At 40.9% G+C, this 72,089-nt stretch overlaps 1 protein-coding gene and 2 pseudogenes across 1 annotated transcript; all 3 read left to right on the plus strand.

Annotated features, from left to right (window-relative positions):
- Positions 1–22,008: 22,008 nt before the first annotated feature.
- Positions 22,009–51,682, plus strand: LOC114504868 (annotated as a pseudogene).
- LOC114504799 lies at positions 44,582–45,648 on the plus strand (annotated as a pseudogene).
- ARMCX5 (armadillo repeat containing X-linked 5) lies at positions 51,586–53,590 on the plus strand (the record flags this gene model as incomplete). Its single annotated transcript, XM_028522713.2, is given in 2 exon segments — positions 51,586–51,743; positions 51,745–53,590. Coding segments are annotated over 2 exon segments (1,677 nt in total), but the record flags the coding sequence as incomplete, so codon positions are not given.
- Positions 53,591–72,089: the final 18,499 nt, after the last annotated feature.

Here is a 72,089-nt window from a genome sequence, read left to right on the forward strand (position 1 = left end):
ATAGATTCTGTCATATGACTGTTGTTCCACTATTATTGTAAATAATGTCTGTTCCATACAATTGTAAATATGACACAACACCCCTCCCAGATCTTAGCCCACTTCACAGTTTCCTGAAATCTATTACTGTAGTGGTTAGCTCTATTCTCTCACACAATACATCTATTTACTATCCTTTACTCTCACCTTACCTCAGAATATGACCTCCCACAATCTCACTGATTTCTAGATCCAACTCACAATACTTCCCTCCACAACAAGAGTCTTATCTTCTTTCCATCCTCTCTAAAAAGGGGCTAGTTGGGTGGAATAGGAAAGTTAGCACTATATATAGCCAAAGAATCTCCTATCTCTTCTCTATTGGCTGCTACTGTAAATATCATAGAATACACTCTTGCTGTCTTAAATAATTTTGCCTTCCCCCTCCAAATGATCACAAAAAAAGAGTAGGTGGAAGCTGTGAACATCATGATACCTGCTGGAAGAGGAAACCCACCAACAAGGAACCACCAACAGATAACAAAAGAAGAAGGTGAAAGAGGGAGTAGAAGCCACACTGACCTCAATTGAGGACCTATCTGGAAATACAACTAAATAGTGGAGAAATTACCCAGAACAAACAACTGAACAAGAGCAAGAGAGAATCCTCAAAACCTTGTACATCAGGAAGAAGCAGCTTCAACACAACCTGCCCACATCAGCATAACAAAATACAAGAGGTGGTGGACAGAGTGACCCTTAGTTAACCAGCTGGTGGGAAGGACCCACCAAAGAAAGACACAACAACAGTCAAACCCAAAGACAAACAAAGAGCAAACTTAAATGACAGCTGAAGACTAGTGAGCTTGGGAGATCAAGGAGACAGTGCCCCTGAATCTAACAGGTATTCTGCCATTGAAGTTCACATCATAAACCCAGGGAGTCAGAACAGATAATTTTTTAAAGACTTTATTTATTTATTTATTTATTTATTTATTTATTTATTTATTTATTTATTTTAGAGAGGGAATGGAATGAGAAAGAGAGAGAGAGAGAAACACCAATGTGCGGTTGCTGGAGGCTGTGGCCTGCAACCCAGTCATGTGCCCTGACTGGGAGTCGAACCTGCGATGCTTTGGTTGGCAGTCTGCTCTCAATCCACTGAGCTACTCCAGCCAGGTTCAGAACAGATAAATTTAAGAAGCTGAGGCTAACAAGAAGAGTCTCACAAACAATGGGAAGACAAAGAAACAATCCCCAAATGAAAGGAAAGGAGGAAGAGTCAGAAAGAATGCTAAGTGAAATAGAGGTAACTCAGCTATCAAATATTGAGTTCAAAGCAATGATTATCAGGAAGCTCAGTGAGCTCACAGTGAATTACCAGAAACTATACAGAAACTACAATGAACTCACTGAATACTATATCAACATGAAAAAAATATATAGAAACTATCAACAAGGGCCAAGAGGAAATCAATACAATTTCTGAACTGAAGAACACAGTAGATGGAATCAAAAGCAGGATCAATAAAGCAGAAGATCAGATCAATGAGCTGGAGGACAAAGTAGAAAAAAACACCCAGAAAGAGCAAGAAAAGGAAAAGAGGCTCAGAAAGAATGAAGAGGGAGAGATTAAGAGAAATGCAGGACAATATAAAATGTAATAATATCCGCATAATAGGGATACCAGAAGGAGAAGAAGAAGAACAAGGGATAGAAAAACTATTTGAAAAAGTAAAAATGGAAAACTACCCTAATTTGATGAGAGAAAAACTAACAAAAATCCAGGAAACACAGAATCCCAATCAAGAGGAACCCAAAGAGGCTCACCTCAAGACACATCATAATTAAAATGGCAAAATTTCAAGGACAACAGAGAATCTTAAAGGCAGTATGGGAGAAGCAGGAAGTAACATACAAGGGAGTCCCAATAAGGCTAACAGCAGACTTCTCAATGGAAACACTCCAAGCCAGAAGAGAATGGCAAGAAATATTCCAAGTAATGAGAACCAGAGGTCTGCAACCAAGGCTACTTTACCCAGCAAGGCTCTCAATCAAGATAGAAATCCAAATAAGGAGCTTCCCAGGCAAAAGAAGTCTAAAAGAATACACCTCCCCCAAACCAGCTCTGCAAGAGATGCTAAAGGGACTGCTTTAAAGAGAGAAAGGAAAAGAGAAAGAGAGAGGAGCACAGGTATGAAAATGGCAATGAATAAGTATCCATTAATAATAACCTTAAAAGTAAATGGATTAAATGCTCCAGTCAAAAGACATAGAATAGCTGAATGGATAAGAAAACATGACCCACACATATGCTGCCTGCAAGAGACCCACCTCAGGACAAAAGACCTACACAGACAGAAAGTGAAGTGCTGGAAACAAATTTTCCAAGCAAATGGACAGGAAAAAAAAAGCCAGGGTAGCAATACTCACATGAGACAAAATACACTTCAAAAAAAGGGGGCCTAAGGAGAGATCCAGCAAGTCACTTCATAATACTCAAGGGAAGAATCCACCAAGATATAGATATAGGTGATATAGATATAGATTATATAGATAGATATAGATATAGATAAAGATATAGATATAGATATAGATATAGAGATATATATCCCTTCATCCCAAAGAAGCTAAATACACATTCTTTTCAAATGCACATGGGACATTTTCAAAGATAGACCACATGATGAGACACAAAACAAGCATCAACAAATTCAAGAAAATTGAAATCATATCAAACATTTTCTCTGACCACAAGGGACTGAAACTGGAAACCAACCCCACGATAAAATACCAAAACACTCAAAATCATGGACATTGAATAGCATGCTATTAAACAATGAATGGGTCAAGAATATTAGGGAAGAAATCAAAAAGTTTCTGGAACCAAATGAAAATGAACTCAGAACAACCCAAAACTTATGAGACACAGCGAATGCATTTCTGATAGGGAAGTTCATACCAATTACAGGCCTACCTAAAAAAAAAAAAATAGAAACATTTCAAACAAACAACCTAACCATATGCCTACAAGAACTCGAGGAGGAACAACAAAGACAAACCAGAGCAAGTTAAGGTTATTATTCATCAGTACTTATTCATCCTCCCCCCCCCACCGCTTTGTACCTGTGTTCCACTAGCTCTTTTTCTTCCTCTTCTTAGACACTCCCTTTAGCATATCTTGCATTGCTGGTTTGTTTCAGGTGTATTCTTTGAGTCTACTTTGAGGAGTTTGTCTGGGAAACTCCTTATTTCGCCTTCCATTTTAATTGAGAGCCTTGCAGGGTAAAGTAGCCTTGTTTGCAGGCCTTTGCTTTTCATTGCTTGGAATATTTCTTGTCATTCCCTTCTGGCTTGTAATGTTTCTGATAAAAAATAAGTTGCAAGCCTTATCAGAGCTCCCTCATATGTTACTTCTTGTCTGTTTCTTGCTGCTTTTAAGAGTTTCTCTTTGTCTTTAAAACTTGGCATTTTAATTATGATGTGTTGGAGTAAGCGTATTTTGGTTCATCTCGTTTGGGACCCTATGTGCTCCCAAAGTTGCATGGCTTTTCCCCTTTCTTGGTTCAGGAAGTTTTCTGTCATTATTTTTTCAAACAGAATTTCTATCCCTTGTTCCTTTTCTCTCCTTTTGGTATTCCTATGATGAGAATGTTGTTGCATTTCATATTGTCTTGCAATTCCCATAAGCTATCTTCATATTTTTAAGGTTTTGTGTGTGTGTGTGTGTGTGTTGCGCATGCATGCGCGCACACACACACAGCTGCTCTACCTGGGTGTTTCTTTCTACCTTGTCTTCCAGGTCTCTAATTCAGTCCTCTGTTTCATCCCACCTGTTTGTAATCCCTTCTAGTGTAATTTTTATTTCAGAAATTGTATTTTTCAATTCTTCCTGGTTCTTGTTTATAGTTTCTATTTCCTTTTTCATACTGTTGTAGTTCCCACTCATTTCCTTGTAGTTGTCAGTGAGTTCCTTGAACATCCTTATAACCATTGTTTTTAATTCTATATCTAGTAGTTTGCTTGCCTCCATTTCATTTAGCTTTTTTACTGGGGAGTCTTCTGATGCAGACATCAGCCCACAGTGTCCACGTCATTACAGATGAAAAGAGACATTCACACAGACTACCGAGTCCTATGGAGGAAAAGGGACAGCATGGCTTTTCTCTCAAGGGAAGCAAAAGTTGCGGCCTCCACCATGACAAGCCTTTATTTCTCTTTCTCTGCCTATTACATGTTGTTCCTCATTTACTGTGCAGTTTTGCTTTAGGTGTTTACCTTTTACAACAAAGGAGCCAATGCTGCTAATCACATCACAGAAGAGGGATATTTGCAACTGAAAAGGCAAAAGTGGTTGAATCAATTACTCTCATCCTTGGAAGGTTTAGCATGGATTTTAAGAAGCTACTTTGCAGTAAATGTCCTCAATTCAGGGTGAGGGAGTTTTTTAGCAAAAGCAAGACTGAAAGTGGCCTAGGTACATTGCAGGCCTGATTCCCCAGGGGAGAACCTATCTGTGGGTGTGGGTCCTGTGTATCTCCGAGTGGGAGCTGGGCCCATGCCATACAGAATGGTCTCCTACAGTCTTCCATTCCTTTTCATTTCAGGTTCTTTCTTTGTCTCCCAATTTCAGGTTTCTATTGTTTGTTTCTGTGATTCCCGATGATGTGTTTTGCCAGCTGTCTTTGTAGGGTGAGCTCCTGTGGTAGGAATTCTGTGGCACTCAGTGATGTGGTATCTTTGATCTCCTTGTCTGAATGTTCTAAGGTTGCCCTTTCTTCCTCTTCTGTCAGCTCTCTTGCTGTACTTGGGCTTTACCTGTTGGTGGTTCCTTTATTGGTGGCTTTTCACCTCCACCAGGTTTACAGGTATTCACAACTCCCTCCTTGTCTTGTGTGTGGTTAGGGGAAGGGCAAAGGTTAAATGGAATAAGACAGTGGGAGAGTATTCTATGGTATTTAAAGTACTAACAAGTAGAGAACAAATAGGAGATCCTTTGGAGAAGTACAGAAATAACCATGGTATTTCACCCAACCACCCACTTTTTATAAAAAGTGAAAGTGGGATACAATTCTTATTAGAAGGCAAAAAGAATTTGTGCTGACTTTAGAAAGCAGAGCCCTTATGTGAGGTTAGATGATGAATTACACTGAGAGTAAGGGATAGAAATTTGGCTTAGTGCGTGAGAGAATTAAGTTGACCACAACAATAATAAAGGTCAGGAAAATGGAGAAATCAATAAAGACCAAGGAAGGGTGCTGTGTGGGAATTGGAATAACAATAGTATGATAAGAAATATATAATCTGAATAAAAGTAATAAAAATTAAAAACCAAAAGTAGTGTATTATTGGAATACAAGCAAAGTGAAAGAAGAAAAATTAGAATGCAATATGAAAGGGAGAACAAAGAAAACCAATCTAACAGAGAAATCAAAGAACCAATCCAAACAAACAAACACACAAAAAATAAGGGGAAAGAAGAGAAATAAAAAGAACAACAAATAAAATAAATAAAATAACAAGGATAGCAAGGTGAAATTTGTCTCAGCTGTTGGTGTAAGCCTTCTGATCTCTCTCTTGATCTGTATTTGGTGTTCTCACAGCTCCAGGTCTTAGTGCCTTATGCTTGAGGGAAAAGAAAAAAAAAATGCCTCCTGCTGACTTTAAACTTTCCAAGCAGCTTTGCTGCTATTCCTGGATGTTGAAGGCAGAGGGGGACTGGGCTCTGCTGCTTCTTTCCTTTCCTGTGGTTCAGTGAGAATTGGGGCTCAGTCTGGGCTACAATATTCACAGGTGTCCAGTTTCCATTCCACACCCTCCAAGCATAGTGCAGCCCACACTGCCCACATATGTGTGAGGCTGCTGTCTGTAGTCCACCTCACAGTGCAACCCTTTGGTTAGTCCATAAGGTACACTGAGTTGGAGCAAATCATACCCCTCTTTCTCCCTCTTTGTTGGTGCAAATTCCCTTCAGGGCCATTTAGTTATATTGAATTAACTTTCTCTGGGTGTTGCTACCTCTTCCTCTTAGCTCCTACTTCCCTCCTCTGATCAGTTGTGAGGTGATCTGAGTGGGAGCAAATCATGCCCCCCCTCCTCTCTCTTCGACTACACTGCTGCTGTGGGTAAGAGGTCCTTGCACAGTGGATCAGAGCCTCTTTTGAGCGAATTCCCCTGGTTTGTGGCAGGCTGTTCCTAATAAGCACCCAGCTTTCCACACAGAACAACTCCCTAACCAGTTCAGAGACTACCTTTGTTACAGCAGCCCATCTCTTTTCCCATCTCTAGGTGCCACCTGGCTCCCTAATTTCTCTGGTACTGTCCCAGCCAGCGACCACAGTTGCAGCCTAGGTATGCCACCAGCTGTGTGTCTCTTACTGTGGCTTTATCCCCCATCCAGGTCTCTCCTGGCATGGGTCTGTAAACTCTGTGCTCTGGGAGGGGAGGGAGCTGCTAAGTTACAATTTGAGACGGATACTGGCCAGCAGTATCCATCGCTGCAGATGCTTGTCGAAACACAAGAAAAACATACACATGGACAACCGAGTCCTGTGGAGAAATAGGTATCAAACGGCCACTCTCTCTAGTGGAGAGTGTCTTGTTCTCCCACCCAAGCAGGCTTTTATTAAGAATACAGATACAGTTTGTGAATTACAGTCTGACCAGGAAGACAAAACAAGTAGTTAGCTTTGAAAAGGGCTGACAGATCTCCCACTGGGATTTTGGGCTGAGATTTTGGGGGTTTATCATTTAAAAAGATTACAGGCCCTAAAAGGCTAGTTTTGTGTCCTGCCCGTGCCTTCATATTCTAATTCAAGAGCATCCTCGAGCAAGTAGATCTCACAGAATCTTTCATATTCTATGTCCCAGGCCTGATTACCCTGGGGGTCCACCAACTCTGGTCTGGACTGCACTGCCCCTGTTATTTCCACAGGCCCGAGTTGGACAGAGGAGACAAAGGCAGCTGGGAGACTTGGATTTTTCAAGGACTCAGGCTTTGACAAAGCTGAGGGGGCAGGGGTCGATGTCGATCACCCCTTCATTTCCACAGCTCCCCAAGTTCTTCCCTGAGGCCTCCACATGATCATGCCTGTCTTAGGCGATTCCTCCCCATGGGAAATCTTACCTGTAATTGGCTAACTGATCAAGCACTGGGGGCTGGCACATAACAGGCAGTGTTCATGCCAGGGAAATAAGTTTTGTCTCCTTAGTGTCTCCTGGTTTGGAGGTCTCTTACTCAGCCTTAGCCACAGGGGTTACAGCTTCCTGAGACCAGGCAGGGCAGACTCCAACAATAACCACTGACCCAGCTCTCCTTCAAAGCTGCCTTGGCAGCTGCAGTCTCTGCACAGGGCACAGGGACCCTCTTGTCTGTCTTCAAAATTTCCTTACCATCGTTTTTAAACATCCTTTGCATCCTTTGGCTTCCAAACTTCCTATCAGCTGGAATTCTGTTGGCTGTTCACTCTGTTCCTCAGAAGATCAGCTAGGTGTCCTAGTTGGGTAGACAAAAGCAAGTGGGTTCAGCTACCACCTACTTTGCTGCCATCTTTCCCCCTCATTATGAGTTTTTAAATGGTGATATTAAAATTCTACCATGTGGTCTTTATATAGTAACCAAAAAAAAAAAAAAAAAAACCCAGAAATTCTCTTATCAACAAACTGGCTAACTTTATGTATAGCCTGTACATGAAAAAAAAAATAATATTTGAGTCTTCTTCTTTATTTATAAATTTTCGTAAAAATAAGTTGGCTTACTGGCATTCTCCAAATGTCACCAATAAGGCTCCTTTTTGTTGTTTAGTTTTACTAGAAACTCATATCTTTTAATATAGTGATGGGCATCAAATGCTTGTTACAATATTTTGAGCAGTCTCCTGGTCAACATGTCAGTGTAGGAAGACATGGCTTGCCTCGTTGCACAACCATATTGCATCAAAAATATTGAACAACCAGCACTTGGAACCATGAGTAAAAAGTTGAATGGAAGTCAGACAACTATGGAATTAAAGAAATCATATTCATCTAGACTGGTAGAAGGGATGCAGATGCAAAACAGACTAGCCTCACACCCATGTATGGTGGATAAAAGTTTGGGCGAGCTATCTTTGGAGCCAGGAGGCCCAGACCCACACCAGGCCCCACAGCTCAGGGTTGCAGTGCCAGGAAGATAAGTACCCACAATTTCTGGCTGCAAAAAAAAAAAAAAAGAAGTAGGGATTGAATCAGTGGAAGAAACTTCTGGAGCCCCAGGAAGTTCATCTTAAAGAGCCCACACACAGACTCACCTACTCAGACTCGCTCCTTCTGAGCTCCAGCACCAGGGTAGCAGCTTGAAAGGGACTAGTGGCATACTGGGAAAAACTAAAGTGTCTGGCATTAAGGCGAGCAGAGACCATTGTCCCTTTTCTAAACCCTCACCCCACTGAGCCACAGAGCTAGCAAACTGGTGCCATATCTGAGACTCCATCAACCTGGCTAACACTGTTTTACCCACTTTGGAGATTTCCAGAGACTCCACCCCACCCAACTTACAGACCCACTCACATTGCTTTTGCATATGAATGATTGGTCTTGGCTCATGCTTCAAAACTTCCTAAATCCTCTAAAACAAGCAACAGCTTGCCTCCAGTGAGCCCCAGGCCCGCACTATCAGCAGCCAGCCCAGATCCACAGCTTGGCTATACCTGGGAATCTCCAATATCAGCACAACTAGCAGCCATCTCAGATTGCTTTATAGTTCAGGCAGAGTGGCCCAAGGAAAAACATAGGTAGGGGCTGACCTTCACCTGCAGTACCCAAAACCCCAGAGCCAGTGTACCCAGTGGACAGCTACAGACCACGTTGGTGAACCACCACCATGCCCCTGCACAGCTGATCTTCCATGGAGGATGGACATTGGTGGTAAATGGTCACAGCCAATCCTTGAAGCTGTCTGGCCTGGGTAAATCCCTCCCATTGATCTGCCAACAGCAACCAAAGCCCAACTACAAGAGGAGCATGTACTCAGTCCACATGAAGGGCTGAGCTCGAGTACCCAGCTTGGGGGGAAGGAGAACCTGTGCCACTGGACCCTACAGGATACCTACTACATTAGGCCACACTACCAAGACATGGAGTCATAGCAGCTCTGCTCAATACATAGAAAAAAAACACAGAGAGGCTGCCATAATGAGCAGACAAAGAAACATGGTCCAAACTGAAGAACAGATCAAAACTCAAGAAAAAGAGTTAAAAGAAATGGAGATAAGCAATCTATCAGATACAGAGTTTAAAACACAGGTTATAAGGATGCTCTAGGAACTTAATGAGGACCTCATCAGCATAAAAATATCCAATCAGGAATGAAGGATATACTAATTGTAATGAAAAAAATTTACAAGGAAACAACAGTAAGGTGGATGAAGTGAAGAATTAAATCAATGATTTTGAACATAAGGAAGTAAAAAAAACAACCACTCAAAACAACTAGAAGAAAAAGAATCCAAACAATGAGGATAACATAAACAGCCTCTGAGACAACATCAAGAAGTTCAACATTTTCATCATGGAGTGCTTGAAGGAGAAGAGAAAGAAAAAGAAATTAGAAATCTATTTGAAAAAAATAACGAAGGAAATTTCTCTAATTTGGTAAGGGAAATAGACATGAAAGTCCAGGGAGCACAGAGAGTCCCAAACAAGATGGATGCAAAGAGGTCCACTCCAAGACGCATTATAATTAAAATGCCAAAGTTTAAAGGTAAGGAGAGAATCTTAAAGCAGCAAAAGAAATGGAGTTAGTTGACTACAGGGGAGTTCCCATAAGACTATCAGTTGATTTATCAAAAGAAACTTTGTAGGTTAGGAGGGATTGGCAAGAAATATTCAAAGTCATGAAAAGCAGAGACCTACAGCCAAGATTGCTCTATCCAGCAAAGATATAATTTAGAATCGAAGGGCTCATGAAGAGCTTCCTAGTGATAAGGTACTCAAGACTTGGAAAATTTTAGCTTAAAGTAAAAAGTTATGAGTCTATTCAGATCTCCGGCCATCTGAATAAAGAGCCCATAAAGATTCAATCGCTGTCATTGCTTATTGGATTTGGTAGTGACAGGCAGCCCGAGAGAATGCCGGTGTCTTTTCTGGTTACATATTTGGGTGACTGCGTGCTGGGACAGACTTTGGGACTCTCAGGTAAGTCTGGGTATTTGGCAGGGAGTCCCATTGGCTGCCTGGACTGAGAGGCCCTGGGGGTTTGGAGTCAGAGAATCCCAAGCAGCTGCCAAGTGATTTCACTTGGGGATTCTCCCCCGCTTGCTCCCAGCACCTCTTGTTGTGCACCACACTGGATTGAATCATTGTGCTTCCTGGTTCAGGTTGAAATCCCGGGTCACAACTAAGGATGTCTGTTCTGTTTTGGGTACCTTCTGTTTGGAGCTCTGTGGAGTTCTGTCTGGTAAAATTGGCGGGGGGAGCCTCCATTCTGCGAAATGACCCTTTGGGCCAGTTCTAATTCATCGACTTAGGAGCATATATTGAAAGTGTGTGTTGTTTTGTTGTAGTACTGTTCTGTTTGTGTCCTGTATAACTTAGACTCTGGAGAGTGCTGGTCACTGAATGGGTCTTTAAATTACTGTATTATACTGTAACTAGAGTTGTTTTGTCAAAAATCAGGGAAGTAGGACAAATTGCCTTATCTAGAAGTTTTTCGGTTTACATGATAAAGATGCATGCAGAGTTTAAAAGAAAAAAAGGAAAATAAGTTAATGGCTCAGAGAAAAGGAAATTTACATGTGAAAGACAGAAGCTCAGAGGAGAGGGGCCAGGAAGATCTAGATATTATGACCACTGCAAGCTGGTCAGAGTTCCCCCAGCCCCAGGGGATCTACTTCAATGAGTGAAATGGGGAAAATGCACCTGAACTGGCATCACTGTCTTGAATCAGTCAAGGAACCAGATTTGGTGGAGGAAAAGCCCCTACCAGGGCAGGGCAATATCCTTTTTGGAGACTTTTCAGTGAGAGTAAGGCCAGAAGGCCAGTCTGCTAGATGTTATTGGGCACATATTCTGTTTTCTACATTGGATCCGTTAAACTGGAAAAGATCAAACCCTTCTTATGGACGTAACCCTGCTAAAATGACTGATTTGGTTGTGTCAGTTTTTGCCACTTATCATCTCAATTGGACAGACATAGGAGCCTCATTGAATTCTTTGCTTTAGTAAGGGGGATGAGCAGAGGCTGGTGTTGGATAAGGCAAATGAAGGGCTCGGAGGTTACACCAAGAAAATCCAGATGGGGCTGTGGGCTTTCCCAGGCCAATACCTGTAACTGAGCTCAACTGGGACCCTAACAGGGATGGCCTTTCTCTCTTAGAACATTATAAGAGATGCCTCCTTAAGGGAATTGGGAAAAGCATCCCTGAACAGAAACGTCTGACTATGGTGCAGGCTGTGCAACAAAAGTCCACAGAGGACCCCTCCCAACACCAGGAAACAGTTAAAAAGATTCCTGGGGATGACAGGTGACTGCTGCATTTGAATTCCAAACTTTGGGCTCACTGCTCATCCACTCTGTGAGGCTCTGAAGGGACCAAAACATAGCCCTTTAGAATGGACAAGGGAGTGCACTCAGGCTTTTGAGTTCTTCAAAATGCACCTGACTTCAGCACCAGCCTTGGGGCTTTCAAACCTACTGAAGCCTTTTCAATGATATGTGTGTGAGAAACAGGGCATTGCCCTAGAATTCCTCACCCAAATGCTTAGTGAAATTTGCAGTCCATCACATAATTGTCAAGGAAATTAAATCACACTGTCCAGGGGTGGTCAGCTGGCTTGAGAGTGGCAGCCACCTGCAAGCTCTTGGAGGAAGCTGGAAAAGTTTGCCTTGGGGCAGCCTATGCCAGTTATGTGTCTCAGCAAGTGTTGAGCCTGCTGGAGCAAAAGGGAAATACGTGGCTGACTGCTGAAAGAATGGGCAGGTACCAAGCCCTTTCTTCTCAACAATCTCAATGTCTCCCTCAAAACTGTAAGTAAAGTGATTCCTGCCTTTCTTCTCCCAGACCCTGACTCAGCTGCACTAATACATGACTGTGCTGAAATAACTGATGAAGTGTATTCTAGCAGAATTGATTTACAGGACCATCCTTTAGAAGAAGCAGACTGGACTCTCTATATAGATGGAAGCAGCTGTATGGACAAAGGAAGCAGAAAGGCTGGGTACACAGTTGTGACTCTTGAAGGAGTAGTGGAGGCCAAGGTCCTGCCACCAGGAAACTCTGCCCAGAAGGCTGATCTGATTGCATTGACAAGGGCACTGGAATTATCACAGGAAAAAAAAAACAGTAAATGTGTACACCGACTCAAGGTATGCCTTTTTGATTTTGCATGCACATGGTTTGATATGGAAAGAAAGAGGACTGTTAACCTCCAATAGAAAGGAAATTAAACATGTAGCAGAAATTTTAAAATTATTAAAGGCTATTCAGATACCTTTACAGGCAGCAGTTATGCACTGTCCAGGTCATCAGAAAGAGGACAGTAAAGTGGCTAGAGAAAGCAATCTGGCTGAACAGGCAACAAAAGAGGCTGCTAAAGGAACATTTATAATGCCCTTGGTACTTGTTCTGGACTTGTCAAAATTTGACCCTGAATATTTGACTGCAGACTTAGAAAAAGTTAAAGGATGGGGTTTTAATGAAGAAGGTCCTGATAGCCAATAGAAAAAGAAGAAGAAAGGAGCTATACTGTTTCCTGAACATTTAGTAGAGCCAGTTGTAAAGCATTTGCACAAGGCCACACACTGTGGAAAAGACTCATTAACCACCTATGTCAAACTGTGGCTCATAGGTCCTGGAATTTCTAAAGCCATAAGGAAAGTAGTTGCTAGATGTGTTATGTGCCAGAAGAACAACCCCAAAACAGAACCCCACCAAAAGAAAGAAGGAAAGCAATATCAAGGACACTGCTCATTTGAGGACTGGCAAATAGACTTTACCCAGATGCCAGGGCTCCGAGGGTGGAAATATTTGTTAACCTTTGTGGACACCTTTTCAGGACAGGTAGAAGCCTATCCCACTAGAACAGAGAAATCCTCAGAAGTAGTAAAAGCATTATTGAAGGAAACAATCCCTCGCTTTGGTCTCCCTGACAGCATTCACAGCGACAACGGACCTGCTTTCATTTCAGAAATCACACAGAAGGTTAGTAAAATCTTAGGAATTAAGTGGAGACTCCACACGGCGTGGAGACTCCACACGTCTTGGAGACCCCAGGCTTCTGGGAAAGTAGAGAAAATGAGCCACACCTTGAAGAAAAATATAGCCAAACTGTCAAGAAACTCATCTTCATTGGGATCAAGCTTTACCTATTATTGCCCTGCTCAAGATAAGAGTGGCTCCTCGAAGTGGGATTCAGTTGAGTCCCTATGAAATTGTGTACAGGTAGTCATTTCAGGTCACAATTGAGGTAAGAGATATGTAGATAGATAAAAAAAAACTGAAGGTAAAAAATAATATGTACAACATTTAAGTCAGACCTTAGCTGTGATGAAACTTGCCTGTATTAGAAACTTTTCTCCCACAGGTTTGCTGCAATCCTTTGAGCCTGTAGACAAAATGCTACTCAAGATTTGGATGACAGCATCTTCAAAAACCCAACTAGGAGGAAAGTGGACTGGACCTTGGGACATATTCCTCACCACCCCCACCATGGTGAAACTGACGGAAATAAAACCTTGGACTTATCACACCAGAATAAAGAAAGCACTGGAAAATCTGAAAGTCATCTTTGAAAAACAATGACTTATGTTCTTTTCTTTACCTCCTGTTTAAAGCCTTGTTATAGACAACTTATTCCATTCAAACAAGATGAAAATATATGGGTATGTTTAGCAAAATTGTTCTGACTATTTCTTTTACTTCACAGGAGGAACTTGTTGAACAAAAGTTTCAGTTCATGTCTTGTAAATGTCTATACTCCTTTAGAAAGCCTTATAAATTATACTGTGTTTGATGATATTGAAAAAAAACTACCTACTCTGATATTTATAATTTGGGACCAGTGGTAACTATAAAAGACAGGGAAATATTTTCCTAAAGGTCACTAATGTACCCCATCTAGAGAGTGTGCAACTTGTGTCAACTGTACTAAAACTGTCTTATGTTCTCAGCAGGTGTGAAAATGAAATGCACCACCACCACTGATGTATCTTATGCTTATGCTCCTGTTAAACTGCCAACAGGATGGTTTCTGATATGTAAGATGTCTATTCCTATTTTCCAGCAAACAGCTCTGGGGGACCATGCTCTCTGGGAAGACTGACAGTGTTTATGCCTCAGAAACCCCACTTGACCTGGGTTTGATGAGATCTCCCTTACATCCAATTGCATCAGTGACTTACACCTTTTAGCCCTGCTGAACATGTGTCCTTAATTATATTTGCAATTCCAACCACGGTAACTTATTTAATGTAGAAATGAGCAGATTAGCCTGTGCTGTGGCAAAAGCTTTGAATGCCACCTTGCAAGCCATCAGTGCCATTAGTCAAGAACTAAGACAAGTCAGAAAAGCAGTACTGTATAATTGTGCAGCTATAGACTGCCTTCTTGTAAACATAATCATGGATGTGAAAAAAAATTAAAAGGGCTCTGCTGTTTTAACTGATAGTTCACAGCTCATAGAACAAAAAGTAAAGCAAGTAAATAATGTAATGTCTAATGTAAAACAGAGAGATTCTTTAGTATTGACTTGTCTAAACTAACCTCCTGGCTGCCTAGTATACCCAGTCTTTAGGAGGCATTTATTGTTTTTATCCTTGTCATTTTCTTCAGTTTCATAGCTTGTTGTTGCATGCAATGTGCCTACTTATGTAGGTCTGCAATTAGGTGTATTCCTAACCACCCCCCACCACACTGGACAGTCCAATGCTAAGTACTGATCTCATAGAAATGAGATAGTTTAATACTAATGGTGGGAAATGATAGGGGACTCAAGACTTGGAAAAATTTTAGCTTAAGGTAAAAAGTTCTAAGTCTAGCAAGTAATGTGTATGTTAAGCTTCTGTTTCAGAAACTACAGATAAGGCCCATCCTGGCTCCTGGGAAAAGCAGCAGACCTCCTGGGGCACTGACTAGAGATTACTGCCTAGGGATAAGTTGGAGGCATCTGGGCCTTTTGTGTGACCACCCCCCACCCCTTGAGAACAGCTAACTGCAGGGAACAGGAATGCTGCAGCTTCACTCAACTAACCCTCCCTGAATTTCAAAGCCCTCACTGCACCTTGTTTGTCCTCCCCAACCCCCTTAAAAAAGATCTGGCTAGGAAAGAGAAGGGAAGATGGTTTGTTAGGGTATGAACCCACCATCTTCTTGGATCCCCGGCCATCTGAATAAAGTGCCCATAAAAGATTCAATCTCTGTCATTGCTTATCGGATTTAGTAGTGACAGGCAGCCTGAACTTTGGTGTCTTTTCCAGTTACACTAGGAAGAAAAAACTAAAGGAGTTCATCACAACCAAAACATTATTATATGAAATGTTAAAGGAACTTATTTAAGAAAAATAAGAAGATCAAAACTATGAACAATAAAATGGCAAGAATTATAGGAGACCATTCTGCATGGTGTGGGTCCAGCTCCCACTCGGAGACACACAGGTCCCATGCCCACGGATAGGTTCTCCATTCTCCCATGGGGAATCAGGCCTGCAATGTGCCTAGGCTACTATGAGTTGGTTTTTGCTAAAACTCCCTCACCCTGAATTTAGGACATTTACTGCAAGGTAACTTCCGAAAATCCATGCTAAATCTTCCAAGGATGCATGTAATCAGTTCAACCACTTTTGACTTTTCATTTGCAAATACCCCTCTTCTGTGATGTGATTAGCGGCATTGGCTCCTTTGTTTTCTATAAAAGTTAACCACCTAAAACCAACTGAGGCATAGTAAATGAGGACCATCATGTAATGTGACCAGAAAAAAGAAATAAAGGCCTGTCATGGCAGAGGCCATGGCTTGTGGCTCCTCTTGAGAGTGGAGCCACCTGCCCTTTTCCTCCATAGGACTCAGTAGTCCATGTGAATGTCTTTCTCCCATCCACAATGTCTCGGACCCCACGAGCTGGGTTCTGCATCAAAGGATACATATCTATCACCAACTGAATCTAAGAAGCAAACTAAACAAACAAGAAGAACAGAGACAGAATCATGGATGCAGAGAGCATTTTGATGGTTGCCAGATGGGAAGGGAGTGTGGGGGAATGAGTGAAGAGGTGGTGGGATTAAGAAGTGTGAATAGGTAGTTACTGAATAGCTATGGGGATATAAAATACAGTATAGGAAATGCAGCAGCCAAAGAACTTATACACATGACCAATGGACATGAACAATGGTGGGGGGATTGCCTGAGTGAGTGGAGGGGCACAAAGGGGGAAAAATCAGGAAAACTGTAATAGAATAATCAATAAAATATAATTAAAAAAATAAGATAAGGTTCTGAGTAAAAGAGTGAAAAAATTCACTTATGCTTTTAAAGATCACCCTGTCTGGTAAGCTAGAAGTATATGATGAGGGAGCATAGATGAAAGCAGAGGAACAAGTTGGAAATGTTACAGAACACACAACAAGGGGGGCCTGGGACGATATACTATTATTGAAAGAAGGCCCCGGGTCCGTTATGTCCGCCGCCAGAGGAAAAACGTCTCTCAATGCCAGAGATTTGTGAAAAGGAAAGGAAATGTTTATTTAATGCTATACAAACTTCAAGTAGTGACCTAATGTCTTTACCAAAATCCCAAAGTCCCTTAAAACACCCACAAACAGACACAGTCCTTCCTTCCTTCCCCCTTTGCCCAGTCCAGACTACCATATCTCAGCAAAGGAAATAGAAGTCCATGGCTCAGGCAGTCCTCTGGTTCTTCCCAGTTAGTACTCCATCTCGACTGGGAGACCTCCCTGGGTTCCCGACACCCTCAGCTGAGTCACCGGGATCTCTGCTAAAACCAGGTAGTGGTTCCCCCTTCTAAAGCTGCAGGAGGGGTCCCCACTCTGTCAAGGCCACGTGGTTCTCCGTCTCTCAGAGCTGCAGGAGTCTTCACTCTGCTAAAGCTGTGTGGCTCTCTCTCCAATGGCCGTGATCCTCTCTGCACCTGCACGGCCACATGGTTCTGTCCTCTCAGGGCTGCCCATGGCTCTCCTCCTCAATGGCCACCAAATCTGGGTTTTAAATCCCCACGGCCAATCTTCCTCTGCAGCCTCATTTCTGACTCCTCCCACACTCGGCTTCACATGCCAGAACTCGTGTCCTTCCAGCTTTACTGGGCTGCCATCATGAGTCTGGGCAGGCGTGGCCCCACGTCCTGGAGCCAATCTTCTCTGAGCTCCCACGCAGGCGCTATAACTCAGGGGACCCACCCCCCCAGTTACATCTGGGTGGGGAAGTTACTTCCATTCCCCTGGCTTAGAGCTGATCACAGCTACTTAACATATCTATGCAACCAGTCAAAGGTTATAGATATGCCAAACGACCATGCCAGAGCTTAGCTGCAAGGCTGTTGCTATGTTAAACAGCTCTCAATGGCCCTGCTCCATTTGTCCCTTCCCCCAACCGACACCCTGGGGGGGCAGTGAAGACATCCTAAAATCTCCTAGACACCTTGAGTTCTGGACCCCATTTTAAAATGCCCATTTGGGGTCCCCCCTCTTGGCTGCACCCTATAACAGAAGGAGACTGATGTTGGTACAGCCCAGAGATAGTAAGAAGTGGCTAGATTCTGGATATATTTTGAAAGCAAGGCCAAAAATATTTTTTTATAAGTTAGGTGTGGAGTTTGAGAGAAGGAGAATACTCCAGGTTGATCCCAAGTTTGGGGGACTGAGCATGTAGAATTTCTAGGTCAAATGCTTTCATTTCATTTCCCAGTGTCACACAAGGAAAATACCAAAGATTGTGAGTGGTAGAACCTTTTTAGCAGCAGATCACACAGTGACAGTAATCACTTCCCAGAAGAGTTCATCTAAGGTAATAATCAGTCCATCCTGGAGTAACCAGGAGTAAATACATTTTAAATCATAACTGAGTTCTGAGACAATATGAATAATTAATGTACAGATGTACAGCACACACCTAGAGAACCTTAATTGTTAAAGCCCAAAGAAAATCTGTTTTCTAATAGTCTAATTTCCTTAATCTTTCCTCCCTCAAAACCATTAGCATTTCAATCATTGGAATGCTGCATTGTTTCAGTTGAATGTTGTAAAAATAAAATACCCTTAGTTTCATGGTAGAGATAATTGAGACTATCCTATTGCTGTAGGAACCTCCCACACACACAAAAAAATCCTAAATCTTGCCATGTGGTGAATTAGATATGTTGGTAACAAGTGTAGGGATTGAAAACAGAAATTTCTAAGAGTGAATGCAGTGTGAAATATAACCAAAACACTTTTAGAAATATACCTGAGTGTGTGGAGGGGGGCTCTGCCCATAGAGCCCCCCTATCCACCACAGATGAGAATAAGTCTACCAAGACCTGATCTGCTTGGGGAGGAAAGGTGGCCGATCTCTTAAAGGAGAAGGGCCAGGAGCCTTTTCCTCAATGGGCTTTTATTGGGTTCAATTTGCACAGGAGTACAGGTAAAGCTCATCAATCATTGTCAGGCAGTAAGGATCAAACAATAGATAACATACAAAGAACTATGAGGGCTTATACTGAGTCAGAGTCAGTTAGCTAAAGGGCAATAAAACTTTGGGAAACAAACTCATTTCATGCTTGGACCCTTATCAGAAATCTGAAGACATTCTTAGCAAAGCAGGTTTCACAGGATTTTCTGTATTCTGTCTTAGGCCTGATTGCCCCTGGGAACGCACCCTTTCCAGCACAGGGCTGCATCACCCTTTGCCATTGTTTCAGTCTTAAGTCAAGCAGGGGAAGTAAGGCAGCCAAGAGATTAGTAGACTTCTTGCAGACAGAATGACTCAGGCTATGTCAAAGCTGAGGGATGAGGGTCTATCACCCCCTTTTCTATAGCTCCTCAAGTCCTTTCTTGAGGGCCCTCTCATGACCATGCTTGTCTTAGGTCACCCCTCCCTTGATGAATCTTACCCATCATTGGGTAACTGGTCATCTGCTCAGGGCCAAGCACAGTGAAAGAAAAGAGGGCAGAGGCAGTGCCCTGCCAGGGAAATAAGCGTTGTTGTTACAGGGTGCAGCCAAGAGGGGGAACCCCAAATGGGCATTTTAAAATGGGGTCTAGAACTCAAGATGTCTAGGAGATTTTAGGATGTCTTCAACCTGCCTCACCAAGGGTGTGGGTTGGGGGAAGGGACAAATGAGGCAGGGCCTTTGAGTGCTGTTTCGCATAGCAATAGCCTTACAGCTAAGCTCTGGTGTGGTCATTTAACATATCTATAGCCTTTGGCTGGTCACTTAGATATGTTAAATAGCTGTGGCCCTGCTCTGAGCCAGGGGAATGGAAGTAACTTCCCCACCAAGACGTAACTGGAGGGCAGGTCCCCCGGGTTACAGTGCCTGCATGGGAGCTTGGAGATGATTGGCTCCATGACATGGGGCCACACCTGCCCAAACTCATGATGGCAGCCCAGTAAAGCTGGAAGGATATGAGTTCTGGCATGTGAAGCCGAGTGTGGGAGGAGTCGGAAATGGAGCTTCAGAAGAAGATTGGCGCGGGGATTTAAACCCAGATGCAGCAGCCATTGGAGAGAGTACCACACAGCTTTAGCAGAGTGAAGACTCCCGCGGCCCTGAGGGAGAGAACCACGCGGCCTTGACAGAGTGGAGACTCCTGCAGCCCTGACCCTGAGAGGGGGAACCACATGGCTCTGGCAGAGTGGGGACTCCTGTGGTCTGGGGAGAGAGGACCACGTGCCTTTGCCAGAGTGGGGACCCCCGCAGCTTTAGAAGGGGGAACCACTGCCTGGTTTTAGCAGAGATCCCGGCGACTCAGCTGAGGGTGCCGGGAACCCAGGGAGGTCTCCCAGTCAAGATGGAGTACTAACTGGGAAGAACCAGAGGACTGCCTGAGCCATGGACTTCTATTTCCTTTCCTGAGATATGGTAGTCTGGACTGAGCAAAGGGGGAAGGAAGGAAGGACTGTATCTGTTTGTGGGTGTTTTTAGGGACTTTAGGATTTTTGATAAAGACATTAGGTCACTACTTGAAGTTTGTATAGCATTAAATAAACATTTCCTTTCCTTTTCACAAATCTTTGGCATTAAGAGATGTCTTTCCTAGGGCGGCGAACATGATGGATCTGGGGGCTTTTTTTTTTTCAATAATAGTATATCGTCCCCCCCCCCCTTTGTTTGTTCTGTAACATTGTCTCCTTAGTGGCTTATGGCCCCAAGGTCTCTCACTCAGCCTTAGCCATGGGGCGTTACAACTCCTGAAACCAGGCAGAACAGTTCCCAACACCTGAGACCATGCTATCTGATAAAGTATAGTTTAAAGCAAAGAAAATTAGTAGACAAAGAAGGTATTATGTAATGGTAAAAGCATCACTCCACCAGGAAGACATAATGATCTTAAATGTGTACACATGCAAGTATCAGAGCCTCAAAGTACAAGATACAAAAGTTGGTGGAACTGAAAGGAGAAATGGCCAAGCCAACAGTTATTTTTAGGGCCTCAAAACCCCCTTTTCAGCAAATAATAGAATTACTAGAGAGAAAATCACCAATGATGTAGAAGATCTGAATAATACGATCAATATAACAATGGAATCTACATGACATACAGAATACTCTACCCAACAACAGCAGAATATACATTTCTTTCAATTTTCCATGCATTGTTCACCTGAATATGCTATCTCCTGGGCCATAAAACAAACCTCAACAAATTTAATAGAACTGAAATCATACCGAGTATGTTCTCTGACCATAATGCAAAAATATATATCTATAACAGAAGCAAATAGAAGAATATCTAAAGACTTGTAGGTGACACCATTATTCCAGTTCATTGTTGAGATCCTTATTTTAAAAGAGCAGTGGTTAGAAAGACTTTCCCTCTGAGATGAAATACGTTTCTGGCTGAACAAAAAGAAAGCTTACTCAAGATATTTCAAACAGAATATTGTTGAGAGCAAGGCTGGAGGGAGAGGGACAATTTGGGAGGCTGTTATATCAGTCTCAGCTGACATTGAAGCCTGGACTATAGTAAAAAAAAGTACAGCTTGCTAATTAGTAATGAAATAAGTTTCATAGCTGATTGTGTTTGGGAGGTATGAGAGAGTGTGCCTACCAGGTTGTGGCAGGGTTGCTAGATTACAGAGGCCTGAAAGAAGGCAAGATTCGGATGCCTTCCTAGTGTATAACCCATAAATGTGTATACTTTTGTTCTCCATAAATCCTGTCTCAATTTCTAACTGGTTCAACACAGTTACCCCCACTTCAAGATTTCTTCCCTGATTATGCCATCTATCAAGTAAGACTCTGATATCTAGAGAGGTAGAGGAATTTGCTCTCTCGGGTTTGTGTAATTATTATATTCAAGCAGTTTGATACTTGGCTTGCCCTACCATAATGTTAGGCCAAGATGTGGTTGGTACATGGTCTTCAAATTTTACTTTTTGTTCTCAGTTTCAAAATACAATGATGGGGTATCTCCCCTCAAGGAAAAATAAAATGTGGGATTCTTTCCAGCATTTTGGCAGGGGGAAACTTCAATATGAATATGGTGGGTATGAGCCTCGGCCTTTCCACCTTGATGAAGATAATGGGAATATGACAAAGAGGGATTCCCAGAAGGACCCTCACAGAGGACAATTAGTGTTCATGCAGCCTGGTTTGCATGTAACAGCATCTAGAACTATGCAACTCTTTCACTTTCTACAGTCTTCATTTTTGTTCCTTTCTATAAAAGTGAAGAGCGATAGAACTGGAAAAATGATTGAACAATCCTACTTGTAGAATTGGTATAATTGAGGTGAACATATATAAAAGACTTTTTAGCATTTCTATACATTTATGGACACTCACTTCTATGTACTTCCTGATGGAACTCTCTCTGACTTCCACCCCAACAATATCAGTGTGAAGTGGATTAAAGCATATCAAGCTAGAACTCTTCCAGAGAGACAAATGGAGAACACACAGGAAGGAACCCTGGGGGACTGGTTCAAACAGAATATTTGTGAGTGCACTGTGTGAGTACACTGACAAAATATAGAGAATGTGCAGGATAGGCAGATCAAGGGGAGTTATGTTGTTTTCATATAGAGATGCTAGGAACATTGTTAGGGACTGGAGGAGTTAACATCATCGATTATCAAAAGGGCAGGTTCAGAGAAACATAAAAAAGGAAACAAGCTGACTGAAGAAAGATTACAAGAGGTTGTCTAAAGGCAAAGGTAGAAACTAATGCCAAGGAGATGGAGCAACTTCTCACTAGATGACTTCATTTGGCTCAAGCTGAGTGTGGGGTATAGATTCTCTAAAGTGAGTTTTTTTTTTTTCTCATCAGAAAGACAGGTAGGATCTTCAATAAATAGGATGTCTCATGCAACCTTATTAAAGGAAGGTGATTTTAAGCATCTAAATTTGATTACCTGGGAGAGAAATGTTGGAATAGAGAAAAGGGACAATTAGAAAACCTATATCTGGCAAAAAAAAAAGAAAAAGAAAAAGAAATGTGAAATCCTGTGCATTGACACTACTTTAAAGCCTTTTAAAGTTCAGTAGGAGGTCATAATAAAACAGTGTGCTGGGCTGTTCTCCAGTCTTTTTTCCATGATGTTTCTCCTCTCTCCCATCCCTTCTGTTCTTCTCACCCTTAGATCCCTATGGGATAAAGTATGACAATACATGGCTAATGAATTCAATCCAGAGCCATTGCAGTGTCCCCTTCACTCCAGTGGACATAAGAGAGGATGGTAAAGCCAGATGTGGGAGCACAGGGAAGGAGGAGAGACCTGGCTCAGCTGGAGGCCATAGGCCTCTGACACTATTGCTGTTCCCTTCAATCCCTATAGTTCCACCATGTTCAACACCAGGCCCTGTTCTTTGTCCAGGGTGCCAGTGCTACCTCTGCATTGAAAGATGTCAGCTATAAGATTTGTGATGGGGAGAACCAAAAGGTATGTATTAAGGATATTACCCATACTTAGTCCCAAAGAAGAAGGACATGCCAGAGGCTAATAACCTTCTTTGGGATTAGAATTCCTGGTGCTCACCCCTCCTCCCCTCCCTGCAGATACTTATCTTTGTCAATACTTCTGCTGTACCCCACTCTGTGTGCAATAAGTTGAAGCCAAAAGAAATGGAGCAGTTAAAGGGAATGCAGACTCAAGGCATGTTGTGTACCCCATACCCACCTGTTCCACCTCCAGCCTCCAATTTCCCTGTCACCACCACACCCTCAGAGCTCAGTCTCCATCTCCCTCTGCAGTTGACCATGAGCAAATGATATGATGTCTCCTAGAAAGCTCTTGACCTTCATAAGCTCTGCTTTGACCCAGATAAAGCTAATAGTAGTAATTCTAGGGAAGGTGAAGGCACAAATGTGTGCCTGAGAAGGAGACCTAGAAATGGTAATGAGGGAGGTGCTGGTCCTGGACCCCTCTAAGCCTTTTAATTACCTCCTCTTGGCTCCCTGAAGACTTACTGAACCACATGTTATTATAATCCTGAATCAAAGAAAGTGCAGGGCTGCCACCCTGCATATCATTGAAAAGAATTTCCCTGAGGTGAAGCCTTAGGCCCAGTTCTGATGTTATGGTTGGGGGTGGCATAGACTACATGGAGAGCAGTTTTGTCTCTGAGATCCCAAATAGTAACCATCACTCTAAGTCTTCTTTCCCAAAGCTGTTGTCCCTCAACTTGTGCAAGAACAAACTGTACCAGCTGGATGACCTGTCTGAAATTACGTAGATGGTTCCCACAGTTAAGAACCTGAACCTTTCAAAAAATGAGGTGAGAAGAAGGACAGATCAAAGTTGGGTTGAGAATTAGGCATAGTGGTCATCAGAATGATGGTGGCAGGCAGGCAAAGGTACCTGGGGGCCGGGAGGGGACTGGATGCAGGAGCCCAGATGTCCCTCTTTCCCTGGTACTCCTTTTCCAATTTTTCCCATATTTCACAGCTGAAGTCAGACTGGGAGTTGGACAAGATCAGAGGCCTAAAGCTCAAAGAGCTGTGGCTGGAAGGGAACCCTTTATGTGGCATCTTCCCAGACCAGACCACCTACATAAGGTTGGTGAAACCACTTTCATCCTTTCATGGAGAGATCCTTCATTCACCCTCTGAGAGCCAAATTATTCGTGACAGTGCCCCTCTGCAAGATGTGTAATCTCTAGTCCTCTGGAAGGACCACAGGCCTTTCCCTCTTTGTTCCTAGTGTATGTGTCTCTCACTTGAGCTTAGAGGTCTCCTTTCCTTTCTCTGAACTGCTCACCTGGTTTGGAGTTGGTGTCCCACTTCTCCATACCCAGCCTTCTCTAGCATGCCCACCCAAGAGTGTGTTCCAAGAAGCAGTGCTCCCCCTCCTCACCAGAATCAAGAGCATCCAGTCTTTAGCTAGATGCTGTTGCCCTGCATTGAGAAGGAGTCTCCACCCCAGACAGATGCTGAGACAGGGTTTCCAGCTTCTGAGATGACACAGAGTATCTTTATCCCATTCTGAGAGAAGCTTTCTTTCCTCCCCTTGAAAAGGGTCCCCCCTAAAATCCCACACTGGCATGAAGACTTTCCTATCCTATGCCAGGGATCCATGCCCTATGTGGCTGTAATCATGACATCTGTTCTTTTAGTGCAATGCCAGGGGGTGGGGAAACTTTGGAAGAATACAGGGTTCCCTGAGTCAAGAGGCCAGAAGTGAGACAACACCAGTGCACAGAGGACCTTCTGAAGCAGCAGTGGAAGGCAGAGGCCAGAGGGGTTAATAAGACAGAAGGATAACCCTCTCAGTGGCTCTTCCCACCACACATCACATCACTTGTCTGATCCTTTGGAGGAGACCTAGGTACTATACATGGGTAGGATTCTTCAGGCAAGGAACCAACTAAGACCAGCATAGGTGCTCAGGAGCCACAAAGAGAGAAGGTCATCATCATAAGAGGGATCCACAGACCCCCAGCCTCATGCTGAACTGGGACCTCACCCTTTACTCCTTCTTGGGGAAAGTCTCCTGATCCCATGACTGCTGTGTTTCCCACTCACAGTTCAGGCTCAGCTTTCACAGTGGCAAAGGCTCAATCAGCATCCAGTGGCCCTTAGGCCAACAAGCGCATGATTTTTGTTCCTACCTGGAGAGCCAGGGCCATCTAGGGACAGATGAAGGAAAGGGCTGTTGTATGGGAATTCCATTTTTTCTTTCTCCTTATCTAACCCCATCCCCCACCACTAGGGCAGAACATCTTTCCCATTGCTTTTTTCCCTTTTTCCTTTGTCCTCCCTCACCTCCCTGCCCCAGCATCCTGAGCCATGCATGGGGTGGGCCCTGCTCCTGGCAGGATGCTGGACCCCCAGTGAGGTAGCAGAGCCTTGGGCTCCCACCCCCTTCCCACTTCTCTGGAGCCTTCACTGGAGACAAGAAGGAAGAAAGGGAGGCAAGGGTGGGAAAGAAGCCCTGGAATCTGAGATCCAAATGCTGTGTCTTGTGGCACTGGAGAAGGGAGTCAGGGCCCTCTGTAAAGGAGTTAATTGGCAGGATAGAGAGGGATTGAGGGAGAGGGAAGGCAGGAGGGAAAAGGTGATGGAGAGATGAAGGTGATATGAACATGAAGGTGTGGAGAGAAATGAAGAGACTGTGTATTTCTGAGATTCCATATGGCAGATGGTAAGTGCTCGGGAGGCAACTAGACTCAAAAATCTTGAAATCAGAGGCTGAGGAGGGAAGGGGGCTGCTGAGTGGGCAAAACACCTGTCTCTGTTCATGCCATGTGTGTTTTAACTAAATGGAAGCATTGCAACCCAAACTATCAACTACTTTTTTCTGTTTTTGGATTTGGACAGTGCTATCAGGAAATGTTTCCCCAAGTTGTTTTGCTTGGTAAGTGCCTTCATTCATCATCATTCATCACTGCCTCTACTCACAATGATGACCTCCACACCTGCCCTCAAGCACTTCAAGTTTTGCCTAAATTACATATTTGCTTCAAACCCTTATCCGCTTTGGGGGACATGGACTTCTGAAAAAGACGTGAATATGATCTCTGTGGAAATGTACACATACACAGAGCAAGACAAGGAGAGAGGGAAGGAGAGGAGGTGTCATGGCCAGCGACCGGCAGTGACGGTGGAATGCTGTGGATGGTTCGTTGAAACATGAGAAAAACATACACAGGGACAACCAGGTCCTGTGGGGAAATAGGAACAGAACAGCCACTCTCTCTAGTGGGGAGCGCCATGGCCACCCTCCCTAGGGGAGAGCGCCTTGTTCTCACCCGAGCAGGCTTTTATTGGGTGTGTTTACACAATAATTCAGGTAATGCTCATTAAACATTGCCAGGAAGTAAGGATCAAACAATAGATAACAAAGAATTCTGAGGGCCTATTTTGAGTGAGGATCAGATAGCTAAAGAGCTGTAAAAATCTTTAAGGAACAAACTTACTTCTTCTTTGAACCCTTATCATTCAGTTGAGGGCATTCTAAACAAAGCAGGTTTTACAGGATTTTACATATTCTTTCTTAGGCCTGATCACCTGGGGAACCCACCCTTTCCAGCACAGGGCTGCACCACCCTGTCATTGTTTCAGGCTTAGGTGGAGCAAGGGAAGTAAGGCAGCCAAGAGATTAGGAGATTTTCTCACAGACAATGAGTACTCAGGCTTTGTCAAAGCCAATGGGCGAGGGTCCATCACCCCCTTTTGCTGTAGCCCCCAAAGTCCTTCCTTGGGGGCCTCCCACATGATCATACCTATCTTAGATCATTTCCTCCTTGGAGAATCTTAATCATCATTGGCTAACTGACCAAGCACTGGGGGCCAGTTATGTATGAAGTAAAAGGAGCAGAAGTGGTGTTCCTGCCAGGGAGATAAGCCTGTCTCCTTGGTGGCTTACAGTTCTAAGGTCATTCCCTCAGCCTTAGCCTTGGTGGGGGTTACAGCTTCTGATACCAGGCAGGGCAGTTCTCAACAAGGAGGTGGGGAGGAAAGTAGGGAGGAACAGAGACAGAGAGATAGACAGTCAGAAACAGACAGACACACAGAGAAGTTGCATATAACAGTGGAGACTTCCAGGATCTCATAATGCAGATGCCCACTGTAATCTTGGCCATTGAATTTCCAGGGCCTTTTCATACCTAACATCTGCCCCTCACTATCTCCTGGACCCACCCTTTCCCTTAATCTTCCAAGGCCACCTCCCTCATCTCCACTTCTGAGTTACTCTTCCCTTCTCCAGGATGGCCAAGATTTACCCCACCAGCTATAATTGACATTGTACACATGGACATAATAAAACCCTGTAAGGTGAGGATAGATCAAGCAATATTTGGGGTGTTGCAAGGGATGCTTTGTCTACTACATAGTTTGAAGGTGTCTTTTGATTCCAGGAAAGCTATAAAGGATCTGAGATGCTGAAGAATCTAGTCTTTCAATTCCTGCTTCAGTAAGTATCCCTGGGATTATGAAATAGAAGAGGACTGGGACAGGAGAGGCTATACAAGCTCAGGCCTTCTCATGGGTTGAGTGAAGTTTTCAAGGCCTGCTGGGGGCCCAAATCAGGGAGATAACCAGTTTCCCTTGTTCCCCACAGGTATTACTTGATGTATCATTCTGGAAACCGACAGAGTCTCCTTAGTGCTTATCATGTCAAGGCTTGCTTCTCCCTGACTATTCCCTTCAACCAGAACAATCCAGATCAGTGAGTATCACAGCTCAGACTCTGCTCCTGGGGCATGTGGCTCCCCAGCAGACACAGGCCAGCCCATGGGAGCACCCACACTGGCTGGATCACCACCTCCTGCTCCTCTTTTTCTCTTAGAAACAACTTGTTTGAGTACTTAAAGGGTAATAGAAATATGAAGAAAGTCAAGGATCCTGGTAATTGCATGATGTGAGATCAGCATGGGAAAAGAGATGTGGTCACTCATAGTGGCCAAGGGCCCAACCTTCCTTTCTTCTTCCCCAACAGACCTGAGGGTTCAGCTGCTGAAACATACAAAGAATGACATTGTGTGCTCCCTCTGTGTGTTGCCCAAAACTCAGCATGACCTCATCTCCTATATGGTAGACCTGAGTGTGCAGACTGTAAGCACCTGTATCCTCCCTCTATCACAAGGAAAGAGGTGGGTAGGAAGTTTACGAGGATGCTGAGAGCTTTAATAACTGTTCTTCCATTTGAGGAAATGCTGCTCTGTTTTTCTGTCAGTGGGGTTTTCAAGGAAGGTGAGTGTGTGTGCAGTTCCCTCCCCAGATCCTCCACTACTCACTTTCCTTAAATGGACTTCCTCCCAAACTCTCCCAGCCTCTCAGGTTGCTTTCTTTTCTTTTTTCCCTTCCTTTCCTCTTCCCTTCCCCTCCCCTTCCCTTCCCCTCCCTTCCCCTCTCTTCCCTTCCTTTTCCTTCCCTTCCCTTGATTACCTTTCTCCTCCCCTCCTCTCCCCTCCTCTCCTCTCCTCTCCTCTCCTCTCCCCTCCTCTCCTCTTCCCTCCCCTCCCCTCCCCTCCCCTCCCCTCCCCTTCCCTTCCCTTTCCTTCCCTTCCCTTGCTCCCACTGCTACATTACCCCCAAACTATTGTGTTCTGACATACATCCATGCTTTTCTACCCCAACATAGCTCATGTGTTAGAGACACAACCTGTGAAGTTTTGCAACTTTCATCTTAGTTCCTTACTCTGTGACCCTGGGCCCATAATCTAACCTTTCCATGTCTTTATTTGCAAAATGGTCTGTTAATACCCTTTAAAAAATGAACCCATGAAAGACAGATACCATATAATCTCACCTTTAAATTGAACCTAATCGACAAAACAAATAAACAAGCAAAACAGAAGCAGAGACATTGAAATTAAGAACAAACTAACAGTAACCAGGGAGGAGGTTGGAGGGGATAATGGGGGGAAAGGGAGTAAAAGTTTTTGGGAACAACTATAAAAGACACATGGACAAAACCAAGGGGACATGAAATCAGGGTAGGTAGGTGGGGATGGCTGGGGTGCTGGGAGTGGTGGTGGATAAATGCAGACAATGGTACTTGAACAACAATGAAATCATTAAAATAAAATGAATCCAGTGAATATGTGTTAGAGGAGCTGGCACATGTTAGAAGTCCTGTTACTGAGTTGATTATGCCTAGTGTTGCCCTCTCAATCCCTGAAATCCCCTCCTGAGTCCCAGTGAAAATTTATCCTTGTCTAGCTGCCATCAAGATGTTGCAAGAGTATAAGGTTAGAACCCTGACTGAAGAATGCTGTTTGTGTGAAATGTATGTACACCTCTAAGGGGGGCAGGTTGCTGTTTGTTGTCTTCAAAGTGGAAGAAAAATCTCAAGGGTCTGTCCATGCCTTCACCGGACCTTCATCTTGTCTTCTGACAGCAATTCCAAGTAAGTGTTGTGGGTGTAACATGAGAATGAATACCCATCCAGCCTAATTCCACTGGTATAGGAACATGATGGTGCAACCTGGAAGTTTTCTCAATATTGTGGAAAGCCAACAGTTAGACCCAAGGAGAGGTCTAGGTTAGTGACTAAGACTGTGGGCTCTGGAGTCAAAATACCAGATTCTTTTCCTGACCTTAACACTCACTAGGTAGCAAAATGGCCTTGGTGAACTTATAAGACCTTAGTGATTCATTATGTATCCCTTTCTGAAAATGGGGATTAGAGTATCCATTCCTTTAGCTACTGTAAAAGGTAAATGCATTAGGATTAAATCTAAAATTGAGTGAAGCTGGTAGAAAACCTCTTCAAAGGTGAGCTCAGAGGGAGGGGCAAAGGTGAGCTCAGAGGGAGGGGCAAGGAGTCTGGGGAGGGGGAGGGCAGGCACAGTTAGAGTATGGAAAGAAACTGGTTTCTGAATGACAGTGGGAGCAGGATCATTTTGGGGAATCTGTGGGCCCATCTTTCTTCCCACCTCAGCTCCCTGCCCATCCTCTCTGTGGAGCAGCAGGAAATGATGAAGGTTTTCTCCACCAAGTCTGGGATAAGCCTCCAGTGATCTCAGAAGTGAGTGCTGGGAATCTGTGGGGATAGGAAGGAGCTGGGAGGGAAAGGGAGTGGATCATGGCAATTTGCATTTAATTTGTAAAAAGAACTATTTGGATGTGCTTCTAAAAAAGTGAGCTCATGAAATATGTATATTAATTTTATTTTTATATATGTATATAATTTAAAACAATATATTGTTTTGATGACATGAGCTTGCATATAGAAAATCCTAAGGAAACCACTAAAAATGTTAGAATTAATGAATGAGTTCAGCATGATTGCAGGATACAAGATCAATGTACAAAAACCAATTGTATTTCTATACACTACTAATATGAACAATCAAAAAATGAAATTAAGAAAATAATTTCATTCATTATAACTTCAAAAATAACATACTGAAGAACAAATTTAACAAAAAAATGCAAACTATATGCTCTGAAATCTCCAAACATTGTTGAAATAAATTTAAAAAGATCTAAATAAGTAGAAAGATATCCCATGTTCCTGGATCAGAATTAACATTGTTAAGATAGCAATACTCACAAAATTTATATAGAGATTAAATGCAATTATATGAAAATCCAAGTTGGTTTCTTTGTACAAACTCACAAGTTAAATCTAAAATTTGTAGGAAAATGCAGTGGACCAAGAATAGACAAAATGATCTTAAAAAAAAAAAAAAAAAAAAACAAAGTTGGAAAACTCGAACTTCCCCATTTCAAAACTTAGTACAAAGCCACAGTAATCAATACTATATTGTGGTGGCTTGAGGATAGATATATAGATCAATGAAATAGAATTAAAATCTATACACACATGCACACACACACACTCACATCACCTTTATAGACAATAAATATTCGACCAGGTAAGGAAAATATTCAGTAAAGACTAGTCTTTTCAAGAACTGATTCGGTGACAACAGGATACCCACCCACAAGAGAATTAATTTGTACCTCTATCTCACACCCTATATAAACATAAATCAAATTATAACTAACACTATAAAAATCTTAGGAGAAAACATTGGAGTAAATTATTTGTGAGCTTGAATTAGGTAATAGTTTCTGACATATGTTAAAAGCACAAACAAAAAAAAACAAAAAATAAATCAACTAGATTTCATCAAAACTTAAAATCTTTGCATCAAAAGACACTAACAGCAAAGCGAAAAGACAACCTACAGAATCAGAGATAACATTTGCAAATCATTATCAGATAAGTGATGTGCATCCAGAATACATTTTAAAAATGCTTAGAACTTAAGATCTCAATAGACATTTATCAAAAAAAAATGTCCAAAAACACATGTAAGGATATTCAACATCATTAGTCATTTGCAAAATGGAAATCAAAAATAGAATGAGATACTATTACACAAACTAGGATGGCTATAAGTATTGGCAAAGATGTGGAGAAACTGGAACCCTCATGTGGGGGTCCAGCCTCGGCAGGTCTCAGGGTCCCTGAAGGAGGAATGGCTCAGGCAAAGAAGATGGAGTGAGACACCCGGTGGGGTACTGGAGGACAGCCAGGCTCTTTAGGCCTGGCTGACTCACTGAGAAGAATCAATCTTTATTTTTATAGGGGAGGTTATACAACATTCAGTGAAGCAGGTGCATGGTGTGATTATTAAAACTGAAATGGTTACCATAGAAATAACTTCAAAAAGTACAGGAAGTCCCACAGATCAACCACGTTAAACAAAGGTTATTTTGACCAAGAGGGTTATCAATCAGATAGCCAATGAAGCTATATGGGCACAAACTTTCAGGTACCAATTAGTAACTAGGTGTCTATTAAGATTCTAGGGATTGGTCTAAGTTAAAATGGTGCAAGGAGTGATTTATAGGTTATATAGAAATTAGCTATTGTCCATTGAGGTTAGATTTGTCTAGGTTAGGTAACTGGTTTCCTGACCAGGTCTCTTGATTTATACATCTTGGGGGGGCATGTTTTGTATTCGTTTCCATGTATTGAGATTATTATATTCAACTAGAACTCCTTGCTTCTTTACCCACCTGGTCCCATTAATAAACATTCCTGTCCAGGGTATGGGAGGGGTAGTGGCTCTAATAAATCTTGAGCTTTTAAGTGGTGACTCCTTAAGGGACATTCCTAGCAACAGCTTCCTCCAGCATTCTGGCAGCTGGTCTGCCCATAGTTTAATTTTGTCCTTAACTTCCCAGGTGGGGGAAGTAGGCAGCATTAGGGTTGTTAGGGATTTCTGTTCTTTGGTCAGCAAGTCATTTTGCACAGAATCAGAGGCATCGTGCAGATTTTTTGTTATAACACACAGGTATCTAAAAATCCCACCACCTATTGCTAGCAGGGACAGGCATGCAGGAAGAGATAGACAGGAGATCCGGCCACAGTTGCCTCTGCTGTGCAGATGCATCTCATCTGTCCTGACTGTGTCAAGGGTCAACTGTTGGTTGGCTCCTGACACCCTTATACATTGCTGGTGGGAATGGAAAATGTTGCAGGCACCATGGAAAAACAGTTTGGCAGTTCCTCAAAATACTACACATGCATTTACTATATGGCCCAGCAATTCCACTCCTGGATATACATAACATAGTTGAAAAAAATATGCTCACACACAAAAAAATTGGATGTGAGCACTGACTGGTGGGACTTAATTGGTTGGTTGGCATCCCAAAAAGCAAAAGGTCTCTGGTTTCATTCCTGGTTAGGGTATGTGCCTGGGTTGTAGGCCTGGTCCCCAGTTGGGGCAAGTGCAAGGGGAGGCTGATCAATGTTTCCCTCACACATTGATGTTCCTCTATTTCTCTTTCTCCCTTCCTTCCCCTCTCTCTAAGAATAAGTAGATAGTCTTTTAACAATTGTATGCAAATATTAACAGCAGCATTATTCTTAATAGCCAAGAGTGGAAACAACCTAAACATCCATCAACTTATTAAAGGGAAAATAAAATGGGGTATCTGTATACAGTGGGATATTATTTAATATCAAAATAGAATGAAGTTCTGATACCTGTTATAACATGGATGAACCTTGATACTATTTTGTTAAGTGAAAGGGACAGGCATGAAATACTATATATATAAATACATATATGAAATACTATATATAAATGAAATACTATATATATACTACGCTATACTATATAGTGTATAGAATATAGTATATATACTATATATTCATAGTATATTATATATTATATAGACTATATATGCTATATATACTATATACACTATATACACACTACATATACTATATAGTATATAGCATATAGTATGCTGTATGTGGTATATATACTATATATACAATATATACACTGTTTATACTATATACTATATATACTATATACTACATATAGTGTATATATATACTATATACTATACAGTCATCCCTCGCTACATCATGGTTCACTTATTGTGGTTTCAGTGTTTCGTGGGTTTTTTAAAGAAATATATCTAATTCTGTATCGTGGAGTGAAGCGTGCTCACCTGCCTGCAGTGAGAGCAGAATGCTGTGGATGGCTCATCAAAACACGAGAAAAACATACACAGAGATAACCAGGTCCTGTGGGGGAATAGGGACAGAAGGGCCACTTTCTCTCGTGGGGAGCGCCTTTGGCCACCCTCTCTCCTGGAGGGTTCCCCGTCTCCATTCCCAAGCAGATTTTCATTGAGAATACTGACTTAGTTTGTGGATTCACAGACTGGCAGAAAAGATCAAAATATGTAGGTGACTTACAAAGGTGCAGAGAGAACTCCTGCTGTGATTCTGGGCAAAATTTGGGGCTTTATCATATGAAAGGACTACAGGTTCCAAAGGTTTCCTGCCTGTGCCTTTAAATTCCAAGTTAATAACATCCTCCGGCAAACAGATCTCACAGGATCTTGCATATTCTATGTCCCAGGCCTGATTACCCCAGGGGTCCGCCATTTCTAGTCTGGGCTGCTTTGCCTCTGCAGGCCTGAGAAGGGCAGGAGACAGAGGCAACCAGGAAACTTGGATTTCTCACATCTAAGAACAAAGACTCAGGCTTTGACAAAGCTGAGGGGGCAGGGGTTGATGTCCATCACCCCTTCATATCCACAGCCCCAAGTCTCTTCCCTTATGGCATTCCCATGTGATTGCATCTGTCTTAGATTCATTCTCTTTCTTAGAGAATTGTTACTGGTCATTGACTGTCGATCATGCAAAAGGGAAGCCAGGCATTAGAACAGGCAGCGTTCATGCCAGGGAAATAAGTTTTGTCTCCTTAGTGGCTCCTGATCTGGAGATCTTTCACTCAGCCTAAGTCACAGGGAGTTACAGCTACCTAAGACCAGGCAGGGCAGTCCCCAACAGTGGAGTTTTCATTATATCACAGGATTTTGTGGTATATAGGTATTTATATAATATTTATGATTTTAATTATTTTTGCCTAAAAAGTTTTAAAGAGTATAAAAATGTTAATTCAAACATATTAAAAGAATATTAAATCAAAATAAAATACAGTACATATTTCATCAGTGGATGAATACCATGCTGCACACAATGGAAATGCAGTACGCCACTACCGTTTGTGCAAGTTTGCCAATGTGAGATTGTACATGGCACACTATTGGCTGATGGAATGGAAGGTGACCAACCATGCACTGTGTTCTGCATCCTGGGCACTGATTCACTCAGTGACCACAGCATCAGTCAGTTTGCTCTTCCTCACTATGCCCATATATGTTCAGCATCTCTCCTTGTCCACTTCACATCAAGGTCTGATCACTGTGCGTAGTGTTGCTCTGCGGTGTTGTATTTTTGTGAAATTTTCATAAAAGTTTTAATTTATTTCAAGCCGTACAATGCCACCCAAATGTTCTGCATCTTCTAAGGCTTCTGGCAGTGAACCCAAGCACCAGAGGAATATGCTTACCATCAAAGAAAAGGTGCAACTTCTTGACATGTTAAAGAAAAGCAAAAGCTACACGGCTGTAGGCTGCCATTACAGGATCAACGAATCTACAGTTTGCTACATAAAGAAAGAAGAGAAGAATATTAGGTCTATGGCAACAATGACTTTTAACAAGTCTCCGAAGAGGGTGGTCATTTCCCCCAATAAGGGCATTGTGAGGATGGAGTCTGCATTGGCCCTGTGGATAAATGACTGCAGGAAGAAGAATATCTTGCTGGATACCAACACCATCCAACACCATCCGGATGAAGGCCAAGAAACTTTATCATAGTTTTGTGGAAAGCATGGATGTTCATGGCGGTGACAAGGATGAAGATGAGGACAATGATGCAGAAGCAGAATCATTGAGTGCTTCTCCCACAAGACCAACCCCATTCAGTGCCAGCAAGGGCCGGTTTGACAAATTTCAGAGATGCTTTGGACTCAAGAGCATTTCTCTGCATGGAGAAGCTGCCTCTGCGGATAAAAAGCAGTGCCAGCAACTCCCCATAACTATGTTCATCACTCGGATGAAGAGATCAGTTACGCCTACGCTTTTAGCAGAAATAGAAGTTATGGCCCAGGGTGAAGATACTGCACCACCTGATGAAGCTCCTAATGAAGTGGTGCCTTGAGAAGAGCTGTAATGCTCTTCTTGGCTGTGCAGTGCATTCATCTCATCATCATCACCTTCATCGCCATCAGTACAGCAAAGCTACATAATTCATGATCTTCATCATTCAAGTTGTAGTATACTTCATTGGTGAGTACCCATATAGAATTTTATATGTTGTTAAAATTCCATAGGTTTGAGTGTAGAAAGTGTTTAAGAGCATATGAAGTTTTTTATAAGAGTGTGGGAAAGGTTAATAAGAGAGTGGGAAAGGTTTATAAGAGTGTGTGAAGGGTTTATAAAGCCTTAAAATATATATAAATAATAAAATAAATATGATGCTGCTACTTCACGGATTTTCACCTATCATGGGGGTCTCTGCAACGTAACTCCTGCAATAGGTGAGGGATCACTGTATATAGTATATATATATACTATACATATTCTATATACTCTATATACTATATATTACATATACATTTAGAAATATATATATATATATATTTCTATTAATGATTTTATTGTTGTTTAAGTACAGTTGTCAGCATTTACCCCTGACCACTCCCCCCACCCCACCCATCCCCACTTCCCTCCCCTGCTTCCACACCCCCTGGTTTTGTCCATATGTCCTTTATAGTTGTTCCTGAAAACCCTCTCCCCCTTCCCACCCATTATCCCTTCCCACGTGCTCTCTGGTTACTGTCAGTTTGTTCTTAAGTTCAATGTCTTTGGTTATATTTTGCTTGCTTGTTTGTTGTGTTGATTAGGTTCCACTTAAAGGTGATATCATATGGTATTTGTCTTTCACAGCCAGGCTTTTTTCATTCTAGTGAAATTCTCTCCAGTTCCATCCATGCTATCACAAAGGGTAGGAGTTCCTTCTTTCTTTCTGCTGCATAGTGTTCCATTGTGTAAATGTACCATAGTTTTTTTTTCATTTTAATTGTTGTTCAAGTACAGTTTTCTGCCTTTTACTCCCGTCCCAGCCCACCTCTCAGCCCTCCCCACCTCCCTCCTGTTTCCACCTCCTGTTGATTCTGTCCACGTGTCTCAGACACTCATTCCTGCAAACCCTTCCCATTTTCCCCTGAAATTCCCTCCCCTCTCCCCTCTGGTCACTGTTAGCTCGCTCTATTTCATTGTCTTTGGTTATATTTTGTGTTTGTTTGTTTTATTGTTTAGGTTCCTGTTAAAGGTGAGATCATATGGTATTTGTCTTTCACTGCCTGGCGGCTTATTCCACTTAGCATAGTGCTTTCGAGCTCCATCCATGCTGTTGCAAAGGGTAGGAGCTCCTTCTTTCTTTCTGCTGCATAGAATTCCATTGTGTAAATGTACCATAGATTTTGATCTCCATTAATTTACTGATGGGCACTCAGATTGCTTCCAGCACTGGCTATTGTAAATTGTGCTGCTAGAAATATTGGGACACATGAGTTCTTTTGGAATGGTGTTTCAGGGTTCTTAGGATATACTCCCAGCAGTGGTATTGCCAGGTCAAAAGGCAGTTCCATTTTTAATTTTCTGAGGAAATTCCATACTGTTTTCCACAGTGTCTGTATCAGTTTCCCTTCCCACTAACAATGCACTAGGGTTCCCTTTTCTCCACATTGTCTCTAACTCTTGTTGTTTGTTGCTTTGTTTATGATGGCCATTCTGACTGGTGTGAAGTGGTATCTCATTGTGGATTTAATTTGCATGTCTCTGATGGCTAGTGAAGCTGAGCATCTTTTCATATGTCTCTGGGCCCTCTGGATGTCCTCCTTGGGAAAGTGTCTATTGAAATTTTTGCCCAATTTTTAAATTTTCTTTTCTTCCTGGAGTGGAGTCGTGTGAGTTCTTTATATATTTTGGAGATCAAACCCTTGTCTGAGGTATCATTGGCAAATATATTTTCCCATATGGTTGTTTCTCTTTTCATTTTAATGCTATTTTTATAGACATACAGAAGCTTTTTATTTTGATGAGGTCCCATTTGTTTATTCTTTCCTTTATGTCCCTGCTCTAGGAGACATATCAGTGAAAATATTGCTGTGTGGAATGTCTGATATTTTCCTGCCTATGCTTTCCTGTAGGACTTTTATGTTGTCACAGTTTATGTTTAAGTCTTTTATCCCCCCTTGAATTTATTTTTGTGTATGGTGTAAGTTGGTGATCAAGTTTCATTTTTTTGCATGTAGCTGTCCAACCCAACACCATTTGTTAAAGAGGCTATTTTTACTCCATTTTATGTTGCTGCCCTTTTTGTCAAATTTTAATTGACCCTAGAGACTTGGTTTTATTTCTGAGCTCTCCATTGTTTTCCGTTTGTTTATGTGCCTGTTCTTATGCCAGTACCAGGCTGTTCTGAGTACAGTGGCCTTGTACAGTTTGATATCAGGTATTATGATCCCTCCTACTTTCTTCTTCTTTCTCAAAATTGTTGCAGCTATTCAGGGTTGTTTATGGTTCCATATAAATTTTTGAAATTTTTGTTCTATATCTGTGAAATATTTCATTGATATTTTAATAAGGATTGAATTGAATCTATAAATTGCTTTGGGTAGTATGGACACCTTGATTATGTTAATTCTTCAAATCCATGAAAATGGTACATGCTTCCATGTGTCTGTGTGTTCTTTAATTTCTTTCTTCAGTGTTGTGTAGTTTTCTGAGTAGAGATATTTTACCTCCTTGGTTAGGTTTATTCCTAGGTACTTTATTTTTCTTGATATGTCAAATAAATTTTTTCCTGATTTCTAGGACCATATATATTATATGAGTCCATTTACATGAAATACTCAAATAAGAAAATTCCGAGTCAGATAGCAGATTAGTGGTCACTAGGATCAGGTGAAAGAGGGTCTAGGGAGTGACTCCTAATGGGTAAGGAGTTTTATATGAGGTGATAAAAATGCCTTTGCATTAGATTGTAGAATTCCAATGATTGCAAAGTCTTGTGAATATATTACAAACCACTGAATTGTGTTTGCTTCACCTTAAAACAATGAATACTACAGTATGTGCATTATAACCCTGTTAAAAATTATTGGGAAATTCCATTTTAAAATTTTCATTTTCTATTTTCTTGAACATCTTTCTTTATAAACACTATTAAGCTCCCACATTCTTCTTAACAGCTCTGTATTTCTGTTTTGAATTCTAGTGGGCATGAATGCTAGTGACAGAGGTCTTGGTTTTCACTAGGTCTTTCCTCATCATTACACATCGTGATCTTTCTGGCACATTTGTCCCAGCATAGATATAGCGACATAGACTTAGTGGTGGCATTGCATGGTCAGCATGTCTGCACTGTGGTACTAAGGGATATAAGTTGTTCTTCTCCCACTCCAGGTGCCTTCAGGACAACAGGTGGAAATACACCAGAGCTGCTCAGGTCTTCACTATGTTCAAGGTGAGGTCTGAGTATCAAGTGGGTTAAGATGGATGTTTCTGGGCCTTTGAGAAGGCCAAGAAAGTGGAACCTGGTGCCCTGGAATGAAACTCAGGGAACTGGCTCTTCTGACATCCCAACTCTTCCCCTGCAGATGAAGGGCACGATCCCAGAAGGGGCTTTCAAACAAATCCTTTAAAAAGAGTCCTAGGATGTCATCTTTGTCTTCATCCACATTGTTCTGTTTTCTGTTTTCTCCAGCCTAAGGCCATACCCATGACTGAAGCTGGAGGCCTGGCTGACCAAGAAGCTGAAGTTACCTTATAGGTCAGGTAACATAGCCACCTGAAGGGTAATTTGTTCTCTTTATTTTCCCCATTCATGATTGCTGGGTTTTGTTTTGTTTTGTTTTGTTTTCATAATAAAGAGTGATATTACACATTGTATGTTATGTGTCTTGGATTGCTCTTCCCCTGTCCTACCATGAGCCAGTGGGTACAGGACTGGAAGGTCCTTCCTTCTCCACCCCCATCTCTGCCATTCACCTTGGCATTCCATAGCAGTTATGCCAGGCTTGACTCTATAGGTAGTTTGTTAATAAATTCTGATAAGAAGGGACACATGCTGCTTCCAAGGTTGGCCTTTGAGACAGTGTGGCTTCTTATCAGTGTGACTCACCATATACTGTATGATTCCATATTGTATGATTCCATTTATATGAAACATTCAGAAGATGAAAATCAATAGAGATAGAAAGTAGATTAGTGTTTACCAGGGGCAGGAGCAAAGGGGAAACAAGACATGACTGCTTAATGGATATAGGGTCTCCTTTTAGGGTTTTGAAAGTGTTCCTGACTAGGCAGTTATAGCTGTACAAAATTTTATTGTACCGAATGCACTGAATTGTTCACTTAAAATGGTTAAAAGGGTAAGTTTATGTATGCGACTTTTTCCACAGTAAAAATCACTAAAATGTGGATGAACCCTGAAAATAGTTTGCTGAGTGAAAAAGCCATTTATATGAAATATCCAGAATAGGTAAACCACAGTAACAGCAGATTTGTGGTTGCCAGGGCCCAGATGGAGGGAGAATGAGATTGAATGCTTAAGAGTTTGGGGTTTCTAAATAATTTCTGAATCTAGATAATGATGAGGGTTATACAACATTGTGAATATACTTAATGAGACTGTGTTGTACACTTTAAAATGGTTAAAATGGTAAAGTTTATGTTGTCTATACTTTACCATAATGTTTAAAACTCCACAGTGGAGTCCTTTAAAAAAGATACTTTAATTTTCATGACCTTAATATACTTACTGTAGAAATGTGAAAAGTACTGAAGAGTATAACACCACAGAGGAAAAAAACCCCTCACAATCCAAATCATGAGCACAATCACCACTGCTGATTTTTGCTTTTCTATGCAATACTCTTTCCTTATATAACTTATCATCTGAATAACACTGTTTCAGAGGGTATGTTTTTCACTTGGCATCATTCCTTTGGAATCTTTCCTATGTCACTAAAACCTTCCAAGACATTTTTATTTTTAAGTACATTTCATTGATTATGCTATTACAGTTGTCCTATTCTTTTTTTCTCCCCTCTATCCCCTTCCACCCAGTACCCTCATTCACACCAGCATTTTTCCCTTTAGTCCATATTCATGGGTCATACACATAAGTTCTTTGGCTTCTCCATTTCGTATACTATTCTTAACCTCTGTCTATTTTGTACCTACCAATTATGCTTCTTATTCCCTATACCTTTCCCCCCATTCTCCTCTCTCCCCCTCCCCACTGATAACTCTCCATGTGATCTCCATTTCTGTGATTCTTTTCCTGTTATATTTGTTTGCTTAGTTTATTTTTGTTTGTTTTTTTAGGTCAGTTGTTGATGCTTATGAATATATTGTCATGTTACTGTTCATACTTTTGATATTCTTTTTCTTAGATAAGTCCCTTTAACATTTCATATTATAATGGCTTGGTGATGATGAACTCCTTTAACTTTACCTTACCTTTGAAGCACTTTATTCCCTTCCATTCTAAATGATAGCTGTGCTGGATAGAGTAATCTTGGATACAGGTCCTTGCTTTTCATGACTTTGAATATGCCTTTCCAGCTTCTCCTTGCCTATAAGGTTTCTTTTGAGAAATCATTCGATAGTCTTATGAGAATTCTTTTGTAGGTAACTCTCTTTTTTACTCTTGCTACTTTTAAGATTCTCTCCTTATCTATAGCCTTGTGTAGTTTAATTTTGATGTGTCTTGCCACTTTGTCTTTTTTTAAGATTTTATTTATTTATTTTTAGAGAGGGAAGGGAGGGATAAAGAGGGACAGAAAGAAACATCAATGTGCAGTTGCTGGGGGCTGTGGCCTGCAACCCAGGCATGTGCCCTGACTGGGAATTGAACCTGCAACACTTTGGTTCACAGCCTGCGCTCAATCCACTGAGCTATGCCAGCCAGGGAGGCTGCTTTGTCTTTAGGTCCGGTCCAACTTCTTTGGGACTCTCTGAGCTTTCTGGACTTGTATGTCTATTTCCTTCACCAAATTAGCGAGGTTTTTTTTTTTTTTTTTTCATTATTGTTTCAATTAAGTTTACAATTTGTTCTTCCTCTTTCCTTCTGGCACCCATATGATTCAGATGTTGGAATGTTTAAAGTTGTCCTAAGCCTCTCCTCATTTTTTTTTTAAATTTTTGTTTCTTCATTCTTTTCTGTTTGAATGTGTATTTCTTCCTTTTGTTCCACATCATTGATTTGAGTCCTGGTTTTCTTCCCTTCACTGATGATTACCTGTATGTTTTGTTTTATTTCATTTTGTATAGCCTTCAGTTCATTCTTTATTTTGCAGTTGTACTCAATCATTTCTGTGAGTATCCTGATTATCAGTGTTTTGAACTCTGCATCTGAAAGGTTGGCTACCTCAGTGTCACTTAGTTATTTTTTTTCGGAGTTTTGATCTGTTCTTTCTTTTGGGCCATATTTCTTTGTCTCGGCACACCTGTTGTGTTGTAAGAGGTGGAGCCCTAGGTATTTGCCAGGGCAGGGCAACCCACTTCACTGCATGGTGGTTCTGTGTATGAGGGAGTGGTCATAGAAGGAATGATACCGGTGGCTCAGCTCTCACCCTGCTTTCAAGAGACTGGCAATTTTTCCTACAGGTTCTTACACCCAGAGGTTCTGAGTCCTTATCTTGCCCAAGGTGGAATCCTGGGTTACATGGTCTGTCTCACTCCCTATTAGTTTTTCCCAGTTTACCCACAAGCAAATATGGGACCACCATCACCCACCCTGTCCACCAACTGACACCTTGTCACTTGTCCTCTCCACCCTGGCTGCCGATCTCCATCCCTCCTACCGGTCTGGATGAATGTTTCTTATTTAACTCCTTGGTTGTCAGAATTCCATACAGTTTGATTTTCTGGCAGTTCTGGTTATTGTCATTTTTTACATTGGTTGTTTCCTTCTTTTGGTTGTGCGAGGACATGAAGCATATCTATCTATGCCTCCATCTTTGCTGGAACACACATTAAGACATTTTTAAAACAAATTAGAATATACTACAAGTAAACAAACAGAAAAATAGTTGAAACAAGAAGTGAAAGAGGTACAAGCTTTTGCAGGAAGAGGGGTCAAGAGTGCATGTTTTTAAAATGGGAGAAATAACAGCATATTTTATGCTGCAAGAAAGATAACTGATTATAATGAAATCTCCTTTATGAATATATATGTGTACACACATGCACACTCACATTGATAAAAAGCCTAGAAGGATACATACCAAAATGTTAGAATACGCAATACCTTTTTTCATTTCCTTCTAATTACTACCTTTTCTACCTGAACATATTATTTATTATTTAGGTAATGATATATTATAGAAATGTATACCTAAAAGCTATATAATTTTATTAACAAATTTCACCCCAATAAATTCAGTATTTTTTTAAAAAAGGAATGCTGTTTTATATCACACCTCTGTATGGATTTAGATACAATCTCCTGATTGTAAAACAAAATTATCTTTAATAGTAGCAGTAGTACAAAATTTATTATGAACTTACCTAGTAAACTAAATTATGGATCACATAAGAGAAATGTGAAGTTAAGTGACTCTTGGAAGCTTGCCCTTCAAATCTAGAGTGTAAGCCATCTACACTCATTAATACCATTTCTAGGAATTGGAAATATTTGTAAACTAACAAAAGGGCCTCTCTCATTGTCTTTTACTAACATGGTGACCCAGCTTAGAGTCAGATGTGTAGGCCTGTCGAGTTGGAGCTGTAAGAAAAGCATGAGAAATGGAGGTGGGAGGAACTGGATGATCTGATCTAAGTGCTTTTATTTGATGCTGCACTTACAGGCAGGCTGAGTCAGGATCGAATGCAGCCCCAGGGGGAGGCAGGAATGGGGTTTTTAGAAGAAAAAGTGCTGGGTTTGTGAGGGGATAGGGGAGGGGTTAGTCTCTTGTTCTTCTAAGCAGGTGCCGCAGGGTTCCAGGATGTGAGCTGGGACAAGGGGTTAGATAAAGGGCCCGGCTGTTCCTAGGTACAGGAGGGTCCATCTGACCACTGGCCATTGTGTCTGGTGCCAGATGTCTATTGTGGAAGGTGGGAGAAAGTTTTGATTAAGCCACAGGCTATCAAGTGAGTCAGGATAACCGAGTCATGAGCCATCCAGCAGGTTGGAAGACTGGCCTAACTAGGTTATGAGCAGTCTGGTGGGCTGGGAAATGGCTTAATCCTTTCTGGAGTGTTTCTAAAAACATGTGGGATAAATGTTTTAAATATACTCTGATTCTAAGGCATATTTTATTTAAATTGAAATTTATTTTGAATAGTTAGTACAAACATGGGTTTGAAAATTCAAAAAGCATAAAAGTTCATACAAATATGTCTCCACATCTCCGTCCTGTCTTTGACTGCCAATAGGTTACTCTCCAAAAAAGGCAAGACCTATTACCAGTTACTACTTGTTGATATAGACAGAGATGCATACAACAAAGTATTATTAAGTTAATGAGAGGACACTAATATTGTTCTGTACCTTGCCTTCTTCACTTAAAGATGTCTTCTGAAGATTATATATATATATATATATATATATATATATACATATATTATATACATACACATATGTATATACACATGAATATATACACATACATGCATATATATTTCTTTTTAACAGCTGCGTATTGCATGAGATACAGAGATAGACCATAATTAATTTAACCTGCCCCTATTGCTAATTATTTAGAATATTTCCAGTCTTTCACCATTAAAAAATTCTGTAGTGAATATCTTTACACACAGCATTTTGCAATGTACTATTACTTTAAGATACATTGTTAAAATACAATCGCTGGTTAATGGCTTTGTGCATTTGTATTTTGATAAATATTGCCAAATTACATTCACAGAAAGAGTGACAATTTATGTTCCCACTGGCAATGTATAAGAATGTCAGTTTTTCTGCCTCTTCTGCAATGCAATTTGCTTTCAATTATTTTGTTCTTTGCCAATTGATAGATGAGAAAATATATCACTGTATTTACAATTTGCACTTCCATTATTACCAGTGAGACAAAACATTTTCTCATACATTTAACAAACACTGGGTTTGGGCAGAGTGTGAGCACCTGCCAAGTCTTGAGGACCATCGTCTGTGATACAGCAGTGCAGCCATGGCAGAACTTCAGCCCCATGTCTGGCAGCCTTACCGAACAGGTTGCCCTTGGTTGCTGCTTGGACCCGGACCCCAGCACCAAGGATTTTCTGTTGCAGCAGACCATGCTGCGAATTAAGGATCCTAAGAAGTCTAGATTTTTATACTAGAGTTCTTGGAATGATGCTATTCCAAAAAATAGATTTTCCCACCATGAAGTTTTCACTCCATTTCTTAGCTTATGAGGATAAAAATGACATCCCAAAAGATAAAGATGAAAAAGTAGCATGGGTATTCTCCAAAAAAGCTATGCTTAAACTGACACATAATTGGGGCACTGAGGATGATGAGACCCAGAGTTACCACAGTGGCAATTCAGACCCTTGAGGATTTGGTCACATTGGAATTTCTGTTCTGATGTACATGGTGCTTATAAAAGATTTGAAGAACTGGGAATCAAATTTGTGAAGAAACCTGATGATGGTAAAATGAAAGGCCTGGCATTTATTCAAGATCCTGATGGCTACTGGATTGAAATTTTGAATCCTAACAAAATGATAACTATTATTTAGTTCTGTGACAATAATGCTTTGAGATTTCAGTGAGAATACTGTGGGAGGTAAAAAGTGAAACAATGTGATTTGAGATATTCAGATAACAGAAGCATCTAGGACTGACGTTTCACTGTCCCAATTCAAATTATTCTTGAGTCCATTTCCCCTCCTATTTCAGCTGTGTTTTTAACCTATCTATTCAGTCATTCTAGTTTTAAAGTAGTGCTTTGTCTTGTGTCCTTGAATATAGTTGTATAATATTACTTTTTTAGGTAATAATTAGAACAGTTCCCTTCAAAGGCTGCATTTGCCTTCTCTCTCCTAACTATGACTTCTCTACAAGTCTGCCTTTGAATCATTAAAAAAAAACATTTAACATGTTCTTGTGGCTACCTTCTGGGGTTTTAGTTCCTCAGAGATAACTTTTCACAGTAGAAAGTAAAGAGCACTGAACAAAAATGAAACTTTCTGTGTTCTTCAAATAATATAAAATGTTTACAAAAGAGAAGGCACTCTTGAGAGAAGTTCAGAATCCTGCTGACAAGGATGTTGGCAGAAAAACTAATTTATTCTTATTTATAAAGTACTTTCAAAATTCAAGGACTAACCTCTTTAATTTGGTATGGGAAGGAGGATGAGAATATTAATTCCTGGGTATGTATGTCACGTATTTTATCTCAATTAATTCTCCCAACTATCCTGTGAGAAAGGAAAGAGGCTAGACATGTAAAATAACATGAGTGAATTAATACAAATAAGCTCAAGTACTCAAGATTTCATCATAATTTTTAGTATTTAGATCGTACCTCATGAATTAGTACCTCATGACACTCCTTCCACTGGTCCCCTGTCATGAATACCTTCAGTGAGTTAACGTTATCCTCTCAGCCCAGGTACCACGGGGAGGGAAGCAGTCTATAGCACACAGCTGCTCTGGGGATGCCTGTTGTTCCTGTGTGAGTGGTGCTTGTTTTACTTATGAAGAGTCCCTACCCCAAGGTCTTCCAGATGCCAGTAATCATTTAGGATAAATCATGATTAGTGACAACAATACTTAGTGATCAGAAATTAACTTAGTGGTCTTCCCTGCCATGATTGACATTTGGTGGATTTTTAAAAACTAAACTGATTTTGAAAATCTCCTAGGGCCCAGAGAAAAAGAACATCCAGCTGTGGTTTGACTACATTTAGATTTCCTGTAGACTCTGGTGGAAGGTCTTTGGGTAGGCCATGCCAACTGTGCTTACACTGCTAGAAGCACTTTACATTTCCTTTGTGGATGGAATGGATTTATGTGAGCAACTCAAATAAATAGAAATACTCATAGACCAAAATAAAATAAATACTTAAATAAGAAAAAAAAAGAAATGTTAATTTATTTTTTACGAACAATGTTCATACATTTGCTTGTTTTTCTATTGGATTGTTGGTCATTGGTCTTTTTCTTTAGAGAGCTTAGTAAGGTATATATTTAAGCATGAATAAAATATAGAAAAAACAGCCCTGACTAGTGCGGCTCAGTGGATTGAGTGCCCGTCTGCAAACCAAAGGGTCACTGGTTCGATTCCCAGTCAGGGCACGTGGCTGGGTTGTGAGCCAAGTCCCCAGCAGGGGGCTCATGAGAGCCAACCACATTGATGTTTCTCTCCCTCTTTCTCCCTTTCTTCCCCTCTAAAAATAAATAAATAAATAAATAAATCTTTTAAAAATACAGAAAAAGAAAAACTAATGAATCACTAATATAAACCAAAATTACATATATCCCCCCAAATATTCATTACAATATGAGATATTAATATACCCCAGGTTTCTATTCAAAATATTTCTTAAATTCCTTCAACCTTCTTCCATTGAAAAATTATATAGAGGGCATCTGTTACATGACAGATTCTAGGCTAAGGCCTGGGGCCACACACATCAAAGACAAAGACTTATCTGTAGATAAGCATTAATCTGTAGCTGATAAAAGATACCATGGAATTCTCATAACTCAATGGTCCCTCACTTCCTTCAACTACTGATTGACTGACTACTTTGTCTTCTATGTGTAGCATTGAGGAAACAATGGTGAACAATACTGAGAAAAGGGCCCTTCCTACATGAAACTTAGAGTCTCATTCATACTCTTTCCTGCCACTGCTTGGAATGGAAAGTCAAAAAAATTTTACATATTCAGGGAGAAAGAATGTATGCATTCATTAGGCAAGATGTAGTTGGTGAGAGAAAAGGAGGACTCGGGAGAGCAGCTAGGATCTGCCTTGAGAAGTGCATGCATGGGTAGTGTCCCTTTTTGTTAGGGAAGACAGTGTAAGAGGAGCCAGAATTCAGCCCACCTAGTGCCTGACACTTGGCTGTGGGGCCACACACAGGGAGGATTGTATGACCTGGTATGGGTCCTGACAGGGAAAGGTTCTCTTTCTTGGGCAACTGTGGGAACTGTGAAATGGCAAAGTGTGTAACCATTTCAAATGAGGGGGGAAAGCAGTGTGGCAGAAAGAATGACCCTAGGCACAGAGCAGTGGATTGTTCCCTACCATTTGAAGTCTAGATATGTACTCCTATAGAAAAGGAGAAAATAGTGAGGCCCCCATGGCAGCCCCCTCCGGTCTTCCTCCCCTCTGTGGTCCCCTGAACAGTGAAAGGAAAACTGAGGAGGGCCACCCCAGAACCTGCAGGGTGATCTGGCCTTAAATTGCCTTTCTTCTCTCAGCCTGCTTTCCTGACACTTCCTCTACCCATCTGACTTTTTGTACAAGAAATGTGGTGGGTCAGGCCTAAAAGGGGCTCACAATGGGATAATGGGATAGTTTGGCATTTAATCCCTGCTTACTTTAGAAGCTGTTTATCTGTGTTCTCCTTCATTCTCCATTGCAGGTGACAAGTAAACTATGTGATATAGGGATGTGGGGGTGATTTACAGGCGCAAATGTATTTGACAATTAATCTTCTTCCATGAGTAGAGAATTGTTTTTCTCATGCCCACGCTCAGGCCCCTATAAATTTAGGTGAGGAAAATATCATGGCCATCAGGAGGGGAGGCAAGTCATAAGAAAGGAACATGTACACACAAAGGTAGTTTGATATTCATAATCTTTATTCCACTTCTGCTTTCTCTGTATCCTTATCCCTCCTTTACCTTGACTGTTTTGGTGCAGGAAATCTGGTGGGCAATAGGGAGAGGAACTAGGAAAGACTAAGGGGTTTTATATTGATCAACAAATCAGTTCAGAGCAGCTTTCCAGATGCCCCGCCCCATTTCCCGTAGAAAATTGAGTACTTGGGAAGGTTTCTCTCATAGAGGGGACACTCAGTTTTTAAAATAGGTTAGAGTTTAACCTCCTCTCTTAGTCTTCAGCCTCTCTCCCAACCTTCTCATATCGGTCCCCTCCTCCAACCCGCGCATTTCAGCGGGCCTAGGGTTTGGTGATGTTAACGTGTAAATACGGGGCTTTGGTGACGTGAAAGTGAAAATATGACACTTCGGTATCCGTCCGCCTAGTCCAGGCAGAGCTGATTCTCTGACGTCACCGCCCAAAACCCGAGGAACATTTCAGTACAGGGAGTTTGGTGAGACGTAGTCTTGGTGCGGGGGGCGGGGTGGAGGGAGCTCCTAAAAGAGAGAAACTAACACCTAGACACTTTGATATGAGCCCGCTTTTCTCCGTCCAGCGCTGCTTTCTCTATACCGTGATTCCGCCCCTACCCATTCCAATACCAGAAGCAGCTAAGGTGGGCGGGACGTAACTCACCGACCAAAGCGGCATTCTGCAAAGGTTGGTATCAGTCCGCTTCTGCCTGGCAGAGTCCATTTAAACTACACTAGCTCCTCCCTCAGTCGATTTTGGTATTGGGGAAGTGGCAAGGCAGAATCTGCAGAGGAAGAGGTGGCTGTTAATTTAGTCACTGAAAGCGGGTCCCTGAAGAACTCGGGATAGGAAGGACAAGGGAATACTCAAAAGTGACTGTTGTTTAGCAATTACGGCCCTTTATCTGATAAAACAGGTATCTCGTCCCAGATGTGGGGCCAATCCCCTCAAATGCAGTCACCGCCGCCATCGTTTCGTGTCCTTGTGTCCATCTGACTGTCCTTCCCTCTTTCTGTAGGGTATGGCACCCCTTGAGGCAAGGAAATGAGAAAACTGCCCCTGATCCAGGCAAAGCAGGTCAGTGAGAATGCGGGGATGGTTTGGGAGTGTGAATATGGATATTGGAGATGAATGTGGGATTATGTGACCTGATCATGAGGTGCGGACGGTGAGAGAGAGGAACGGAGGTTAATATGAGTGGTACACGAAGCTAAAGTTAAAATGTCTCTTGCTAGTGTGATTTCCAGATCCTCGGCCCACCTCCGACCATGTTTGAGAAGGGAAGGGAATATAACAGCGGCTTTTAGCAGAGAAATGGTAGATTATATAACAGGATAAAGGGCTGCTGCTATGGGTAAGAACAGTTGCCTGGGAGCCCTGTAATGGAGAGTGTAAAAACAGGCTGTTTGATAATCAAGGCCCTGAATTAGAAAAAGGTTTCATGCCCTGGTTACTAGTCTGACCACTAATAACCAAGTCTCTCCCACTGTTGTTTCTTTTGGTGTTGGCGTGTGTATTATGCATTTCTATGTGTAGGCCTGTTCCTAAATTTGCGGTACTCCACTCTTTTGTATGGATCTGTAGTAGGTAGAGGACCTCAAAGGGATGGGTTAAACAAATTTTTGCATATTGGGCAGTGCTTGAAAGTGGTAGATATGTAAGACTAAAGCAGGTAGGGGTTTAGGGGAAACTCCAGATCTCCTTTCTGTTAGCTTTCCAAACAGTCCCTTTTTACTTCCATTGTGTTGCTGAAAATGATAGACTTTGGGAGAGTAAGGAAACATAAGAACGTAGATGAAATTTGGAAATAATACTTTTCATTGATTTCCCAGAAAAGTTCTATGGCTGAGCATTTCATCTCTGTTGACACCACCACTATTATGCAGGGATGTTTGAGTTGTCTCTGCAGGGGAATTGTCAGATTTGGGGAATGCAGTAGATGAAATTGGATATCTGGGAGAAAGAGGAAAAGGGGTATGTAGGAAATTTTGGCAAACAAGTACCTGTATCCAGAAGGGGTTAGTTTCCTAAGTGCTGCTCTCTCTACCAAGGACTCAGTCTTAATTGTCCCCTGTGTCTCTGCTTATTTATCTCTGTATTTGTCAATCTCTGTGTGTTCTCTAGGTCTGTGCAACTCTCAGTTGTTGTGAATGTTTATAAATGGTAACACAACTTGAAGCTAGGAAAAGATGAAGAGAAAGGTACTCTATGTCTGTTAATATTGGTATGATGGTAGAGGGGCAGGGGATGATTGAAACTAGAGAATTATATCCCTTCTATTTTGCCAGTTTCCTAACCCCTGTTGGGTCCACTGCTGATTTAGTTGAGAGTCTTCATCAACATTGGGAGTACAGAAGGGTAACATTTGCTTTTCTCACTTCCCACTTGATTTTCCTATCCATATGCTTCACTCTAGCCCAATTCTGAACTAGAGAAATGCCAGGGCAATTGCAGAAGAGGAAAGTGCTGGGTAGCAAGGAGGAGGACAATAATCCCTGAAGTGGGGCAATGTGGGGAAGGAACCAAAAGGAAGGAAAAACTAGAAAAACTATAAATACAGGGAACAGGGGCGAAGGTCTGTCTACCAAGAGATCAGTTTCCATAACCTCCTGTTTGTTTATTTGTCCTTAGATCTTCTGTAGAACTTATCATCATTGAAAGCAAGGAAAGGAGAAAAAGATCAGTTACTCCAGATTAGTGCAGGTTGGTATGGAAACTTCCTCAGTATTCCTGTAGGATGAAGTAGTGGAGATGTCCTTGGGTCCAGTATGGGTAAAGAGCCAGTCTAGGGATTCCTCAGGCTCTCTTACTCCCATCCAGCTTTCCCAATCTCCATACTCCTATCTTGTGTCTTGAAAGAAGATTAGTAGCACCTGCAGTTGAAGGGACTGTGAATTTAAGGGGGAGATTGCTAATTATCTACCTCTCCCATTTAACACTGAGTTTCTATACTCTCCTGTCTCTCTGTGCTAATAAAAATGAGAAAAAATTGGAAGAGACTCAAAACCTCATTTCCTTCCTCCACCCATAGGTCCAACTTCAGCAGCAGATCTGGTGGCTTTGGAGTGGCTGAAGACCACCACACTCCACAGGACTGAGCTCAGGCACACAGCCATTCTTCGCTTCCCTGAGTGAGCTTTCTCTGCACCTTGTTTATAACATTGGCAGAGCCTGTAGTTTGAAAGGGGGTTGAGTGACTACTGGACTTTGTATGAAAATACCAACCTGGAACAGACCTTTGCTCAAGGCTGTGAGGGGAGTGAAGGTATATATATTGGCCTTGACTTTATTTTGGGTTATGACTGGCTCTGAGGCCATGTCAAGGGAAGGGGAGAGACTGGTCCTGGCTTGAAAACTGGAATCAGTGGCCCTGCCAACACCACAGCCAAGGCTAGGATCCACGCCAAGGCAGTGGGTGAGACAAAACGAAAAACAGGACCAGTGACTCAGGCCAAGGCTGGTGATGGAGCAGTGGTCACATATGGTGACCTATAATGAGGCCACAGCTATGGCAAGGGAAGTGAACAAGATGGAAGCCAAGACTATGACTACAGTCATGGCTGAAACTAAGGCAAAACCCCTGGTAGAACCTGGTATAGTGCCCCAAAACAATTCAAAGGCCATGGCTACATCTAGGACCGGTGCTGTGATCAAGTATGAAGTCAATGGTGATGTTGGAAGGGAAGCCAATATCAGGTTTTTTTCTAAAGATGATAATAAAGCCAATATTGGATCCAAGCCCCAGAGAAGGAGAGAGGTCAGCATCAAGTTCAGAGCTGGGGACAGAGCTGGTATTATAATCGAGTCCAATGATGAAGATGAAGAAAATATCTGCTCTTGGTTCTGGACTGGAGAAGAGCCTAGTTTAGGATCCTGGTTCTGGCCTGAAGAAGAGACCCCTTATCAAGTTTATAAGCCTCCACCTAAGATCCAGGAAAAGTCCAAGCCCACACTCAAACCAGAACTTACTATAAAGCAAAAAGTGGCAGCATGGTCCAGGGCCAGGTATAGTGTCCTAGTCCCAGTAGAGGGAGGGGAGCGATCCTTACCTCCAGAAGGGAATTGGACTCTGGTTGAGACCTTGATTGAAACTCCTCTGGGGATTCGGCCTCTGACCAAGATTCCACCTTATAATGGACCTTACTTCCAGACCTTAGCTGAGATCAAAGAACAGATTAGGTATAGGGAAAAGTATGGTCCCAATCCAAAAGCTTGCCGCTGTAAATCACGTGTCTTCACTTTAGAGCCTAAAGAATTTGATAAACTCGTTGCCCTACTTAAGTTAACTAAGGATCCTTTCATTCATGAAATAGCAAAGATGATAATGGGCATCAGTCCTGCTTACCCATTTACCCAAGATATAGTTCATGATGTAGGTATTACTGTTATGATTGAAAACTTGGTCAATAATCCCAATATTAAAGACCACCCTGGAGCTAAAGTAGATGACAATTCTGAGTCTTCTGAAGAACTAAAAACAGAAGAGTCATACATAAATCAAGTTTGTAAGGACATAATCTCTTATCCTTTGAACTCCCATGTGCAACTTGCTGGACTAAAATTGTTGGAGCATTTGAGTGTGAAATTTGAGAATCACCATATGATTGCCAGTTATATTCCAGATTTCCTCACCTTGTTAAACAAGGGGAGTGTCAAAACCAAGTTTTATGTTTTAAAAGTGTTTTTGCGCTTGTCTAAAAATCAAGCTAATACAAGAGAACTGATCAGTGCTAAAGTACTGTCATCATTGGTTGCACCCTTTAACAAAAACGAGTCAAAGGCCAATATTCTTAATATCATTGAAATTTTTGAGAATATAAATTTCCAGTTCAAAAAGAAGGTGAAGCTATTTACCAAGGAAGAGTTCACTAAATCTGAACTTATTTCCATATTCCAGGAAGCAAAAGAGTTTGGTCAGAAACTCCAAGACTTAGCAGAGCACAGTGATCCTGAGGTGAGAGATAAAGTTATAAGATTAATACTGAAACTCTGAATAGCCAGGTATTCTCACAAAGCCTTGAAGAATTTTTTGGTGTCATAGTATGAAACTGATGTATATTATAAGTTCAGTATTTATGTTATTTGTGTTGACTGAAGGAAGCAATTTTATGGTTACCAAATGATCTTGAGAGCCTGAAATATTTGTTAATTTTTGTTGTGCTATATAAATTGAGACATTTTAAATACTTTTGTAGCAAGACCTGATAATGAAACTCTTCATCTTGAGTAAGTTATACTTATGTGCTTTTTATATTGATGTAAGTGAATTCATTTGAGACTTCTTTTACATAATAAAGTTGCATGCTAAAACTGGTGAAAACATTGTCCTAGCTCTTCAGTTGAAGTCTAGTCAGAGGAATAAAGTACATCCAGTACAAAGGTAATAAACAGCACTGTCTGTATATGTAGGGGGACACAAACAAAACAAGTTCACATTGGCAGACCCTTCAGTTTCATGTTCAAAGAATAGATTCACTTTGTATACAAGAAGATATGATTGTGCTACTGGCTGACATCTGGACAGATCTGAGGAAAGGCATGAAGACACCAACTTAGGAGAAAGGGAACATAGGTGGTTTTATTTCAGTCAGTCCCAGAACTTGTGCTGAGCCTTTGACATAGGATGTCTCAGCATACCTTAAAATCTTTAAACCCCAATAGGATTCCTGGTTCTCACCCCCATTCAGCAAAGCATTGGAAGTGTGATTGTGAAACAACAGCTCTACTATGCCCTCAAATTCCAGGTAACCTGTCTAGAGGTACCAGGTTTACTGCTTAATCTGAGACTCCTTATCCCTGTAGTCCTGGACCTCAGAGGAGGGTATTTCTGGGCACCAACTATAAAAAATGCTTCATGGATATCTCATTTGTTCTGCCTTGGTGACTCTACTCTTATCCTTGCTTTTGTTTGCTGACCAATACTTTGGACTTGGTGATATGCACCTATCCTTGGTAGCAGTCCCTGTTTTCACTGATCCCTTTTGGTCAGAGTCCAGATCTGGGAGACAGTCATGAGACACCAAAGTCCTTTAGGAGTGTGTGGTTAGGAAGAAACTAGTTCCCTTAATTCCACTATCCTATCTGTTCATTTGTACAGTTTACAGAGCTGAAGCCATGTTGTCTATACTACCTCAGCTCCTCCTGTTCAGACTTAACTAAAGTTAGGTTCTGGCTTAGAGGTTGTGGGATATAATGCCAGAGTACAGATTGAGATCTGGGGTCACCTCTGCTACTTCATAATCTTTGCTGTTATCTTCTTTTCTATACTACCCAGAATTGGGAGATACAGATACTAGGATCAGTGTATAAATATTGGTCTTCCTATTGAAGTTTTTTTCTCTCTCTCTTAACTTTTTATATGTATTGGAGGGAAGGCTTAAACTGAGAAATCTCATCAAGGTGTCATATTTCAGTAGCTGCCCTTAGTTTAATTTCTTTTTTTAAGATTTTATGTATTTAGTATTAGAGGGGAAGGGAGGGGGAAGAGAGGGAGAGAAACATCGATGTGTTAGAGAAACATCAATCAGTTGCTTCTTGCATGCCCCCAACCAGGGACCTGGCCCTCAATCCAAGTGTATCTTCTGACCTTGGAATCGGACTGGCAGCCTCTCAGTTTGCAGGACAATGCCCAATCCACTGAGTCACACTATTCAGAGCTGTCCCTAGTTTAATATCTATTAAGGTCAAATATGAACTTATATTTCATACATCTAGGAGTTAAAATGAAGGCCAACCAGCCACACTTGGGCATTAAAGTTGAAAAAAGCAGATGGGCTTTTTGCAATGGGCAATCGCAACTTAGAAGATTTTTGAAGTTCTTTATAACTTGCTTTTTAATGCAAAGAACTCCCATAGCCTGGAATTCCAGCTGCAGGTACTGATTTCAGAGTTGGGAATCTTCCCAATACAACTGGACATGGCCCTGTGGAATATTCTCTCAAATACCCCATGAAACACACACTTAATCAGTTCATGGCTATAGAATTTTCCATTGGCTAAAGTGAAGGGTGAGTGTAGGGTATGGCGGTGTGGAGTAATTGAATCAAAGCAAAACTGATAATGGTCTTTTTTGGGTGGGAATTATGGGAGACAGAGCCATTTACTAAATTGTTCTTGGAGTGTGCTTGAAGTCAAAACTTTATCTCTGTTTCATCTCCTTTCCTGGTAAAATAATTGAGGCAAACCCATGTAGTACCAGGGCTAATCAAGACATTACTTGTCTTAAAATATTACTACCTGGGGGTAAAAATCAGTGTGGATTTCTCATCTTGCAAGTAATCCTTCAGTACAGTGGGACAGTAAGCACCCAATCAACCTCTACTATGTGCTCAATATTAAAAGAGGGACATTCAGTGTAAATTCATCTATAAAATATCACTAAATTCCTTAACAAGGCTTTCAAAACTCTATATCCCTCAACACCTTTCCATTTTCCCCATTATATGTCACTAAGTGATCTATAAGTTCTGTCCAGAAGGTATCCAGCCATATACTATGAAAAATAGAGGCATTTATTGAAGAAGATACAAGATATAAGAAAAATTGTAAATGGGACGATGATGCCTCAGTCACCTTCAAAGTAGGCACCTTGGGGCCTCACATAGTTCTCACAGTTGCCATCAGCTGCCCTATCATATTTTCCTGACTTTCATCAAAGGTCTAAAATCTCTCCCCTTTCAAAGCTGATTTTAGTTTTGGAAAAGCCAGAAGTCACAGGGGGCCAAATCTGGGCTGTAGGGGGCCTGAGTCACCCAGGTGATTTGATGTTTTGCCAAAAAACTCTGCACAAGACATGATGCATGAGCGAGTGTGATGTGGTGATGAAGCCATCAATCACCAGTTTCCCACAGCTGCAGCCTTCTGAATCATCTGAATAATCTCCTTAGAGAAACGTTCAGGCTTACCACAGAATTTAATGCAGATTCGTTACTCTGCTCACTCAGTCATTTTGAATGTGGTGGCCACACAGTACACATGCTCACTCAACAGCTTCTACAACCCCCACTGACTAGTACAGTGAAGTCATCATTATTGATGCATGCATATCCCAGTTCATGCTTGCTGGCTGCCAGGTTACATTGATGTCATGCAAATCATTCTTGTTATGTTAACAATGGTTAGATTTTTTTCCAGACAGACCTCATATATTTAAGACACACTGGAATATTTCATGTATTTTTCCTAATTTTGCATGTTCATGTTGTTCACCAATGTGATCCCTCCTATTTTGTTCTTCTTTCTTCAAATTGCTCGAGCTATACAGGGTCATTTATGGTTCCATACAAATTTTAGAAGTGTTTGTTCTATATCTGTGAAATATGCCATTGGTACCTTAATAGGTATTGCATCGAATCTATAACTTGCTTTAGTTAATATAGACATTTTGATGACATTAATTCTTCCAATCCATGAACACAGTATATGATCCCATTTGTTTGTGTCTTCCTTCATTTCTTTCTTCAGTGTTGTATAGATTTCTGAGTTCAGGTCTTTTACCTCCTTGGTTAGGTTTATTCTTAGGTGTTTTGTTTTGTTTTTTTGCTAAATCAAATGGAATTTTTTCCAGATTTCTGTTCTGATATTTCATTGTTGGTGTACAAAAATACCTTTATTTCTGGATATTGAGTTTTTATCCCACCATTTTGCCAAATTCATTTATGAGGTCGAGCAGTTTTTTGCTGGAGTCTGTAGGATTTTCTGTGTATACTATCGTATCATCTGCAAACAATGACAGTTTTGTTTGCTCTTTTCCAATTTGTATGCCTTTATTTCCTTTCCTTGTCTGATTGCTGAGGCTATGACTTCCAATACTATGCTGAATAGAAGTGGTGAAAGTAGACATCCTTGTCTTCTTCCTGATCTTAGTGGGAAAGTTTTCAGATTTTGCCCATTGAGTGTGATGTTGGCTGTAGGTCTCTCATATATGGTCTTTATTATGTTGAGGAATGCTGCTCTATTCCCACTTTGTTAAGTGTTTATCATAAATGGGTACTCCACCTTATCAAATGCTTTTTCCACGTCTATTGATATGATCATGTGATTCTTGTCTTTGTTTTTTGTTTATATGATGTATTACATTTATTGATTTGTGAATATTGTACCATCCTTGCATCCCTGGGATGAATCCCACTTGGTCATGGTGTATGATATTTTTAATGTATTGTAGGATGTGATTTGCCAATATTTTGTTCAGGATTTTAGCGTCTGTGTAAATCAGCATTATTGGCTTGAAGTTTTCTTTCTTCTTTATGTCTTTATCTGGTTTGGGGATTAGGATGATGCTGGCTTCATAAAAAACATCTGGGACTCTTCCTTCTTGGATTTTTTTAAATAGTCTGTGAAACATAGGGATTAGCTCTTCCTTAAATGCTTTGTAGAATTCTGTGAAACCATCTAGTCCAGGGCTTTTGCATGTTGGGAGTTTCTTGATTATTGCTTCAATTTCATTAGCTGTTATTGGCCTGTTCAGGCTTTCTCCTTCATTCAGTTTTGGAAGATTATCTTTTTCTAGAAATTTGTTCATTTCACCTAGTTTTCCAAATTTCTTGGAGTATAGATCATCATAGTGATTTCTCACAATCCTTTGTGTTTCTTTGGTAGCAGTTGTAATCTCTCCTCTTTCATTTCTGACTGTGTTTATTTGGGTCTTCTTTTTTCTTCATGAGTCTGCTTAAAGGCTTGTCAATTTTGTTTATCTTTTCAAATAACTAGCTCCTGAATTTATTGATCCTTTGAATTGTGCTTTTAGTCTCAATGTCACTTAATTCTGCTCTGATCTTGGTTATTTCCTTCCTTCTGTTTGCTCTGGGCTGTGTTTATTGTTGTTCCTCCAGCTCTTGTAGATGTAGGGCTAGGTTGTTTATTTGAAATGTTTCTAGTTTTTTTTAGGTAGGCCTGTATCACTATGAACTTCCCTCTCAGGACTGCCTTTGCTGTGTCCCATATGTTTTGGTTTGTTGTGAGTTCATTTTCATTTGTTTCCAAAGACTTATCGATTTCTCTTTTGATCTTATTTTTGACCCATTCATTGTTTAATATCATGCTATTCAATCTCCGTATGTTTGAGTGTTTTTGAATGTTTTCCTTGAGGTTGGTTTCCAATTTTAATCCCATGTGGTTGGAGAAAATCCTTGATGTGATTTCAATTTTGTTGAATTTGTTGATGCTTGTTTTGTGTCCTATCATGGGGTCTATCTTTGAAACTGTTCCATGTGCATTTGAAAAGAATGTGTATTTTGCTTCTTTGTGATGAAAGGCTCTCTGTATATATCAGTTAAGTTAATTTGACCTAGGACATTGTTCAATGACACAATATATTTGTTGATATTTTGTTTGGAAGATCTATCCATTTTTTAAAGTTGGGTGTTGAAATCCCCTACTACAATTGTGTTGCTATCCATATCTTTCCTCTGTTTCACTCTTTTCCTCAGTAGATTTTCTAGGTGTTCCAGCTGGGCACAGGGAGCACTGGGCTCTGCTCCTGTGGGTAGGTTCACCTGCAGAGACCCCTTTGTCCGTTACAGATGAGAATAAGTTATGGATGAGAATATGGATGAATATGATCTGCCTGTGTAGAAAGGTGGCCAAACTCTCAAAGGAGAATGGTCTTGGGCCTGTTCCTGAATGGGCTTTTATCGGGTTTAATTGGCATAGGAATGCAGGGCATATACATAAATCTCATCAGTCATTGTCAGGCAGTAATGATCAAACAACAGACAGCATTCCAAGAACTATGAGGGCTTATTCTGAGTCAGTGTCAGATAGCTAAAGAGCCATAAAACTTTGGAAAACAATCTCATTTTATGCTTGGATCCTTATCATTTAAATTGAGGTCATTCTTAGCAAAGCAGGTTTCACAGGACTTTATGTATTCTTTTCTTAGGCCTGATCACCCCTGGAAACTGCCCTTTCCAGCACAGGGCAGCACATGCCTCTGGCATTGTTTTATGCTTATGTCAGATGGGGGATGTGGGCACCCAAGAAATGAGGAGACTTTTTACAGATGGAATGAGAACTCAGGCTATGCCAAAGCCAAGGGGTGAGGGTCCATCACCCCTTTATTCTAGAGCCCCCCAAGTCCTTCCCTGATGGCTCCATCATGACCATGCCTTTCTTAGGTCATCCCTCCCTTGAGAAATCTTACCTGCCATTGGCTAACTAGTCATCCACCCAGGGCCAAGCAGGGTGAAGTAAAGGAGGCAGAGGCTGTGCCCCTGCCAGGAAGATAAGTTTTGTCTCCTTAGTGGCTTATGGTCTCAACATCTTTTTACTCACCATTACCCATGGGGTGTTATAGTTTCTGAAACCAGGCAGGGCAGTTCCTACCATGCTCCCACGTACCTCGCCAACATCTTGAATTACTCTCTCCCAGGTGGGTTTATTTGTGTACATTCTAAAATCCCGTGGGTCTCTCCAATGAACTCTCCTGTGAGATTTGGAATTTCTCCCACCTTAGCAACCCCCATAGGATTTTACCACTAAAGGTTTTGAGTATTTAGGTTCCTGGTCAGCCAGTCCCACCTCCCCCATGGTCACCTGACTTGCTGCTGATCCTCTCCGCTCAGCTGACCAACTCTCCCCTTCCTACCAGTTTGGATGAACATGTCTTTAACTCGTTGGTTGCCAGAGTACCATGCAGTTTAATTTTCTGGCACTTCTGGTGGTTTTATTATTTTTAAATTGGTTGTTATCCTTAATTTGGTTGTGCAAGGCAGTGAACTATTTCTACCTATGCCTCCATCTTGGCCAGAACTCTCTCACTTAGCATATTTTCAAATTTATTCATGTCCAAATGTTCATCACTTAGATTCCCAGTCATTGCACATGCCTGGGTTGTGGGCCAGGTTCCCATTTGGGGCCATGTGAGAGGCAACCACACATTAATGTTTCTCTCCCTTTCTTTCTCCCTCCCTTTCTCTCTCTCTAAAAATAAATAAATAAAATATTTTTTAAAGTTTATTCGTATTGTAGCATGTGTAAGAACTTTATTCCTTTTTTATGACTGAAGAAAATTCTTGTGTGTGTTCATCACATTTTGTTTAATCATTCATCATTTTTCAAAATCATTTTTATTAATGTTCAAATAAAGTTGTCTCCATTTTCCCACCATCACTTTCCCCCACCCCATCCACCCCTACCTCCCACTCTCCATCTTAAACCTCTTTGACTTTCTCCATGGGTCTTTATACAGATTCATTGACAACACTATCCCTTCATTCCCCGGTTATTGCCCTCCCCTACCCCCTTTGTTTACTGTTTGTTTGTTCTAAATTACAATGTCTGTGGTTATATTTTGCTTGATTGTTTGTTAATTAGGTTCCATTCATGGGTGAGATCATATGGTATTAGTCTTTTACTGCCTGGCTTACTTCACTTAGCATAATGCTATCCAGATCCATACATGCTGTTCATGAAAGGTAGGAGTTCCTTCTTTCTTTCTCCGACATAGTGTTCCATTGTGTAAATATGCCACAGTATTTTTATCCATTCATTTACTGAACAAAGCCTAGGCTGCTTCCAGTGCTTGGCTATTGTAAATTGTGCTGCTATGAAATTGGGGTGCATACATTCTTTTGAATTAGTATTTCAGGATCCTCAGGGATAATCCCACCAGTGGAATTGCTGAGTTAAAAAGGAAGTCCATTTTTAGTTTTGACGAAATTCCATACTTTTTTTTGAATTTTATTTTAATCATTGCTCAAGTACAGTTTTCTGTCCTTTACTCCCATCCGAGCCCACCCACTCATCCATCCCCACATCCCTCCCATTTTCACCCCCCTTAGTTTTTGTCAATGTGTCCTTTACATTTGTTCCTGCAAACCCTTCCCATTCACCCCTGAAATTCCCCTGAAATTCCCTCCCCTCTCCCCTCTGGTCACTGTCAGCCTGTTCTCTATTTCAGTGTCCTTGGCTATATTTAGCTTGTTTGTTTGTTTTGTTGTTTAGGTTCCTGTTAAAGGTGAGATCATATGGTATTTGTCTTTCACTGCCTGGCTTATTTTGCTTAGCATAATCCTTTCCAGCACCCTCCATGCTGCTGCAAAGGGTAGGAGCTCCTTCTTTCTTTCTGCTACATAGAATTCCATTGTGTAAATGTACCATAGCTTCTTGATCCATTCATTTACTGATGGGCACCTAAGATGTTTCCAGCACTTTGCTATTGTAATATGTGCTGCTATGAACACTGGAGTGCACAGGTTTTTTTGATTGGTGTTTCAGGGTTCTTAGGATATGATCCCAGCAGTGGAATTGCTGGGTCAAAAGGTAGATCCAATTTTAGTTTTCTGAGGAAGTTCCATACTATTTTCCATAGTTGTTGTCCCAGTCTGCAGTCCCACCAAAGGTGCAATCGGGTCCCTTTTTCTCCACAACCTCTCCAACACTTGTTGTTTGTTGCCTTGTTTATGATGGCCATTCTGACTGGTGTGAAGTGGTATCTCATTGAGGTTTTAATTTGCCTCTCTCTGATAGCTAGCGATATTGAGCATCTTTTCATGTGTCTCTGGGTCCTCTGTGTATCCTCCTTGGAGAAGTGTCTGTTCAAGTCCTTTGCCATTTTATAATTGAATTGCTTGTATTATTAGAGTTGAGTCATGTCAGTTCTTTATATATTTTGGAGATTAAACCCTTCTCTGAGGTATCATTGGCAAATATGTTTTCCCATACTGTTGGTTCTCTTTTTATTTTAATACTGTTTTCTTTACCTGTGCAGAAGCTTTTTATTTTGATGAGGTCCCATTTGTTTATTCTTTCCTTTATGTCCCTTGCTCTGGGGGACATGTCAGTAAAAGTGTTGCCACGTGACATATCTGAGATTGTCCTGCCGATGTTCTCCTCTAGGACTTTAATAGTGTCACGGTTTATATTTAAATCTTTTATCCACCTTGAATTTATTTTTGTGTATGGTGTAAGCTGGTGCTCGAGTTTCATTTTTTTGCACGTAGCTTTCCAGTTCTCCCAACACCATTTGTTGAAGAGGCTATTTTTACTCCGTTTTGTGTTGCTCCCCCTTTGTCAAATATTAATTGATCATGGAAACTTGTTTTATTTCTGGGCTCTCTGTTTTGTTCCTTTGGTCCATGTGCTTGTTTTTATGCCAGTATCAAGCTCTTTTGATTACAGTGGCCTTCTAATACAGCTTAGTATTAGTTATTGTGATCCCTCCTACTTTATTCTTCTTTCTCAGAATTGCAGTAGCTATTCGGGGTTGTTTATGGTTTCACATAAATTTTTGAAGTGTTTGTTCTATGTCTGTGAAATATGCCATTGTTACTTTAATAGGTATTGCATTAAATGTGTAAATCGCTTTGGGTAGTATGGACATTTTGAGGATGTTAATTCTTCTAATCCATGAACACAGTATATGCTTCCACTTATTTGTGTCTTCCTTGATTTCTTTCTTCAGTGTCGTGTAGTTTTCTGAATACAGGTCTTTTACCTCCTTGGTTAGGTTTATTCGTAGGTATTTTATTTTTCTTTTTGCTATACTGAATGAGATATTTCTCTTGATTTCTGCTTCTGCTGTTTCATTGTTGGTGTACAAAAATGCCTTTGATTTCTGGATCTTGACTTCGTATCCTACTGTTTTTCCAAATTCATTTACTAGGTCAAGCAGTGTTTTGGCGAGGGTATAAGATTTTCTATGTACACTCTCATGTCATCTATAAACAATGACAGTTTTGTTTCCTCCTTTCCAATTTGGATTCCTTTTATTTCCTTTTCTTGTGTCATCACTGTGACTAAAACTTCCAGTATTGTATTGAATAGAAGTGGTGAGAATGGACAACCTTATCTTGTTTCTGATCTTAGTGGAAAAGATTTTAGTTTTTGCCCATTGAGTATGATGCTGGATGTAGGTCTCTCATATATGGCCCTTATTATGTTGAGGAATGTTCCCTCTCTTCCCAGTTTGCTGAGTGTTTTTATCATAAATGTGTCTGCAACTTATCAAATGCTTTTTCTGCATCTATTGATATGATCATGTGATTTCTGCCTTTGTTTTTGTTTGTGTGATGCATTACATTTTCTGATTTGTCAATATTGTACCATCCTGGCATCCCTGGGATGAGTTCCACCTAGTCATGATGTATGATCTTTTCAATGTATTATTGGATGTGGTGTGCCAATATTTTGGGAGGATTTTAGCATCTGTGTTCATCAGCAATATTGGCCTGTAGTTTCCTTTCTTTGTAGTGTCTTTGTCTGGTTTGGGGATTAGGATGATGCTGGCTTCAAAAAAGTTTGGGAGTCTTCCCTATTCTTGGATGTTTTGGAATAGTGTAAGAAGGATAGGGGTTAGCTCTTCCTTAAATGCTTTGTAGAATTCTCCTGTGAAACCATCTGGTCCAGGGCTTTTGTGTGTCAGGAGTTTTTTGATTACTACTTCAATTTCATCTGCTGTTATTGGTCTGTTCAGGCTTTCTACTTCTTCATTGAGTTTTGGGACATTATATTTTCCTAGAAATTTGTCCATTTCACCTAGGGTTTCAAATTTCTTGGCATACAGTTCCCCATAGTAATTTCTTAAAATTGTTTGTTTTTCTGTGGTATCAGTTGTAATCTCTCCTTTTTCACTTCTGATTGTGTTTATTGGGGTCTTCTGTGTTTTTATCTTGATGAGTCTGCTTAAAGGCTTGTCGGTTTTGTTTATCTTTTCAAAGAGGCAGCTCCTGGATTCATTGATCCTTTGAATTGTACTTTTAGTCTCTATGTCATTTAATTCTGCTCTGATCTTGGTTTTTCCTTCCTTCTACTTGCTCTGGGCTGTCATTGTTGTTGTTCCTTGAATTCTTGTGGGCATAGGGTTAGGTTGTTTATTTGAAATGTTTCTTTCTTTTTTAGGAAGGCCTGTATCACTATGAACTTCCCTCTCAGGAATGCCTTTGTTGTGTTCCATAAGTTTTGGTTTATTTTGAGTTCAATTTCATTTGTTTCCAAAAGCTTTCAATTTCTTTCTTGATCTTATTTTTGACCCATTCATTGTTTAATACCATGCTATTCAATCTCCATATGTTTGAGTGGTTTTTTAATGTTTTCCTTGAGGTTGGTTTCCAGTTTTAATCCCATGTGGTTGGAGAAAATCCTTGATGTGATTTCAATTTTCTTGAATTTGTTGATGCTGTTTTGTGTCCTATCATGCGGTCTATCTTTGAAAATGTTCCATGTGCATTTGAAAAGAATGTGTATTTCACTTTTTGGGGATGAAAGGCTCTCTGTATATATCAGTTAAGTCCATTTCATCTTTGGCATTTCTCAATGCCACAATATCTTTCTTGATGTTTTCTTTGGAAGATCTGTCCATTTTTGACAGTGGGGTGTTAAAATCCCCTACTATAAGTGTGTTGCTGTCAATATCTTTCTTGAAGTCCTATACGATTTTCTGTATGTGTTTGGGTGCTCTTATGTTGGGTGCACATATATTTAAAATATTTACATCTTCTTGGTGGATTCTTCCCTCGAGTATTATGGAGTGACCTCTGGATCTCTCTTTATGGCCCTTTTTTTGAGGTCTATTTTGTCTGATATGAGTATTGTTACCCTGGCTGTTTTTTCCTGTCCGTCTGCTTGGCAAATTTCTTTCCAGCATTGACTTTCAGTCTGTGTAGGCCTTTTATCCTGAGGTGGGTCTCTTGTAGACAGCATATTTGTGGGTCATGCTTTCTTCATCATTCACCTATTCTATGTCTTTTGATTGGAGAATTCAATCATTTCACATTTAAGGTTATTATTGATAGATACTTATTTATTGCCATTTTCGTACCTGTGTTCCTCCCCCCCCCTCTCTCTCTCTCTCTCTCTCTTTCTCTCTCTGTCTTTTCCTTTCTTCCCTTATAGCAGGCCCTTCAGCATCTCTTGCAGAGCTGGTTTAGTGGCTGTGTATTCTTTTAAACTTCTTTTGTCTGGGAAGCTCCTCATTTGGCCTTCTATCTTGATTCAGAGCCTTGCTGGGTAAAGGAGCCTTGGTTGCAGACCTCTGGTTCCCATTAGTTGGAATATTTCTTGCCATTCTCTTCTGTATTGGAGCCTTTCCATTGAGAAGTCAGCTGCTAGCCTTATTGGGGATCCCTTGTATGTTACTTCCTGTTTCTCCCTTGTTCCCTTTAAGATTCTGTTTGTCTTGGAATTTTGCCATTTTAATTATGATGTGTCTTGAGGTGGGCCTCTTTGGATTCTTCTTGATTGGGACTCTCTGTGTTTCCTGGATTTGTATTAGTTTTTGTTTCATCAAATTAGGGAAGTTTTCCATCATTACTTTTTCAAATAAGTTTTCTATCCCTTGCTCTTCTTCTTCTCCTTCTGGTATCCCTATTATATGGATATTATTATGTTTCATATTGTCTTGCATTTCTCTTAGTCCCTCTTCATTCTTTCTGAGCCTCTTTTCCTTTTCTTGCTCTTTCTGGGTGTTTTTTTCTACTTTTTCCTCCAATCTGCTGATCCAATCTTCTCCTTCATTGATCCTGCTTTTGATTCTTTCTACTTTGTTCTTCAGTTCAGAATTTTTTTTCATTTCCTCTTGATCCTTGTTGATACTGTCTATTTCCTTTTTCATGTTGATATAGTTTGCAGTGAGTTCATTGTAGTTTCCCTGTAGTTTCTGGTAGCTCATTGTGAGCTCGTTGCGCTTCCTTATGATCATTTCTTTGAACTCCATATCTGATAGTTGAGTTGCCTCTATTTCATTTAGCGTTGTTTCTGAGGCTTCCTCCTCTCCTTTCATTTTGGGTTGTTTCTTTGTCTTCCCATTGTTTGTGAGATTCTTCTTGTTAGCCTCTATTCTTAAATTGATCTGTTCTTGCTCCCTGGATTTATGGTGTGAGCTTCTGTGGTAGAATACCTGTGAACTTCAGTGGTGCAGTCTCCTTCATGTATTCTGGTGTTCACAGCTTCCACCTACTCTTTTTCTGTGATCAGTTGGAGGGGTAAGGCAAAATGGTTTAAGACAGCAAGAGAGTATTCTATGATATTTACAGTAACAGCCAGTAGAGAAGAGATTGGAGTCCTTTGACTATATATAGTGTTAACTGTGATCTTCCACCCAAGTAGCCACTTTTTAGAAAGGATTGAAAGAAGATAAGACTCTTGTTGTGGAGGGAAGGGTTGTGAGTTGGATCTAGAAAGCAGTGAGGTTGTGGGAGGTCAGATTCTGAGGTAAGGTGAGAGTAAAGGATAGTAAATAGGTGTAGTGTGTGAGAGAATAGAGTTAACCACTACAGTAATAGATTTCAGTAAGCCCTGAAGTGGGCTAAAATCTGGGGTGGTGGTGTTGTGTGGTATTTACAATTGTATGGAATAGCTATTATTTACAGTGATATTAGAACAATAATCATATGACAGAATCTATGAGATCTACATAACAAGAATAGGGAGTATACAACCTTGAGTAGTGTACTAATGGAACACAAATGAAGTCAAGAACAGTAAATTAGCAATACATTATGAATGAGATAACAGGGGAAACCTGTCAAATGAAACAATATAACTAGCCAAGCAAAGAAGACTATACAGAAAGAAGAGAAATACAAAAATACTATTAAAATAAAAAATGTTAGAATAATGAAAAAATAGTAATACAAATATGCAATAACTTGCAGTTTCTCTGTAATAGCAATGCGAAATTCATCTCATTGTTTCAGCTGTTGTGTTGTCCCCTCTTTGGGTCCAACTCTGGTCTTTTCACAGTTCCCTTTTTGTGTGTGTGTGTCAGTTATGGGTATTAAAAAAGAAAAAGGATACAAAAGAAAGAAAAAAGGCAGAAAAAAGAAATAAGGGATAAAATTGGAAAGAAATTAAGGAAGAATAAAACTAGAAAGAAGGAAAGACAAGCAAAAGGAATTGAAAGATATAAAAATAATAAAAATTAAAAAATAAAAAATTACTTAAAGAAACAAAATCAAAGGAAACAAAACAAAAAAACCTCTTGTTGGTTTCAAACTGGCCAAACCAGTTTTTCTAGTCTTGCTGGCTGCAGCAGACTGAGGGGTGTTGGTTTTGCTTTTCCCTCTTCCTGTTCAGCACTCAGTCACTCGCTCTCTCTAGAGCCACTCTGGTGCCTCTCCTAAGGACCCTGGGTGTGGGATCCGAGCCCCCTAAGTGTGCTTCCCCTGGGTTCACAGTTGTGGGCTTTGGGGCTCCTGAGGGGCACGCACTTCTCCTGGGTCCATGGTTGTGTTCTCTGGGGATCCTCTGGAGCATGCATTTCCCCCAGGTTTACAGTTGTGGGCTCCGCATCTTCCACAAAGCACACTCTTCCTGGGTTGCAGGCACGGGTGCACAGCCAGGCCGCCCTCGGTTGCACAGGCTTCAGTGTGCACTCTTCCCAGGGCTGTGCATAGGTGTTCACAACCCCTGTATGTTTGCCACTCAGTCCTCACTCCCCTCTCTGTGCCTTCAAGCAACCAGGCCTCCCCCAGTGCTGCTCAATCGTTGTTTGGCCAGGGAGGGAGAGGTTGACCCAGTGTTCTCCCAAGAGTACTCTGGGAGACCTGGAGAGCCCTAGGCCTGGGACTGCAGCCTCCCTGGTCCCCCCGCTGATCCCTGTGCCCTTATTGTCCTGAAGCACTCTCCTTACCATCTGTTTTTTCAATGTCCACTACAATTTTTGATCTCCTATTTTCATATATGCTGTGGTACTGTTGGCTGTTTGCTCTGTTCCTCCATAGATCAGCTAGGTTTTTCTCCTGTGTGTAGGGAAAAGCGGAATCTGCTCCCTCTTACCACGCTACCAGCTTCCCTCCTCTCCTGTCAATGATATTTTAATAGGGATTGTGTTGAATCTATAAATTCCTTTGTGTAGTATATACATTTTAATGCTGTTACTTCTTCCAATCCATGAATGTGGTATATGCTTCTATTTATGTGTCTTCCTTAATTACTTTCTTCAGTCTTGTGTTGTTTTCTGAGTACAGGTCTTCTACCACCTTGGTTAAGTTTATTCCTAGGAACTTTATTTTTCTCATTGCTATAGCAAATGGGTTTTTTTTTCCCTTGATTTCTCTTTCTAATATTTTGTTGCTGGTGAAAAAAAAATGCCTTCAAGTTCTGAATATTGACTTTACATCACATTGTTTTGCCAAATTCATTTGTTTGGCTGAGTAGTTTTTTGGTGGAGTATATATACAATATCATGTCATTGGCAAACCATGACAGTTTTACTTCCTCCTTCCCATTTGTATCCCTTTTATTTCTTCTTCTTTGCTGATTGCTACGGCTAGATCTTCCAATACTATGTTGAATAGATGTGGTGTAGTGGACATTCTTGTCCAGTTCCTGATCTTAGTCGAAAAGCTTGTAGTTTTTGCCCATTGAGTATGATGTTGGCAGTAGGTCTTTCGTATATGGCCTTTATTATGTTGAGGAATACTCCTTCTACTCCTACTTTGCTGAGTGTTTTTATCAGAAATGGGTCTATACCTTAGCAAATGCTTTTTCTGCATCTATTGATATAATCATGCCATTTTTGTCTTTACTTTTGTTTCAGTGATGCATTAGGTTCATTGACTTGTGAATATTGTACCATCCTTGCATCCTTGGGATAAATCCCACTTGATCATGCTGTATGATCTTTTTGATGTACTGCTGGATACACTTTGCCAGTACTTTGTAGAGGATGTTGGCATCTATATTCATAAGCATTACTGGCCTACAGTTTTCTTTCTTTGTTGTCTCTTTACCTCTTTGGGGATTAGGATGTCCTGGCCTCCTAAAAAATGTTTGGGTGTCTTTCCTCTTTTTGGATTTTTTGGAACAGTTTGGGAAATATAGGGGTTAGCTCTTCCTTAAATGTTTTGTAAAGGTCTCCTGTGAAACTGTCCAAATAGGGTCTTTGTATGATATAAGTTTTTTGATTATTGCTTCAGTTTCATCAGCTGCTTTCAGTCTGTTAAGCCTTTCTACTTCTTCATTCAGTTTCAAAATATTATACTTTTCTAGAAATTTCTGCATTTCACCTAGGTTGTCAATTTTTTGGCATATACTTCTTCATAGTAATTTCTTACAATCCTTTGTATTTCTGTGGTATCAGTTGTAATCTCTACTCTTTAATTTCTGATTGTTTTTATTTGGCCTCTCCCTCTTTTTTTCTTTTTTCATTTTTTTATTGCTGTGCAAGTATAATTTTCTGTCTTTACCCCCAGGCCTCTCTGTCTCCCTCCCCCATTCCCAACCCCCTTGTTATTGTCCATATATCCTTTATAATTGTTCCTGTAAACCCTTCACCCTTTTCTCCCATTATCACCTCCCCAATCCCTTCTGATCACTGTCAGCCTATTCTCAATTTGTGTCTTTGGCTATACTTTGCTTGTTTGTTATGTTGATTACGTTCCTGTTAATGGTGAGATCATATGGTATATGCCTTATTGCCTGGCTAATTTCACCTAGCATAATGCTCTCCAGTTCCAAACATGCTGTTGCAAAGGGTAGGAGTTCCTTTTTTCCTTCTACTTTGTGGAATTCCATTGTGTAAAGGTACCATAGTTTTTTATCCATTCATTTACTGATGGGCACTTGGATTGCGTACAGCACTAGGCTATTGTAAATTGTGCTGCAATGAACATTGGAGTGCATAGATTCTTTGGATTGGTGTTTCAGTGTTCTTAGGATATAATCCTAGTGGTGGAATTGTCAGGCCAATAGGCACTTCCATTTTTAGTTTTCTGAAGAAATTCCATACGGTTTTCCATAGTGGTTGCACCAGTCTGCAGTCCCATCAATAGTGACTAGGGTTCCCTTTTCTCCACACCATCTCCAACATTTGTTCTTTGTTGCTTTGTTTATGAGGGCCACTCTGACTGGTGTGAACTGGTATAGCACTGTTGTTTTAATTTGCATCTCTCTGATGGCTAGCAATACTGAACATCCTTTCATATGTCTCTGGACCTTCTATATGTCCTCCTTGGAGAAATGTCTGTTAAAGTCATTTTTCCATTTTTAATTGAGTTGTTTCTCTTCTTAGAGTGGAGTCATATGAGTTCTTTATACATTTTGGAGATCAATCATTTGTCTGAGACATCATTGGCAAATATGTTTTCCCATATGGTTGGTTCTCTTTTTATTTTAATGTTGGTTTCTTTTTTTTTTAAACAAAGAATTTACTCTTGTATTATTTATTAGTTATTGTAGTACTTTCTTTTTTTAAAGATTTTATTTATTTATTTATTTATTTTTTTATTTTTTTAGAGAGGGAAGGGCGGGAGATAGAGAGAGAGAGAGAAACATCAATATGCGGTTGCTGGGGGTTATGGCCTGCAACCCAGGAATGTACCCTGGCTGAGAATTGAACTTGGGACACTTTGGTTCCCAGCCCGCGCTCAATCCACTGAGCTACGCCAGCCAGGGCTTTAATGTTGGTTTCTTTAGCAGTGCAGAAGCTTTTTATTTTGATGAGATCCCCTTTGTTTATTCTCTCCTTTATGTCCCTTGCTGTAGGGTACATATCAGTGAAAATATTGCTGTGTGGAATATTTGAGATTTTCCTGCCTATGTTCTCCTCTAGGACTTTATATGACTTATATTTAAATCTTTTATCCACCTTGAATTTATTTTTGTGTATGGTGTAACTTGGTGCTCAAGTCTCATTTTTTTTTGCATGTAGCTGTCCAGCTGAAACAACACCATTTGTTGAAGAGACTATTTTTACTCCATTTCATGCTGCTGCCCCTTTAATTGACCATAGAGACTTGGGTTTATTTCTGGGCTCTCTATTCTACTCCACTAGTCCATGTGCCTGTTCTTATGCCAATACCAGGCTCTTTTTATTACAGTGGTCTTGTAATACAGTTTGATATGAGATATTGTGATTCTTCCTACTTTGCTTTTCTATCTCAAAGTTGATGCAGCTCTTTGGGGGTGGTTGATGGTTCCATATAAATTTTTGAAGTGTTTGTTCTATATCTGTGAAGTATGCCAATGGTACTTGCATTAAATCTATAAATTGATCTGGGTAGTATGGACATTATGACAATGTTAATTATTCCAATTCATGAACACGACATATGTTGCCATTTGTTTGTGTCTTCCTTAATTTCTTTCCTCAGTGTTGTGTAGTTTTCCGAGTACAGATCTTTAACCTCCTTGGTTAGGTTTATTCCTAGGTATTTTATTTTTCCTGTTGTTAAGTCAAATTGGATGTTTTTCCAGATTTCTGTTTCTGATATTTCATTCTTGGTATAAAAAATGCCTTTGATTTCTGGATATTGAGTTTGTATCCCACTGTTTTTGACAAATTCATTTATTAGGCTGAGTATAGGAGACTCTTTTGTGTGGCATAGGCACAACTCCCACCTGAAAGGCCAGTGGAAAGCAAAATGATGCACAGGACCCACGGTCATGCATAGGTTCTCCCATGGTGAATCAGGCCAGCATTGTACCTAGACTGCTATGAGACTTTCTTTTGCTAAAACTTCTTCACCCTGAATTGAGGCAGCAAGTGCTTACTGTAACTTCCTAAAGTCTGTGCTAAACCTCCCCAGTATGGAGTTTAACCATTTCAACCACTTTTCGCCTTGGTCTGCTACATCCTTCTCTTTGAAGTAATTAGCAGCATCCTCTCCTTTGTTTTCTGTAAAAGGTAACCACCTAGAGTGAACCTGTGCATAGTAACTGAGGACCATCATATAATGTGCCCAGAAAAGCAATAAAAGCTTGTCAAGGCAAGGGTGGGCATACTTTCCCCTTGAGAGAGTGACCAAGGTGCTCCGAGGTGCTCTCCTCTTGAAAGAGAGGCCGAGGTTTCCCTTTTCCTGCACAGGACTTGGCAGTCTGTGTGAATTTTTCTCGTGTCTCAACCACAATGTTGTGGACACTGCTTGCTGGTGACCTCA

Source organism: Phyllostomus discolor, chromosome X (genome assembly GCF_004126475.2).
Source record: "Phyllostomus discolor isolate MPI-MPIP mPhyDis1 chromosome X, mPhyDis1.pri.v3, whole genome shotgun sequence".
Taxonomy (NCBI): Eukaryota; Metazoa; Chordata; class Mammalia; order Chiroptera; family Phyllostomidae; genus Phyllostomus; species Phyllostomus discolor.